We start from the raw sequence: 72089 nt of genomic DNA, 5'->3' as shown, positions 1-72089 counted from the left end.
AGCTGTTTTTTTTAAAAAAAAAAAAAAAAAAATCAGCTCATATTTGTAACAAGTCAGGCCTAACCCTAGTTTAGTTGATTGACCTCGAGTTGAATTTGGATTGACAAAATCAAGTTGAACACTGCGATCAAATTTAAACAACTCTCAATATAACTCAAATTAGATCTGAATAATTAGGGAGATAAGAAAAATTGAAAAAGCCGACCAAACTGATTGAACTAAACCAAATCATCCGTATTTGGTCTGTTTTTTAACAAGAATTAATCTGTGTGATTTTTAAATTTGATTTTTTTCGATTTTCGATTTGGTATCGATTTAAGCACCTTATACACCGAACTAAATCGAAACCAACCACTTCAACATATATTATATTTATAATATATATATATATATATATATAATAATATTAATAAGTATAATAAATTATTAATCTCAATTAATTAACCCTATCATCCCTATAACCTACGCTAGTATACCATTATTATATATAATCTTAATCCTAGCTCACTATTCTTGAAGTCTTAATATTTATTATTAGTATTTTTGTTAATCTAAAAATTGTAACATATTTATTAAATGGATGGATAAGATATGTCTGAAATTGTTGACAAATGACTAAAAGTCAATATTTTTTACTATACTAAAAATGACTTTGGCCAGGTTTGACATCTTCAAAATAATCCAAAAAATCAAAAAGTTACAAAAAAAATTAAAAAGTTATTACTATTCACCAAAAAAAATAATAAAAAAATTAATTTTACATAAAAAATAATAAAACTCGTCTAACGTCTCACAGGTGAAGCTAATTTTTTTGAAAAAATTGTACAGCCATATTGCACAAAAAGCATACTGTTGTTCGGCCTGTGGGGGCCATCACGGGTCCTTTTTGATAATCTGAACCGTCAATGTGTAGAGCTCGTCGATTACTATATGCTTGTAAAAAATAACGTTGTTCAGATATCGCTAACTATATGTGGGGATATATTTTCTGAGTACCAACACGTGGCAAGGTGACGCCGACGTGTCAGCCGAGGTGCCACGTGTCTTGGTCGTGACGCCGAGGTAATCTCGGCAAGGCCGAGGTTATCTTCGAAGATATCGGAATCCGAGATAAATGGATAAGGGACAAGAGTTCTAGAATGAGAAAAGACTTCAGTTTGGGAAAAGATAAGACTCTTAGAGAGTTTATCCTAATCCCACTAGGAGTCCCAGATTAGCAGTAATCCTAAGTCCATTAGGGCCAGGCTCCTTTTGGGACTAGGATTGTATTGGCTATAAAAGAGAGGCACCCCCATGGGTCTAAGGTATGCTTTTGATACTAAAGCTTGTGAGTTTAGTACTTGATTTATCTTTGAGAGATATACTGACTTGATCGTCGGAGTGCCCCCGGGTGGTCGAAACCACCGCGGGATTCTTATATTTCTGTTGCAGGTCAGTCAGGTGCCATCTATTTTGTCAATGCTCTCCAGCTGGTTACTAAGCGGGCAGTGTGGTCGAAAAATCACCCACACAATTTGGCGCCGTCTGTGGGAAAGAAAGAAGAATAGATGGCCAATGACGAACAGAAGGATCAGATTAGAGACAACGTTCCTGCTAGGAGTCGGAGACCTATCGATCTCGACGTTGAAGGGGACAATAGCAACATAGAAACTCGTGACCAGAGTCACGGAGTGAAAGAAGCCGGCCAGGAAGGTGACGCACCAAAGACAACAGATCGAAGCAACGAAGAAGACCTCCAGGTATGGAAGGATAGATACCTGCGGAGGAACGAAGACCCTTCTAAAAGGGATGCAAAGACAGGGGGCATGAGTGCTCCCAAGGAGATAACATTTAAGTATAGAAGAACTCATCCTGAGTGAACAGATCCCGGATTTCAGATCCTGGATCCCGAATCCGAGAAGACATGATCTCAGCCTAGACAAGTAGGCCCGAGAAGACGAGAGCTCAACCTAAGTGAGCAGATCCTGAATTCCAGATCCCGGATTCTAGAAGACATGATTTCAGCCTAGATGAGTAGGTCCGAGAAGAGAAAAGCTCAGCCTAAGTGAGCAAATCCAAGATTCCAGAAGATAAGATCTCGGCACTTGAGTCCAAGAAGAGAAGAGCACAATGAGCAGATCTCAGATCCCAGAAGATAAAAAGAAAACACACAAGATCAGATTAAAGTTGGCCAGAATTGAGAAGTATACTAGGGCTGAGGAGGACATGCCGGGAACAAAGGCGTCGGAACGAGAAAAGAGAAACGGCTCGCCGATGCGAGGCCGAAAATCAAACTCAGGTTGGAACCAAGTAAGATCAATAGAGAAACCAAGGCCGACAACCTCGACTTGAATTAAACCTCGGCGACAAGGTCGAAGCTACATGTATGATGAGAACCTAAGTGGATTTTAAGTTCACACTAGGGGGCAGAGAGAAGAAGAATGCGTTTACCACTTGTTGAAATTTGTAGCAATTTACAAGTTGGTTAAACCAATATGATGCTTAACTGAAGTTAAGCCGAAATGATACTTAACCGAAGTTAAGCCGAAATAATGCTTAACCAAAGTTAAGCCTGGATAATGTTTAACTAAAGTTAAACCGAGATGATGCTTAACCGAAGTTAAGCCGAGATGACGCTTAACCGAAGTTAAGCCCAGATGATGTTTAACCGAAGAGAAACCAAGACGATGCTTAACCAAAGTTAAGCCGAGATGATGCTTAACTGAAGTTAAGCCGAGATTATTTCTTAATTCACTTGTTGAAATTTGTAGCAATTTACAAGTTGGAGTTAAGCTGATTCCTTAATTCGCTTGTTGAAATTTGTAGCAATTTTGGAGTTAAGCTGATTCCTTATCTTCACTTGTTGAAATTTGTAGCAATTTACAAGTTGAAGTTAAGCCGAGATTATTACTTAATTCACTTATTGAAATTTGTAGCAATTTACAAGTCGAAGTGAAGCCGAGGTCATAGTTTGCACACTTATAACAATCTACAGGTTGGCCCAACCAAAGAAGATGCTTAACACTTGTTGAAATTTGTAACAATTTACAAGATAATGTTAAGCCGACATATGATCATCTGTTGAAATTTGCAGCAATTTACAGGTTGAGGAAAAAGCTAAGTATGTTGTTTAAACACTTGTTAAAATTCGTAGCAATTTACAAATAGATTATTGTTTAACACTTGTTATGTTAATCCTTGTTGATCCCTGTTACAGTATATGTTAACCCTTGTTGAAATTTGTAGCAATTTACAAGTAGGCTAGACCGAGATCACCATTTGAACACTTGTTGAAACTTGAGAAAAAGTTTGCAAAGTTAACATTGAGTAGTATATGTTTCACACTTGTTAGAATTTATGAAAAGTTTGCAGGTCAGTATCTTGCCGAAGTAAAAGTTTTGTAGCTATTATACCCGAGGTATGTAACCTCGAGAAGATTGCACAAAGGAAGCAAAGTATAAAAGGCATGCAAAATATTCTAAGTATAGAATCATGCAAGAGCAGTTAAAAGAAGATCAAGACAAAATTCATGGTAATTGACACGCCCTCGCCATACAATATCGTCTTGGAAAGGCCATGGTTGCATGCAATGGGGGCAGTTCCCTCAAAATTGCACCAACTACCGCGGTTCCCAACAGAACATGGGATTGAAGAAGTCAGAGGGGATCAACTGCAGGCGGAGAATTGCACCATGGCAGCAATGAAATCCACCTGCAGCATTCGAGAACTAGAGAAGGCAGAGATTGAAAACGAGGACATAGATGTACTAGATGATGTCGACAAGGAGCCAGCCGAGATGAGTGAAGAGGCACTGAAAATCCTCATCCAGGAGGGGGATGAAGAACGCTTCTTTCTTCTCGGCTTAGGCTTAGCCGAAGAAGAAGAAAGGGAATTGGAAGCTTTTTTGAGAGCAAACATTGAGATGTTTGCTTGGACATCTTACGAAATGCCTGGCATTGACCCCGAGGTCACTTGCCACCAACTGAACGTCGACAGGTCGGCCAAACCTGTAATCCAACGAGCAAGAGGACCGACGATGATGCACGTCGAAGCAGTAGAGAAGTAGACAGACTTTTGGAGCTCAGGGCCATCCGAGAAGTCAATTACCCGACATGGCTATCAAATACAGTGGAAGAAGGAATGATAATCAAGGAGCAAGGAATGTTAACATCGGCCAACAGCAGACATTTTTCAAAAGCAAAAAAAAAAAAAAGGTGACAGATGCAAAGAAAACAAAAGAACAAAGATGAAGACCCTAAGAACTAGGGACTAAGGCAAGGACGTTGGACTAATCTACTTCAAACGGTTGACGATGGTTCAGCATTAGCAGTCAGTTAGGAGAGCTTCTCTACCATGATCTCGGCAACAATTTCAAGAAGGGACGTAAGACTATGCAGAAAACAGAAACGAAGGCAAGAATCTGGAAATACAATAAAAAAAAAACAAGAAAAGAAAAAACAGAGTCAAGAAGATGACAAAGTTCAAAGAATAAAGCCAAGTACACAGGCACTAAGTAAGTATGTGAAGAACAAGAAAGTAATGACCCAGACACGATGTTAGCAACAGAAAGCGGATATGACAAGAACAGTGCCATGCGTTCAAGCAATTCAAAACTTGAAAACAGACGAAAATAGAAGGCAACAGATGGCAAGCAAACAGATTCAGAAGAGTTGTGAAAGATTGAGCTTAATAGCAAGTAAAGAGTTTATGAACCTACAAAGTGAAATGAACGCCGATATGAAAATCGCCGGAGTCAAATAGATGATTGGAAATCGGGAACTCACCAGAGAGTGTGAGTGGAGCAGTTGCAAAGCTCTTGGAGTTTACGAATTAATGGAACAAGAACCTTGGCTAGGAGGTGTGATCTTGAGCAGCTTGGAAAGCATGAAGCTTGATACTTGACAGAAGTGGACAGCAAAGTCCAGGGAACTTTGAGGTCGGCGAGATTGATCTCGGACAGAGGGGCACAGATGAACGAACAGTGTAGGTTCCATCACCTCAGAATGCCGAGGTAATAGAACCTAGGGGGCAGTTGTGGGGATATATTTTCTAAGTACCAACACGTGGCAAGGTGACGCCGACGTGTCAGCCGAGGTGCCACGTGTCCTGGTCGTGACACCGAGGTAATCTCGACAAGGCCGAGGTTATCTCTGAAGAGATAAATGGATAAGGGACAAGAGTCCTAGAATGAGAAAAAACTTCAGTTTGGGAAAAGATAAGACTCTTAGAGAGTTTATCCTAATCCCATTGGGAGTCCCAGATTAGCAGTAATCCTAAGTCCATTAGGGCCAGGCTCCTTTTGGAACTAGGATTGTATTGGCTATAAAAGAGAGGCACCCCCATGGGTCTAAGGTATGCTTTTGATACTCAAGCTTGTGAGTTTAGTACTTGATTTATCTTTGAGAGATATACTGACTTGATCGTCGGAGTGCCCCCAGGTGGTCGAAACCACCGCGGGATTCTTATATTTCTATTGCAGGTCAGTCAGGTGCCATCTATTCTTCCAGTGCTCTCCAGCTGGTTACTAAGCGGGCAGTGTGGTCGAAAAATCACCCACACACTATATGATCAAATCAGTTTTGTATTAAAAAAAAATGGATGGTGTTATAGTTAATAGTTGAAAAAAAATATAATCCGATCAGATAGTTATCGATATCCGATCAACGTGATTTTTTATAAGTATATAATACTTGACAAGTTCTACACATGGAACGATTTCAATTAACAAAAAGAGACCCGTGATGGGCCCTCACGGGCCGAGCATCACAATCCAATGCAATGCCCGCAAATGAGGCAACCATTTCTTATGTCAAATTGGGGCTGCAAACGAGCCGAGCCGAGCCGAGCCGAGCTTTAGTATGTTTGGGCTTGTTTATTAAGATTTTAACGAGATCGAGCTGAATAAAAATTTAACGATCTGAGCTCGAGCCGAGTTGGCTTAGGCTCGACTCGAGCGCGAGCCTGTTCACGAACCTTAACGAGCCAAAAAATTTATAAATTCATACTTATATGTGAGACTAAAGTTACAATTAAAACTTTGATTATACAATTATATATACAATATATATAAACATACTAAAAAAAAATTCATATTTTACTAAAATAATAATATCTACTACCACTATTATATAAATGTACTATCTATAGTTAAGTATTATTTACATTTATATTTTTTAAACATATAAATAGCATATTTCTCTTATTTTTTATACATAATTTTATATTATTTAATATATAAATAATAAATATTAAACGAGCCAGTTAACGAGCCGAGCTTTAGAATGTTTGGGCTTGTTTATTAAAAATTTAATGAGCTCGAGCTCGAGCTCGAACGGCAAAAAAATTAACGAACCGAGTTCGAACGAGCTCTTACCGAGCCGAGCTCGAACTTGTTCACGAATGGTTCTGTTCATTTGCAGCCCTATGTCAAATGCATTTGCCCAAGACGGTTGGCCGTACTGTTACTCTCCCTACCTTCTCCTACACACTAATTTATACAATTTTTTAATACACGTTTTTTTGTAAAAAGTAAAAAAGTTAACCCAAACAACCATATTTTTTTCCTCAACTTTTTCATCCAAAAAGACAAAAAGTATACTTATTTAGGACACCCCAAACAACACCTTAAATTCGAAAGATACTAAACGGATTAACCCACACTAAATCGAATTATTTCAATTTGTATAGTTCAGTACAGTTTGATAAAAAAACACAATCTGTATCAATACTTAAAATAATAAAATCAATATTATCAATTTGATAAAAAAAAATTCACCTAAGCCTCTGTTTGGGAAGTGGGTTGGCTTTTTGGCTTTTTGGCTTTTTTGGCTATTTTAGCCTGGGCTTAAAAGCTTGGTTTAAGAAGGATTTTTTGACTTTTTTGAGTTTTTTTGTGAGAGAAGAATGTAATGATTATGGGTTGGATGTGATATTTGTTTGTTATGGCTAAAATAGCCTATTTTATTTTTTGTGACTAAAATAACCAAAAAAATCCAAACCATGACTTTCCAAACAAAGCCTAAATACCAAGCATACCAAACCGATTTCATCCTTATGAATAACCCTCCATTCCAAGTTGCACCCCACCTTCCAATACGGTACACGCAAGGACAATTCCTTGCCCCCTACCATACGTTCAACCTATTGTAATCATAATTACATATATAAATTTTAAAAAAAAAAAATTTGTAACATAAAATTTATATAAAAAATACATTTAAAAAATAAATTTATGAAATAACAAAGACAATAGCAAGTGTTTTGCCTACAACAAAAAGAGTTTTAGAGATTATTTTTTTTTCTAAAAAATGAAAATTTTGTTACAAAATAATTTGAGAACTAATTTCTGTCATCGGAAAGATAGTCACTAAAAAATCATTCTAAAGAATCTCAAAAAAACAAAAATTGGTGACAAAATTTTGAAAATATCTCTAATAAATACACTTTTAGAGAAAAAACAATTTTATCCCAATAAGATTTTATTTTTTAAGATAAAAAATTTGGTCTCAAAAGAATATTAATTTGTCTCTAAATATTCAATTTCGCCGCTAAAACTATAATAATAACACTTTTGGTAACAAAAATCAGTGTGTTTGACTTGAGTTTTTTGGATTAAATTTTTTGAAAACTGAATTTTTTGATTTCGCATTTTTTTATTTTTAGTGAATATTTTTTAAATTTTAAATATTTTTTTTACTTTTTTAGATACACCTTACTTAGATGTATCTGAAAAGTAAAAAATTTGTAAAAAAATATTTTAAAAAATTAATAAATACATAAAAATATAAAAAATGTACTAAATTCTCGTAATTTTTTTTTTTGGTATTTAGTGAATTTTTAAAAGATTTTTTTCACAAACTTTTTACTTTTTAGGTATATTCATGTTACGTATGTCTAAAAAGTAAAAAACAAAATTGCTTAAATATTAAAAAAATTCAGTAAAAATAAAAAAAATACGGAAAACAAGAAAGTTGAATTTTCTGAAAAGTGTTTTTTGAAAAACCTAACCAAGCAAGTTGATTCATTTTTGTTCCTAAAACCTGATTTTGTCCATAAATTTGTATTTCTAAAACCTTAATTTATTGTATTGGAAATAAAAGGATTACAACAAATCATCTCATTTTGTATAGAAATTCTGTATAAAAAATAGATATTATTATTATTATTATTATTATTATTGTAAGAAGAATAAAAGTCATAGAGAAACCTAATAAACCAAATCCCACTATCACCAGTAAACAATTGAAGGACGTTTCTTATCCATGTCTGTTTCCTTTTTATAGCTAACAAACCCATTTTCTTATTTTTTTAATAAAACTTTTAATTGTTAGCTTATTTTTTGGGTTGATAGAAAGAGGTCAAATTAGGCCATTGATTAGTTCTTGACATGACTTGCATGGCCTATTTCAACCAAAGTTCTTGAACAAGTTTACATTAATGAGAACTAATACTATAATTGCATGAATCGGATATCTATATTTTTTTCAACCAAAAAAATAATGCTCCATGAAAATATTATAGCACTCGCGAGTCCTGGTCTCGTGGTAATCGATTACTTGTCAAATTTAACTTAATCCATAGGAAGGGATTCCCACCATCAAGACACCTAATGAAATTCATCCACGCGTACAGAAAAATAGGAAGGGACTCCCACCATCAAGACACCTAATGAAACTCATCCACGCGTACAGAAAAAGGTCAAGTATCGATCAGAGTACAACGAAAATTTCCCACAAAGTGAGCGTGCTCCCAAGATTCGATCTTGACTCACCCTTGTGGAGCGCAATGCATTATCCACGAGACCACCACCCCAGTGGTGCATGAATTGGATATTTGAGACAAAAATTACCAAGATGACACAAATTTCTAATTTTTTTTTTAAAACAATATAGTAAAAATGTTATGGAAAATGAATGAGAGCACTAATTAGTGATATCACTAATGATGTGGCAGTAGGTCCCACCCACTACAGTTCCATTGTGCCTTTTTTTTTTTTTTTTAAATGGATGGCAATTCATTAGTGCTAGTTTAGAGGACTAATTTTAGTGATCTCTATCATTGTTGAAAGATTATTACCATGTATGAGTAGCCCTAGGTATCTCTAGCTTGAGTCATGAGATAGAGGCATTAATGGTCATTTTTTAACTCAAAGCTTTTTTTTTTTTTTTGTCAAAATTATAAGATGGTAGTTTGTTAGTAAAGTTATATTACAATTAAAAGGTTTTTACCATGTATGACTAGCACTAGGTATATCTAGTTTGAGTCATGAGATAGAAACATTAATAGTCATTTTTAACTCAAAAAAATTTTTTTTTTGTCAAGATTATAAGATATTAGTTTGTTAGTAAAGTTATATTACAACTAAAGGAATTGTCGCTACTCTATTAGCTTAAATCCCTGACCTTCCCCTCACCACACCCTTAAATGTGACTACAAAATTACTAAACCAAATCCAAAATCTAACTCAAACCATGAAGTGGGCATAGTATCACAAATTACCAATCTATCTAATCATTTACACTGCAATATTAGTTCTCTTGGTCACTGTTTTTGGTTTCTTTCTTCTTCTTTTTTTTAATCGATAAAAATCAGTAATTAGTTATTGGATATGGCACCTGGAGAAGTTGAACTTCTCAACATTTTCTTTCAGGCACTAACATCCTGCCACTGGGTTACAAGGCCTTGGGTGTTTCTTTTTCTTTTTCTTTTTTTTAATTATTATAATTTCACAAATTAAAATTACAACAATTCAATACCCCAAAAAAAAATATAATGAATTAATTAAAGTCTAGATTCATTTTAGTCTACACTTTAATTTTTTCTGTCCATTTCTTCTTCTTCTTCTTTTTTTTTTTTTTTTTTTTTTTGTTTTCTTTTTCTTTTTGGGTGTACATAGCATAGCAACAAAAATAATTACAAGATAGTGGGTGACAGAGGAAAATAATTAGATATCGACAAACATAGGAATAATATATTCAAAAAAAGAACTTGTGCATTACGCTATGGTCATTGAATTCTAACTCAGAACAAAAAAAATAAAAATAAAAAATGGTTCGGTCTATAAAAAAAAAATAAAAAAAGAAAAACAGAGCTTATGTCTTGTAGCAAAATAAACCTTGATTTTTTAATTTTATCAATTTAAATTGTAAATTTTTTACTTGTCTTTAATCTAAACCATTTGTCTATTTTCATTAGGTAAAATCGATAAAAAAATAAGTATTTTAATCATTAAACTCAATGAAAATGGTATTTCAGACTTACATTGAGGTTAATGACTAAAATATTATTTCTTTCATCGGTTTTGTTTAACGAAAATAAGCGAATGATTTGGATTGAAAACAAACTAAAAAATAATGTTTAAATTGACAAAATTAAAAACTGAATGTTTATTTTGTTAAAAGGCTAAAATTTTGGTTTTTTTTTATTTTTTATTTTTTATTTTTTTGTTGTAATTGTCCCTCCAAAAAAATTATGGCTAATTGGAAAATAATGTAGCAAATCAATTGAAACAATCAATCAACCTAACCAAGGCCATGTTAAAAGAAATTTGATTCCATATGCAACCAACTTTTGACGAGTTTTCAAGTTAGATAAAAAAATAATTAGCTTGATGATCATATACAAACCAATCTTTAATTAATGTTTAGACTAATCTCTCCCGTTAATATGGATGTAAAATGATTGAGGTATTCGAATCCAACAATTTAGAATGGAATCGATCACATAGATAATTTAAAAAATGACTTCATATTCCCTAAACGTGATAAACTTGACATTTCTTGTATGATTAATATAACTAACTTTACTATGAATTAAACAATTACTTTGTTAAAGTGGGATTATAACCAAACCTAGTTTTTTTGGCTACTTAACTAATTGATTGCAAAGTGGGTTACCACCACAAGATAATTGCTTTTGGCTGCTCTCATTTCTCAACATCTTTTCTTCCTTATTAATCCTAGTTATTATAATATTACTAAGTTAGATGATATACTAAAACTTTAAAGAAGATAATAGGATCACTATCTCAATGAGAATAGTTATATTTTAATTAAATACAATTTTTATTGCATAATAGAGGATATGGTGGATAGGGCACTTGAGTGGAATTGTTTTGTTTTTGGTAGGAATTAGGTCATTTGTAAATAACTTTTCTTTATTAAAGCTTATTTCTACCATTAATCTAAGAAAAGGAGGAGTTACCTTTTAATTACAATATTTGAGTGTGATAATGTTGGAATCTATTGGCACAAACACAAAAATGTCAAGCAAAGAAAGAATATTAGAGAAAGGATAAGTACATGTTCCCTTCTTGGATGAATAGATTACGTGTGCCTTTGGGTGATTGTATGCTTAAGAACAACAACAATTAGAAGGGCAAGTGATTCTAGAATATTAAGTATGACACAAAAGATGATAGTGGATTAGTATTAAAAACACCCGTTTAGTTTAGCGATCATGTTTATCGAAGAGAACAAAAGGATGTTGATTATGCGGTGTTGCCAAACGCATTATAGATGACTTCACACCACCACAAATATCCAAAAAAATAGGATTAAAGAATCTTAGAAAGCTACGAATTTAATAACAAAGACATATCAATGCCTCTTTTGAGTGAATACAATGATATCCTATGTGAAAAAAAGCTAATTTGATTCAAGTTTTTAGCATTGCGCGTTAAAAGATTACTCGTGTGATTTTGCTAAGTGCGTCAAGATGATTATTGCTAAGTGCATGAATCCAAAAAGCTACTTATTAACCCAAAGAAGAAACATGAAATTACGTATACAAGTAATTATTAGATTATTGGTTAATAGTCGATTAATGGTTGAGTAGGTATCTTTCGCACTCATTTTTTCTTGAAGAAATTGATTGTCACATAGTAACTAAATTCCAAAATTGATTTATGCCAGTTGATCTTCTCTAACGTTATGTAGAAAAATAGGTGAACTTTCTCTCCTTTGCATAGAAAAATCAATAAATAAATTTGTAAGGAAAAGTACGAATATGTCCAACCTAGTACTTTTCCACCTTAAGGACGATCCAATCTTATTCTTTTAATACCAATAAGTACAAGTTTTAGATTCTTCATCTAGTAAAGTTCTAAAAATTTTAAACCTCTTCTTTAACCGTCATATTATTTAGAGTAAAATTGATGTAGATAGTAAAATCTTTTTAACATAATACCTTAAAACTATTAACTCACAAGTGAAACTAAATATTTTTAAAAAAATTATAAAAATTGGCATTGCATAATTTTTGTCATAACATCACATTACAATTGGATCAAAAGAAAGTTAGAAAGCCACCCTTCAATTTTTTCAGTTAAGTGGCTTAGCAAGTTAGATTTGGGGCGGGTGCTATTCCTTTTCTTTTTTGATAAGGGTGTTATCCCTTATAAGCACAATATCGTGTTGTGAGTTTTTGAAGGCGTGTCTCAAATTTATTTTAATAATTTGAATCATTCATAGTGTGAGGTTTGTTGAGAAAATCATCCATAAAAAATTTCAAGTTAATTGGAATTGTAACCCACAACATAACCACGTTTATGTTTAGGAAAAATAAATAGCTACCATGATTTTAATAATTTTTTAAGGCTATTATTCGTTTTGATCATAGGGTTGTACTCATTTGATTAAATTTATTTTTTATATGAATAATATATTCAACAAATCTTATAATATAAACGGTTTGGATCATCAAAATATCATCTAAATAAACCACATGGGAAGTGACAGCAGAACCCACCCCAAATCCAAGGAAGCTAGACTAAAAGCTCATATGTAATTTTGAGACTTTTGAATGTAAAAGAAAACTATATATTTAGTATTTCAACTAAGAATCAATTATTATGATAATTGAAAAATATTTTCATAAAAAGAAAAAATTAGTATTGGTTTTTTATGGATATACATGTTCATATGGAGGCATCTTCATTATACAAGAGAAGTTTAACTATTATGTTTTATTACAAATTTAGTTCAAAGAATTTTTTATTTTTATTTTTTTGGTCCTGAAGAATTTGATTCAATAACATTATTTTCTAACTTTGTGAGAACTCCCATTCAAAAACAACAGCAAAAAACTAGCCATCTTTTATAAATTTACCTTTCTGAATACTATTTTGAAAATAAAAATTATTATTTAATTAAATAAAATGTGTTCAAATATTTATATATATATATATATATATACATTTTTTGGTAATACAAGTATTTATATTTTGAGTACGCAAGAAACACAATAATTGATTATCAAAAAAAGAAAAAAGGAACACAATAATTTATATCTAATTATAAATTCTATGTTACTATTAAGTAAGTCAGATATTGCTCATATCAAATCCACTAATTTTGATTGATACAGTTGGATCAACCATGATTGTTATCTATTTTTTTTATTATTATTATATAATGAGCTAGTTTTGATGTAACTGTAAGAGAAGTTGGCTCAAACTTCTTCTCCTTCATTTACTTCACCATTGTTAATGTATATATAGTATATATTCCTACATATATTAGATATTGATTTCCTAAATATATTAGGTATTGTCATAATAAGGTCTCTTATAGGATACTCTTTCTCATAGTTAGATTTCTAATAGGATACTCTTTCTCAGCCTATTTATACAGGCCTTCTATCATTCAATACAATACATATTATTTCCTCTCTCTCTTTACTATTCTAACATGGTATTAGAGCTATAGGTTAAGCTCTTGGTGCTCTTCGCCTTACCGGTGGGCTGCTAGTCTTGCCTTGGCCTCTCGCTGGACCTCAACCCATTCCACTGCTATATTTTCCTTTCAGTATTGCTTCGTGGTGATTTCTTCCTCTATTCGCTAATTTATTCCTACCCCAAATATTTCTATCATATTTTTTTTTTAATTATTTTTTTTTACCTGCAACCCACTTTTTTGTATGTTTCTGCTCCACTTTGTCTTTCCCTCAGTTTCAACCTCAAATAGGTTTCCATCTTCAAATCTATTTGAGTTTGACGGGGGGGTATTATACCTATATCATGGTGAGCATGGTGATACACCATGCAAACCACCCAAGTCGCCTCCTTAGTGCAACTCTAAGCCACCCTCTTAGCTCATGTCCTTAAGTCGTCCCCCTTGGCGCGCCACCTAAGCCACCCTCTCTGGTACATAACTTAAGCCGCTCATTGTGCACTATCCAAGCAATCCCCTGGTGCACTCAGTCATCTATTGCGTCATCGTTCAGCACCATGCCATAAGTTATATGTGTGCCACGCTTGGTTCAACATCCAGTCTCTGGCGCACAACCTAAGTTGCTCCTTGCACACCTTCCAAGTCGTTCTCTAGCGCACTCAGTCATCTGTTGCCATCATCGTTCGTCACCACGTCATAAGTTATGTGTGTGCCATACTTACTGGTTCAACATCCAGTTCTCTACATCGGTCCGGCATGACCCCTTTAAACTGTCCGGGCATTAGTTCCAGCCAAATTTTACAATGGTCCGGCATGACCTTAAACTGTCATGGCATTAGTTCCAACCAGTTTCTCCAACAGTCCGACATGACCTTAAACTGTCTTGGCATTAGTTTCAGCCAGTTCCTACAATGGTCTGACATGACCATAAACTGTCTCCCTACTTTAGTTCCGGCACCTGATATATTTCAAGCACCTTTGCATTCCCGTTCGGATTTTGCAATCTATTTGCCTTTTATTTTATTTAGTTTTATTTCATGTTTTAGTTTCTCTCTCCAAACTCAAGATGTTTATCCTCCTTGAGTTTGACGGGGATGTTAATGTATATATGGTATATATTCTGTTAAAATCCACCTACTCTCCACCTACTTCACCCACTTAAACCTACTCCACTAAACCTAACCCACTACACCACTACCACCTCACCTACTCCACTAAACCTACTCTCCACCTACTTCACCCACTTAAACCTACTCCATTAAACCTAACCCACTACACCACTACCACCTCACCTACTCCACTAAACCTAACCCACTACACCACTACCACCTCCACTTCACCTACTCCTTACCTACTACACACTCACCCTCTTCTATATATAGGAATCATGAATCATTGTAATAGAAATCAACATTATATCAATCAATAATACAATTCTCTATTTCTCTTTATACATTAAATTTCTACATGGTATCAGAGCAGGTTTAGAACCTAATATTTTTCGCTTCACCGGCGGGCGGCAACCTCACCTTAGCCGTCCGCCGGACCTTAATCTATTCCGTTTCTTTTCTACACATTCTGAACATTGACAAAGGTGACGACACGGCAACACTTGTTTTTCTTTGTGAATGTTCCCGCCATGTGCTTGCTTTTCATTTTAGCTACCACCTGCCAATTTGAATTTATGTTGATAGAAACTTGCTTCCAGTGGAGAGCTCCTTTCCTGGTGCGTTTAAGAAGCTCGCCCCCTTTAGGAACAAAGTTCAATGCTATTGAGACATTTGCTTCTTCAACCTGTTCGTCAGTCAGGGATATACTTGTAGCTCCATACCCCTTTTCCAGCCTTGCCTTCAGTGTGGCAGCCCCTCTCCGTGATTGGGAACGCAGCATGCGCTGGTTTGGCAGTGATGATAGTGATTCTGTCTACTGGTTGCAACCATGAAACAAGAAGAGAATATTCCAAATAGATCTGGCAGCTAAGCCTAACCATTAGCATCAACATCTTGTGTCTAAAGTACACAAACTGATTTTCTCTCTTCTCTCTCTCAGCAAACCCAGCACAAATGGAGAGGGGCTACGAACCTCTCTCTCTCTCTATGCACTGACTCTCTCTTTTTTTTCGGAAGCTTTGAGTTTTGAAAGACACCAACTTTTGTCCCCCTCTTTTCATTTCTTTTTATTTTTATATTATTCACCCACCTCTGCTTTTTTCAACTCTTTATTTTATTTTATTTCATTTCCCACACTGATGTTTTTCATATAATCCATCTACCAATTCTTTTTATCTATTTTCTTTATCTCTTGTTTTCTTTCCTTTTATTTTTATTTTTACACACACAAAAAAAAAAAAAAAAAAAAAAAACACCGGAAGAAGACGAAACTGCACCCAAACTCATTTTATTCATATCAAGGGATCAACCCCGATCACAATTTTACACCAAAAAAAAACAAAAAAAAAAAAAAAACAGAACAACCACATCCACAGGCAGGATTTTCTTCTCTACTCTGCTGCAGGTCTTTTCTTCTTGCCTCCGTCCTGGGCGGCCCTTGACGGTGTTGCCTCCGTGTTTCCCACTCCACTGGGCACGATCACTCCACCCTGCTCCTCCACTGCAGCATATGGCGGCCCTCCAAATCGGAACATCACGGTGGCCTTCCGCTTCAGCTCCTTATTTTCTGCTTTCAGCACACTTATCTCTGCTCCCGCATCCTTATACATGCGTTGGAGCAGAGCCAGTTGGGCGTTTAAATGCTGCACCTCATTTGTCCTACTCTGCAGCCGGTTCGACAAATTTGTAACCGCAGTCATGGTTTCCACACATGACTTCAATGTATACTGATTGGCCTCCACATCCGACTGCACTGCCATTCTTTGCTCCACAGACCGCATAGGAAAGTTCAACGGAGCAAACTCCGGGGCGCTTGGTTGAGGTTCCAGTGCCACCGCACCAGTTATCTCCCTTGTTGACTCGTTGAGGTCGGGAAAGAGAGTGAGCAGACCACGGGAAGATGAGGCCATGTTCTGGGTAGCTGAACGGGAAGAAGAGGCCATGTTTTTTGGGTTGCTGAGTGTTTCCGAGAAGGGTTAGATACAGAGTATTTACAGATTGTTTCAGAATGACAAGTTCAGAGGTTTCAGTCTGGTTTGGTTTCCACCGCCTCCGCATTGGTTTATATTGACACTGACGACGCGGCCGACACGCCGCTCTATCGCTCACGTGCCTCGCCGCATCTCCGGCTCACCTTTTGATGGCTCGACGCTTTCTGTCGGGCACGACTTTTGATGAAGTGGGCGCGCCTTTTGAGGGCACAACTTTTGATGGCACGCCTTTTTATGGATTGGGCACGCCTTTTGATGGCACGCCTTTTGACAGATTGGGCACACCTTTTGAGGGTGCGACTTTTTAAGGATCCGACAAGACTCTGTAAACTGTCCCGACATAGATTCCGGTTAGTTTCTACAAGGGTCCGACAAGACTCTGTAAACTGTCCCGACATAGTTTCCGGTTAATTTCTACAAGGGTCCGACAAGACTCTGTAAACTGTCCCGACATTGATTCCGGTTAGCTCCTTCATGGGTCCGACAAGACTCTGTAAACTGTCCCGACATTTATTCCGGTTAGTTTCTACAAGGGTCCAGCAAGACTCCGTAAACTGTCACCACAACTGTCACAACATTGTCTGCTACAACGGTCCGACATGACCCCATAAACTGTCTTCTACATCGGTCTAACACCGCCATCCAGTGTCCTCTACACCGTTAAGACACGACCATACAGTGTCTCTTATCCTCTTTTATTTTTATGTATTTTCTTGTTTTGTTACTCTCTCCAAACTCAAGTTGGTTAGTTCCTATCCCCCTTGAGTTTGCGGGGGGCTGTTAAAATCCACCTACTCTCCACCTACTTCACCCACTTAAACCTACTCCACTAACCCTAACCCACTACACCACTACCACCTCACCTACTCCACTAAACCTACTCTCCACCTACTTCACCCACTTAAACCTACTCCACTAAACCTAACCCACTACACCACTACCACCTCACCTACTCCACTAAACCTAACCCACTACACCACTACCACCTCCACTTCACCTACTCCTTACCTACTACACACTCACCCTCTTCTATATATAGGAATCATGAATCATTGTAATAGAAATCAACATTATATCAATCAATAATACAATTCTCTATTTCTCTTTATACATTAAATTTCTACATATTCCTACATATTAGGTATTGATTTCCTAGATATATTAGGTATTGCCATAGTTAGGTCTCTTATAGGATACTCTTTCTTATAGTTAGATTTCTAGTAGGATACTCTTTCTTAGCCTATATATACAGGCCTTCTATCATTCAATTAAAAAAAATTATTATACCTATATCATGGTGAGCATGGTGATACAGCATACAAACCACCCAAGTCGCCTCCTTAGCGCACACTCTAAGCCACTCTCTTGGCGTATGTCCCTAAGTCGTCCCCTTTGGCGCACCAGAAAGGGTGGCTTACGTGGTGTGCCAAGGGGGGCGACTTAGGGACATGCACCAAGATGGTGGCTTAGAGTGTACGCCAAGGAGACGACTTCTGTGGTTTGCATGGTGTATCACCATGCTCACCATGATATAGGTATAATATTTGGGGTAGGAATAAACCAGTGGATAGATGTTTATCCTCCTTGAGTTTGAGGGGGGATGTTAATGTATATGTGGTATATATTTCTACATATGTTAGGTATTGATTTCCTAGATATATTAGGTATTGCCATAGTTAGGTCTTTTATATGATACTATTTTTCATAATTAAATTTCTAGTAGGATACTTTTTCTCAGCCTATATATACATGCATTCTGTCATTCAATACAATACATATTATTTCCCCTCTCTCTCTCTCTCTCTCTCTCTCTCTCTCTCTACTATTCTAACAACCATGAAGGAAGAAATGACTCAAAAGTATAATAATTTTGGTTTAAACCCAACCCGTTTGTTGTTTTGGAACAGAGATTCCCTGTCTTGAATGGTTATTCATACCCTTACTCATCCTATTCTTGATTGGGTTTGATTATTTGGATGTCATTGTTGCGTTTGGAATAGGTTGGGAGTCCGTTTTTTAAAGAAATTATTGCCCAGTATTTTGCTTGTTCGCTCGAGCAAACCGTCTTGTGTTTAAGCAGTGTTTTGGAATTCTCAGTACTTTTACAAGCCTGCAAAAGTACTAGGAGGTGTTATTCTTCACTCGAGCGGTCACTTTGTTTGCTCGAGTGGTCTCATTTTTGTGCCTGGTCGCTCGAGCGGTGTTTTGGTCGCTCGAGCAGTCTGCGCGTATATTAGTTCCAAAAAGTCACTTTTTGAGTCATTTTCTCATCTCTCTCTTTCTAAGCATTTCAAAACCCTAAATCTAGACATTCTTTCTCTAAAACTCATCTTCAACCCTCAAATACATTATCATCTGTTGGTTTTTACACCATTGTCCTTTGGGGAAAAGAGTAAAGAATATCAAGAGCTTCTATTTGATCAGAACGAAATTCATTTTCGACTTCGTCGAGTTTCAACCCTTGTTCTTCTTGGTTCTTGTCTTTGAGGTAAGGATTTCTTCACACTTTAGTATGATTTTTAACTTGGATAGTTGTCTTTTCAAAGAAATCTTGATATTAGGAATTTTTGAACAAATCTAGGGTTTTAATATAAAATCAAAAGAGGGTTTTTTAAATGGGTTCTTGAAAAGGGTTGTGAAATTATAAATGTAGTTGAGTTGTGGTAAAATGATATATTTTTATACTTGGAATTTGATTTATAAAGAAAAGAGGATTTTGCCCTAAAATATGAATATTTGATTTTGTAAAGAGGAAATAGAAATGATGTGGGTTTTATGGAATTAGAATGATGATGATGATGATGGTGATGATGATAGTAGAGTTAGATATGCATTATCACTCTTATCTTGAGATTTTGGAAAGTATATCTTTATTGAAAATTATCTATTTATTTAAAGATATCTGTTTTAGGCTATCGGTGGAGAATAGTTATGATTGTTCTAGAGATTATATGAGAATTAGGTGAATTGAAACTAATTTCTTATCTATTTGCATTGAGCATTGTAACATATTTAACACATTGAAAATGTTTATTGTTTTGAGGATAATGGGTGAATACTTGGGTAAATCTGGGTAGGAGTGTAGTTGTGGTATTATGTTAGCCTGTATGTCCTTGGTGAAAGTCCAAAAACTAACGCGGATAGGTGCCGAACCTTCCGATTAATACCGGTAAAAATGATAATTGGTAGTGCTTGTAGCCTACTTACAGACACGTCCTAGAGATTCTCAGTGTTGTATCCACTACTTTGTTTTCTATTGTAAAGGAAATGATTTCATGAATTGTGATATAAACTTGACATTGCATGATTTTGGAAAAAGATAAAATGTTTTAACATGAGCATTACATATGCATTCACCTTAACTATAGCTTTATTGAGATTTATATACTGTGATAGAGTTTCTTTACTAGGCTTTAGCTTACCCTATGTGGAAAACCATTTTCAATTTTGCCTCCGCCAAGGCCAACTTGGGAGGACTTGGAGCTAAGAGCTTCTTGTTTTGTTTTTGTTGTATCTATTCTGTGCAAGCCTAGGGCTTCATGTGTATTGAGTTTCAAACTCGCTGTTATTGTAACCAAACATCGACTTGAAAAGTTGCAGTCACTAAGGCATTCAATTATCTGTTTAACTCTTGTTTCATACCTTTTTCTTATGACACGTGCTATAGATTCAGGGTTAGGGCTTATGAATGTATAATTGCATATGTCGTATCTTGTACAACGGGATCATATGAATGTAAATATATCATATTCTGAAATGTATTGTTAATTGGTAAATGTTATGAGATGGTTTTATTATTATATTCTGGGGGTGTTACATAAAGGCTAAAGATGAAAGATCCAAAAATCTCTAGAAGATGCTGTAAGGATCCATCATCTTGAGTTCAAGCTTTGAATGTCAACAATGGAAGCTATCATAAAGCTTCCCTTGAGGCGATGATTTTGGTGTCACTGCATACACATCTCTCATCCTCATCAAAAACCTACAAATAGGGAGGTAAGGAATTGTATTTTGGTATGATAAACATTAAATTATAGAGAATGGTTAGGAATTGAGTGATTGTATTTTTTCTGTAAATTTAGTGAAATCAAGCTATCTTTGTGGAGTAAACAATTGTCAAACCACATAAATCTCGTTGTATTTGTGTTGTGTATTCATATTTGAGATCCTCTGGCATAACAGTAACTTGCATGGGCAAGTGGTAGTAAGTTTCAAAGCACTACCAATACTGTTAGGAAATTAACCATTCATATCTAAGATCAATGAGACACAAACAAAGAAGTAAGAGAAATAAAAACGAATTGCAAAAATTATACACAAAAATATAAGGATTTACATGATTCAGTCCAAAATAAAATTACGTTCACAGCTACTATCAGAAAACAACTCCCTTATTCAATACAAGAGATGTCTCTCATTTGTTTATAAGTGCAGAAATTAGGACAACGCGGAAGTAATAGAAAATTACCAAAGTACCTAAAAATGGGGACCCCCAAACCCCTCTGGAACCCCCAACTCACGGAGAGAGGCCCTCCAAACCACTCATTAGACTCAGGATTCCGTGTACAGTACTTATTAAGGTCCACAATACCTAACAAATATTTTCAAATTGTAAAAGAACAAGCAATGAGAAAAATAAAATATCTTAATTTTGGAATTCTAAATAGAAATAATGCAAATTCTACTATTTGGAATTTGTAGCTAATAATAATATTCATGTGTCAATGTGATTCAAGCACTTGATTTAGTTAGAAATCTTCTATAAAAATATAATATAAATTTTAAAATATTGTAGGCATTCTCTAAGAATGTTAAATTTTCATAAGAATGTGTGGAAACAAGATAATAATCTTATTCTGTCTTGAAAATTGAACTTTGAATCAAATTTTCTACAAACAATGAAATAAAAGAAACTTAAAAATGAGATTCCCAATTCACCTCTCTTATCCACGTCATCCAAACAAAAGTTGCAAACGGTAATAGTTAGTTTTCGCTTTATTTCATATTTAACAATGATTACGTTTGCCATTAATAGTTGGTATATTATCTTCAAATTAAGTCAATGTTTTCATGAGGAAGATGGAGGCAAGTACTTAGCTAGATGACGTTCACCGAATATAAAGATTGTAAAGGAATGCCACGATCCTGTCATTTCTTTTATGATGGAAATATTTACGCACAACTATTAATTTATGAATATATATTTTATTAAAATTTCATTTATAAATTATATATTTTAGTTAAAAAGTCAAAAAGTAACTACAAATTATTACATCACGCTTTCTATTTTTTTGCACATCTTTTCGTAAAAATTCAAAAAATTACTAAAGTGGCATGTTTCTAAATGAGACCTAAGTCTTAATTAAGATATTTTAGACTTTCAAGTCTTATTAAATTTTTAATAGTTAGAATTACTCTTCAAACAATAGTTGTTCATCATTTATGATAATCTATAAATGAATACGATGGTTTGACATTTATTTTGATTTTCAAAATCTTAAAATATCAACTTTTAAATTAAAAAAAATTGCAAAAAAAAAAAATTATGTGCCAAAAACAACTAAAAAAGTAATTGTTTTTTTTTTTAAAAATTGAAAAAACTGAATTATTTTTTTTGTGCAAAACTGAAAATTTTGTGTCTATAAAGGAGCATAATGATGGAACATTGATATGCAAAATTGAAAAAATAAAAAAATAATAAAAAAATAAAAAATAAACTTTAAAAATGAAAAAACTAATAATATGTTCAATTTTAAAATTAGAAAAAAAAATAATGTTAATGTCCTTGATTTTATTGAATAGTTAAATCAAACTAATAAAAATAGAAGGACAAAAACTTTTAATCTCATACTCTGTTTTTTTTATCAGTTAGTAAAACAGTTATTTGGAATACTATTATGCAAAATTGATAATGTTCTTAGTTTTAAAAATTAAGAAAAATTGATAATATTCTCAATTTTACTAAATAAGATTTATTGATTCAAAAAAAATTTAAATAGGACTTAACTACCATAACATTTATGAATAAGATTTCTAAGTAATTAACTTAAATTTTTACTGGTCCATTCTATCATTCAGTTCACTTGGGATATGCACAATGACTAACAAAACCATAGATATTGGTTAAGTCCAACTATTTTGACGTTAGTGAGAGTTCAACATGATAGCTCTACGAATTACCCCATAATGAAACTCTGATGTTCAATCTCTTAATCAATGGAGTTATCTATCTCCTAATCTCTAGTTGATTGTTGTAGAACCATTAAAAAGATAAATACTGAAAGTTGAATAATGAGGATCCACATAACCCTAAAAATCCATCTTATAGAAAGTAATGAAGAAGCTCCAGTAAAGAGCCAAATAATTGTCGTATGGAGTTAGATGGAAGATTGAAATGCTTGCTTTGACAGTATCAAATGCAAATTGCTTAAGCTTAGTTTGGTATTGGCTAATATAGTCAACTTTTTTATGTTGAGGCTTTTTTAGTTTAGCTTTTTTAGTCTCATTTGGTTTTGATTTTTTTGACTTTTTTGACTTTTATGAGAAAGAAAGTATAATCATTATGGGTTGGATGCGATATTTTATCTTGTTAACTTGTTTAGCCTATTTTATCATTTTGTACTTTTTTAATCCCAAAATGATAGCCAAACCAGGCTTAGTACAATTGTGATTAAACTAGGGTTAGGAAATTATTGTTCTTTTTAGATGCATTTTAATTTTTAGATTTTTGGGAAAAAATAATTGTTAAAAAGAATTAATGTGTCTACCAAAACTACTAAAAAAAATTTGTTTTATGTAATTGTTTTGTTTTAGGCAAAGCAACTAATAACTTTTTCTTTTTTTTTTAACACTTATTTATAAATCTCTCTTCACCTACTTATGTTCCACTTAGTCCAAATTATTTTCTTATATTCCAATACATCCTATGGGTGACATAATTACCAAAATATTTCTAATAATAATAGGGTGAAGCGTGCATTAATGTTCATATTGACAATATAAATATTTCGTGATGTGAACATTCACACTATGTAAACATTCACATTGTCAAATATAAATGTTCACATCACCAAATTGCCAACGTTTCAAAAAATATTTGTAAGGATAAAATTGGCCATAAAATATCTTAAATATGAGAATTATGACTTGGTGGATCAAATATCCAAATAACAGAACTTATTGAAATATAAGAATATATTATGGACTAATTAGGATACAAGTACTTCAAAGAAAATTTTCTAACAAATTCTCCCCTTTTTTTTTCTTTTAAAAAAAGTATGCAATGTTGAATGTTCCAATTTTTTGACTTTTTAGTAATATATATAAATAAATAAATAAAAAGAAAGAAAAATCTAAAAAAGTGTTTTCCAAACAGGGGTTAAGGAATTATACCAACTTTCATAAGGCAAGCTTTTCACTAACAAAGTTGAAGGCCGATGATAGATAGCTCAAATTATTCTAAATCAATTTTTCATCAAACATGCCTATCCATATTCGCAACACATTGAAACAATATTTTTTTCCCTACTCGTGCAAGAATATTTGACTAAATCCTCAAAAAATGTATGTTGTATGTCTTGAAATAAATTTATAATTGTTGGAATATGATTGTTCAGGTATAGTTATTTTTATATTTGTAGATATTCTCTTACTAATTGACCAACTAAAAACAAACAAAAAAAATAATTATTATAATTGTTCGGATATAATTCAATTTATATTTTGTAAATATTCTCTTATTAATTGAAAAGAGAACAAATTGAGCTAACTCAATCAGTCGTCCTATACATTTTTATCTAAAAAGTCAAGGCTATTTGAAAAGCCATGGAATCAATCATTACTAAAAATCACTATAAATTGTCACATTATTTTTTACTTTTCTACACATCCTTTTATAAAAAATCAAAAAGTTACTGAAATAACATGTTCTCAAACGAAACCTAAATGAAAAGATTACATGCTCATGTAAGTATTGTGTAAAAAATTTAGTAAATGCTTGGCTTCAATTCAAGTTACAACCCTAAATCTTTGGGAATACCATGCTAGCATTAGAGCATCCACACCAATCTCTTTAAATTTTTAGTTAAATTATAACTTAAAAAGCCATTTTTCTATTTTAGCTAATCGCCTCACTGCATCAAACTTTCTATTCTAACTCAATCCTATTAAAATATTTGTTATTCTTTTTTTATTAAATTAATAAACTGTCAGTCAAACAATTCTTATGTTCTTTTGTAAAGGTAAAATTGGAAGAAATGTAAAAAAAAAAAAAAAAAAAAAAAAAAAAGCCGTTGACCGATAGGTTGACCGACCAGACTTCTGGGCAAACATCCGATAACACACAAGTAGCGATGAACAGTACCTCACTTGTCGTAACGAGATACTATAGCAATTACAAATTTTGGCGAGCTGTAAGCGAGACTGATGGACTCCATTTTTTGAAGTTTATATTACTAATTTAGCTAAAAAAAACAATTTTAACGATGATGCTCTTACAACATTACTTGAAAAGATTTATAAACCACAAAACCAACAACATAATTTATGGCAAGGAAGCTAAAATTTTGATATCAAATTAGCAGTACATTGAACCAAAGGAAATTTAGTTTCGGTTTTTAGAAAATTCTACCTTTTTATTTTTTATATTTTAATATTTTCAATGAATTTTTTTAATATTATAAGTAATTTTCTTTTTTAATTTTTAAACACACCTAACATAAACACACTTAAAAGTATAATATTTATAAAAAAAAAATCTTTAAAAAATACACTAAATACCAAAAAATACAAAAATATATATATATAAATTCAATATATTTTTCGCATTTGTGTATTTATTAATTTTTAAAAATATTTTTTCACAAATAAATTACTATTTAGATATATCTAAGTAAAGTACATCTAAAAAAATAAAAAAAAAATTACTTAAATTTTAAAAAATATTCACTAAAAATAAAAAAACACGAAAAACTGAATTCAAAAAATTAAAATCAAACACACCAAAAAGTTTCTTTTTTTTTTTTTTTTCAAGGAATCAAAGGACACAAAGGTAAAGTCTCGTACCTTTTCTTCTTTTTTTTAAAGAAATCAAAGGACACAAAGGTATCTTTTAAGGGAAAGGTCCCATACCATCTCACATAGTACTACTAAAACCAACTCATGTTTCTTTATTAAACTTCATGTTTGCATTCAAGTGTCACTGTTGCGTAATACAACAACTTGACATAAAAAGAAGGCAAATAAGACGTCTATAAATGAGTTAGCCTCCTCTAGTTCTATGCTAAAAACCCTTTGATAATTTGGTAATGCTATTAGCAAATTAAGTCATGGAATGTTAAGAACAAGATGGAGGGAAAAAAAACATGGCAATAAAGAAAGAAAGAAAAGATACCTCTTCAATATGGCCAAAGGCTAGAAATAATGAAATATCATGTAACACCATATAGGAAGGTACTATTCTTTGATATGGAATTTTAAAGAAAATTCCAAATGCTAAGTACAATTAACAAATAAGAAACTGCATAGTACAACCTGTTATCAAAACAGTAAAAATGCTAGTGAGAACATACATCATCAAATTAATGTGGTGGTTAGCATGCCAACCTATTATATGGAATCTATTAATTAATCAAATGACTACTCATCAACTACACACACACTCAGCATTGTAAGTGACATTGCATTTCCAAGAGCTTGTTCAGCAGGAAGAGCAATTATGAGGGATATATAGCTTTGTATGAGGACGGATTATCGCAAATTCTTTCTTTACCAAATGATTAGACTAGAAAGGCCTAATCGTGTGAAAAAGATAGATTTGAAAAGATAAATAGTAGAAACGAGAGAAGGAAACATATGATCATTCACCCGTCTCAAATCCTCTCTATTACACGATCAGCTAAGAGAGACCTAATCGTGTGGCAAAGATGAAATTTGAAAAGGGGGAACAGGCAAAAAGAGGAGAGAGGGACAGATGATCTCAGCAGCTTTGTATCTACAAATATATCAACAAGAACTGACCTGACTTGACCTTACCCACACTGTTCAGAAATGATACTGATAAGCACACATCAGCATGTGCCTAACCCTAGAGTAGCAACAAATACAAAGCATTTTGGCTCTTTCAATCACAAAAAGAGGGCCCTCCAATAAAGACGAGGGGCCAACATGAAGTAAGGTATTAACCCAACAAGATTTTCCACCTCACCTTTGGTTGTTTCCTGAGAAAAGCCAAGAATGAAAGAACCAAAAATACTCCTACTATCAATGTCTCTCACACCAGACTATGACTAAAGTCAATATATATAGCATAGAAGAAGTGGTATGTGTGTGGCTTTGATGATAAATAAATATATATATATATATATATATATACATAAACAAATGGGCCAATCAGAGTAAGTTTAAGAGTAATCCTAGTAAGGCCACTTGACATAATGGTGGTGCCCAATCCTCATAATTTCATGTAGCTGATGATCAAATTAAGCATTTTTAGTGTATTCATGGTTTCACATGACAACAACAGCACTGCTTTAGCTTATCTGCTAGCTGAAAATAGAGGGAGGGTCCCTAATTTGAATTATTTTCATCACAGTTTTCAAGTATGCTTTGAAAAGAAGATGTTATCGGCGTCCAATGACTAGGCCATTCCACTTTCCAATGATGTGAATGGTTTTGTTTTTTGTTTTTTTTATCAGCAAAAAATACTTTTCAACAGAATATTTTTTCACTTAAAACATTTTTCATACAAAACATTTCCCCTCATACTTGGTTGCAATTTTGAAATTGATATGTTAGTAATTATATTAGCAGTGGTGTTGGAAGTGGCGGTGGTGGTCGTGGGCATGGGCTTACGTGGGCTGGCGGACATGGTAACTAAGGATGGAGATTTCACTTCTAAAACCCTACGCATATTTATTCACACAAAAGGTTGAGGAATAAGGTATTGAGAACAAGCACAAATAGAAAAATACAAGGTCTCTCTCTCTCTCTCTCTCTCTCTCTCACAAACCAATTAAATGAAAGAGGTTCAAAAAACAGAAAAAAACAAGGTTTTCTTATTTTTGTATGTATGAGAGAGAGAGAGAGAGAGAGGCATTTACTTGTGGAGGATGAGTCAGCAATCAGAGTATTGTGTAGGGCACCTAAAGAGATTTCATATGGGTAGCGATTATAAAAAGGAATACAAAAGGCCATCTCACAAGGCACTAGTTCCCCAGTAAATAGACAAACGATCCTTCAAGTTACTATCAAACAATTAACAGCGACCACCACCACCATCCACCACCACATCCTCAGGCCCCCCAGCCACCAGCCATCACCTTCAACCCAACTCAACCTGGGGCACCCTATAATTCCGCCACCTTGAAAGTCACTTTCTTCCTTCACCCTGGGCCTCCTTATTCTTTACCAATCACAATAATGCTAGCCTCTTCCACTCAAGACTTTGCTGGTGGGATGACTGACCCTATGATATCCACCCTCCCTCTCATATCCTGAAAGCCCAACAAAAGACATTTTGGTTAAGAAAAATGTCATAGGACTGAGAGTCTCACAGGACTATGAATACCTTCGAGGGGATTAACATTCCCATGGGGAGGTGGCATTGCTAATCCAATTCCTAAAAATACTATGTTGCCCTCACTTTAAAAAACAACAAAGTCAACTGCTATATAATAAGGGCTTTTACATAATTTTATAAATTTAATCACATCCAACTAATATCACTACACTAGTGTGCAAATATACACAATTTATCTTGCATCTCCGGCCTAACACCACCACACTAGTAACCTCATTACTCAATTACACCATACTCATAACTCAACCCAACCTAATCAGACAATCAAATATAAATAACCATAAATATCTACCTAGTAGTGGGTGAAAATGTGATACGCTTGTAATTTTATATTTGATTTTTTAGAATGTTTGATGACTGAGAAAAACTAATTAGCAGTTTTTGAAAGATTTGATGAAGAAGAAAAATCATTCCAACAATTATTGAATATGACAGTTATTGGGTGGGAAACGGCAACAGTTACTAGGTGGCAGAGGCATTCTTGGAAAAGTTAAAAAGTAGACAGTTCATACGAACTTAGAATAAATATATTGTGTACATCTATTTATCTTCCTCTTCTTTTACTCGTCTTGTAACTGAGAAAACCAGCAAGAAATGAAAAAGGAAGCTGATTCTCAGAGCCTGCATTTTTTATTTACAAGAAAAAAATTAAATGATTAAGCTCTCAAGAAACCCTGTTAAAATTATCTGCTGCATTCGGTCAACAAAAAAAAAACAATTAAAAAGCAAATACTGTGTCGAGAAGTTCTAGAAAAAGGGAATTTTGAAAACAATTAGACATCAACATTTCTACAAGATCAAAGTGCGGAGTGATGAACCATATATCAAAGTGAATCAACATGCATACCAGTGCTTTTCTAATTGACTTGGCCAAAAACCATAACTGAACAAATTTCTGAGAATCTAAAGTATTTGACGCCCATGGAACAACCACATGCTCCCTTGACTAAAGCCCTGTTTGGTGCAGCTTCTAGCAAGCTGAAAGTTGATAATCTGAAAACAGAAACTAAAAGCACCTCTCCCCTTACTTCCCAATAATCAGCTTATTTAAATTATTTTGGCCTCATATGTTATAAACAAAAACTACACAAAACACTTGCACAGATTTCCAAAATAATTAAAGTTATAAGCAGCTCTATAAGCTGCACCAAACAGCCCCTAAACATATGCTAGGTTCATGGCAAAGCAGATGAATCAAGACATTTCTTAACAATCTATTCTCTAATAAAAAAGATCCCAGCGGTTTGGCAAAACAAACATTATGTAATTTAGATTTTCGGAAGATTAAATTGATACTAAACACAAACAACGCAACATGGTTCATGCTGGGTGAACTTGTCAGAGCTCTCTAATGGAAATACAAAGTGTAACCAAATAGGATAAAAAGGGTTGCCATATATCAAACTATTAGCCATATAATCATCTAAAAGATGTCAATGACACAAGTTGAATTCAAGGATAGAAACAGAAGAAGAATAGGAACCTTCCTATTATGAAAGATACATCATCATAACGACTGCCAGACTGCTCATTATTTTCCCCTGGAAAACCAAAAGAAAATAGTTAATGATGAGAGAGAGAAAGAGAGAGAGAAGGGGGAGGCGAAATTTCGGTGACGTACGTGTTCATCATCAGAGTAATGTTGTCCCCTTTAAGTAGAATCCTCCCTGGACAAATTGCAAAAAAGGGTTCAGAAGCACCAAATTAAAAGTGAAAAATAAATCAATAAATAAATAGATAAGGCTCACCAAGTGACTTTCTGGTTTTCTTCTTAACATTGACCTCTTCTGCATCTTCCAAAACCAAATTCATATATTCATCAAAGCCCTATACAACACAAAGTAAAAAACTGAATAAATTTTATATCCACAATTCAAGAAATGCCCACTGATAGAAGGTCTTAATGATTTTTATCCTCAGTCAAAAAATAAAAATAAAAATAAAAATAAAAAGACGAAGAAGAAGAGAAAAGTAAAATGTTTATCAGCTCATTTCTAATAAACACAAACACGTTTGAGTGATTAATTTCTGTTTTTACCCAGTCCCATAACACCCCTAAGTTTGATTGATACCCCTCTTGATATTCATGCATTGAAAAACCAAAGTTTCCATTTAATACTTTGAATGTCTTAGTTTTTAATGCATTATTTCATATTTCTTCACTACATAAAATCAAGAAGAATCTGCAATACATAAGATAAAACTGTCCTAAATACACTGATCACAGCTCAGATATCTGTCCAGTTAAGGATACACATGAAGTACACTCATGTTCAACATAACAGAATATCATGCAACAGACTGAAATGGAATGCTACACTGAATTCAATCAAACATACCTTTGGGATGAATCGGTAGGGTTACAGCAAATGCAAGAGTTCAATAGGGTAGACATTAAACTACAATAGCATAATATGAAGATGGAGGTAGCATGATCCAAAAACAAGATGAAGAACTATCAAGTTACTTTAAATAACGGTTTTAACCTACCATAATATATACCCACATGAATGTGTCCATGAGTGCACATGTTTGTGGTACAATATTTTGACCAGTGACAAAAAAGAAGTACGAAAGCAAAGCAAATAACCTAGATGGGAGCCAGATCTACACATACAACTCTCATCCAAGAGATGCACACAGATGCGGAGAAGAATAATTTGAGCTAAGGCCCATATGCACAGGTAAAAGAAACAGCAGAGGATGACATTACTTTCTCCTCAGCTAATGTTTGTTTTATTTTCCCCTTCACCATGTTGACATAATCTTAAGAGATGTGAACTGCTATAGAAATCCAAGATGAGCATAGAAATTGTCAATTGTTTTATGTAATATAGCTAAAATATGCCAAAGAATATAGAAATGAACACATTGCTTACAAGTATGTACAGTTATAATATTGGCAACATTGCTGATGTTGATGCACAAGTATAAAGTTACATGGCATCTTCAATCATAAGGAAAATATAGTTATTAAGATAGGCTACCAAAAAAAAAAAAATAACAGAGAATAAGGGCAAGTTTGGGAAGATCCAAAAAAGCCAAAAAGTCAAAAAGTTACTCAAAAAGCTAAAAAGTTAACACTATTCACCAAAAGTCAACAATTACGGCTGCACAACTCCCAATTCAAATTTTTCCCTACAAATCAATTTTTACAATTTTTTATTACACATTTTTCAATAAAAAGTCAAAAAGTTAACCCAAACATCCATATTTTCAACCTCAATTTTTTAGTCCAAAAAGACAAAAAGTGCACTTTTTTAGTCTTCCCAAACTTGGCCTAAATCAGAAGTTGGATGGTTTTCCAGGCCATCAAGTAGACCTGGAAGATAATTTACAGTTGCTTGTCAATCAAAAACCCTTGTATTGTCCAAAAAAAAAAAAGAAAAAAAAAACATGCACACACACTGGAGTGTTCTATGTTGACTAAGTGCAAAATGAGTAGTGGCATGCTGATATGGAACATAAGCTTCAGTATTTTGAAAATTGTATTGGTTGATTAGGCAAATTGCCAAAATCCAAGGACCACGGCAATTTCATTATGAATCTGTCATAATTAACAGGGAAAGAAATAAGAAAAGTAGAGAGAGAGAGATTATTCCCAGATCCAAAATTAATTGGTTTCAAAGTCACCAGTATGCCTAGTTCAAAAAAAAAAAAAAAGAAGTCACCAGAAAGCCTTCAATCTCTCCTTCAAAATCTTCCCAAGGAAGATAGAGGGGGTTGGCTAGATCCAAAATTAATTGGTTTCAAAGTCACCAATAAGCCTTCAATCTCTCCTTCAAAATCTTCCCAAGGAAGATAGAGGGGGTTGGCTACGAGCAATGAAACTGTAGCAAGAACAGGTTTTCTTTCTCCTCTTCCTTTTCACAAAGTAAGCATTTTTATGTTATTTTCCAAGGGTTCTTTGGTAAATTGTACGAGGGAAAAAATGCTATCGATATTAACATCATTTTTGGCAGGAATATGGAGGGAGAAAGATGGCTCTTTCACAAATGATCATACATGGATCAATTAGTAAGACTGAAGATTCCACAAAGCTTATAGTTCACATGCTACATTGCAAATGTTCAAAATCTAAAACAGTAGACCAATTAGGTAACAAATAGAATTGACAACAGAAACAATTGAAATGCCCTACAGAGCACAAGATGAAGTTTGTCTTCGAGCAACCACTGCATATAAATGACTTTAAATTTACCTTTGACAAAGCCAAAAACAGGACCTTTCATCGTTACTAAATTGATGCCACAAACAATACTTGTTTTTTCGAGTTTTCTGAAGTATTCTATGTTTATTGAGCATTACTGGAATCAGGCTCTAATTAAATTTTGAATATTGATACCTTCTTATACTATTAAAGTGAATTAGATTATAAGTGCTAGAAAACATCTTACAAAATGTAAAAAAAAAATTAAGAATGAGAAGCTTGAAGAAGGAATCATAATTGAAGCCTGGAATACAAATTGAGTGGAATGACAGGAGCAGATGCTAGTTATAAAATTTTTCATTTCATGAGGGTTAGATGAAGAATAAATTTAGATCAAATTCTTGAGCGCAATTATGGAACCAAGATTTTCGCTCAAGGAAGCAACATTGAGTTAAAACCTTATTGAGATCTATCACAACCCAACCGAATCTGATTTTCATATTGGTCGTAGGACAACTAAAGATCAGTGTGATGCCAAACTTATATGTTTCATATGCTTGAGTTAACAGATCAATTTTTTTGTTTATTTTCTTTTTTTGTTATTATTATTAAATCGATTTCCTATTTTAGTTTATGAACATGGTGATCACATCCTAATTTAAAATGTGATATAGCGCCTCCATAAAAATTAGGGCAAAATCATACCAAGATACACACAAAAAATAGAGATAAAGAAGGCAAAGAAAAAAATGAGAAAGAAGAGAAAAATAATATAAAATTTATAAGAGAAAATTTTAGCAAAATTAAACATTTAAAGTGAAATTACATGGATTTTGTTGAGAAAAATAAATAAATAAAGAGAATTAATAAAAATCCAGGGGGTATACTCGAAACTTCAAAAGAATAAATTGATAAACACGTAAAGCTTAAAGTGCAAGTTTAAAAAAATAATAAAAAATAAAAAATCTAGGGACATGTGCCCGTCTTGGCCCTGATGTGTATGGCTCCACCATTGCTTAAACAAAAAGGAAGCTATTTGGTTTTCTTCTCACTCTTTCGTGATGCACAACATGAGAAATAACATCATCTACTGAACATATGATGATTGAAAGTGGAAATCTAGGTATAGAAAACCAGGCAAGTTGAACCACTTACATGAGCATTTTTAAAGGAGAGCGTGATGTTCAACATACTTTTTTACTGATTATTAATTGGATGCTTATCAAATTATTTTGTTTGAAATGCAACTGATTTTATATATAATAAATAAATAAATAAAATTTAAAAAAAAAAAAGAAAAAAAAAAGTAGATAATTAAATAGAAGTCCCCTAGTAGTTGCTTCACTTTCAAGGAAAATTAACTAAGAATTTTCAATTCTTGAATTTTGCTACATGATTAAGCTTTTGCATGCTGTCAAGGATCAGCTTCTCTAAGAAGCACAGAGCATTTTTTCTGAGAGGCATAATTACCCAAATAATATTCTTCAACCTAGACATCCTTGAGTTTACATTATGCTCATGTTTTGAACTTTTCTCGAGTATTGCATCAACTACAACCATTGTTCTTCAATTTCATCTATTTGTTCACACGGTAAACTATATGTAAAATGGTTTAAAATATCGCCAATACGTAATAGTATCAACTGTTACGTAATGGTATTTGGAACCTCCGATTCGGATACACATGCTTCTATCAGCACGGGAAAAAAAAAAATCAAAGCCATATCGGCCTGTACAGCACCAATGTGATGTCATACAGGGCTCTCTCTTCATTCGTTTGAAATACATAGATCTCATTTAGGGTTTGAAACTTCAACATTCAAGCTTAATCTTTCATCCTACTTATAAAAATGTTAATCGTTATTAAATTTTTAATTAGTGTTTCCATTCCATGTAGCAGAATGATATACGTTACTATATTAGAGCATGTATTATTAGCCACTAATATTATTGGATCATCGTACCGAACAATATTGGCTTATGTTTGTTTTATTGTTATGAATTATCTATTATAGTAGCATTTCTAGTTATCTACATTGTGAAATTCCCTTTCAACTTCTTTTTTTTTAAGTTCATCAAGAGGATGACTAAAGACAAGTTTCTATTTCCCACAAAAACTAACGTCAAATTTTTATGGAGCAGCAGGCATTCACCAATACGAAAAGCTATAAAACTAAAACACTACTCACCTAGGTAATAATTATAAATATATTCCATGATTTCATTTTCAACAAAAGACAAAAGAAGCCCTCACCTACCCCTTCTTTTCTTATCCCACAACTCCAATTTTTCAATTTTTATTTTTTCTACAACAGCTAAAATGATTAATAACAAGTGCCCTTAAATGTATAAAACAAAATTTTTAAAAAAGACCAAACCAAACCAAACGATCCAGCACAAAAAGTAGTGCACGAGTAATTTGCATATAAGCATAAAGAGGTGAAAATCACAGAGACATACACATTAGCCCAAGCAGACATTATCTCCAATAATTTGAATCAGAATACAAAAATAACCCTTAAAATATATTTTTGAAACATTTTAAATAAAACTTACAATAATTCGACCTTCAATCCTCAAGTCTTTCTGCTCAAATAGCCAAATCTGAATTCGTGCTTTCTGCGTTGATTCAATTACCCAATTATGAACAATCCATGAAGAAAAGCTACAAATTAAAGCAAACCCACAATATATACATATATATATTAGCAGAAAGAGAGGCTTACACTTTGAAGAAACCTGAAGATCAGATTCTGTCATTTGAACAAGTCATTCAGTCAGTCAGTATAAATACACATATGTTGAATATACATACATATCTGTTATTTAGAGAGAGAGAGAGAGAGAGAGAGAGAGAGATGTACAATGGGTTGGGTCATGATACGCTGGACTTTGGTGCTCGCCATGGCTGTAGAGTTGAGAAACGTAGAGAAACGTTGGAGAGATTTGAGACAAACCCTAGCGAACAAAAACACAGAGAGCTTTCTTGTCTTTCTGTGAGAAGAATCCCAACTCCGACTTGAAATTTATTTTGGGTTAATTAGACTTTGTACCCTGCAATTTACACTTAAATTTCACATTGATTCTTATTTTTTTTTCAAAAATGTTAGAGGTCCCAAAAATTCTATCAAAAGTTTTATCAAATGTCTCACATGGGTGTGGGACCCACATGAGACCCACATTGTGTGGGTCCCACACCCATGTGAGACATTTGGTAAAATTTTTGATAGAATATTTGGGGTCTCTAGCATTACTCTTTTTTTTTGAGTAAATTGCAATGACCTCCTTTGATATTTAAAGAAATTACAGTAAAATTTATAGTTTCAAAATAATTATTATATTAGACTATAGTTTTAATTCACATTACAGGTAACTAGTTTCTCATAAGTATTTTGTTGATCATATCGAAGAAAAAAATGATTTCTTTTATATTGAAATATATATTTTACTTTATGCTTGTACTCTGTTTTCATTAGTTTCTATCTATTTATTTGTATAAAAGTTATGTTTAGTTAGAAAATTTGATGAGAGAAATAGAAAGAGAAAGAAAAGAAGAAACAATTGATAAAATTCGAATTCTAAGTTATGTTTAGTTGAATTGGAAATAGAAAAAGAAAAGAGCTACATAAACCAAAAAATAAAAAGTGAGATATATTTTCCTCAAACTTTCTTTTTTCATATGTTTTTCATTATAACCAAACAAAAAATGAAATTGTATTGTCTGTTCCCTTTTCACTGGAGCTTTTCCCAAACTAAGCCTATCCACTAAGTTTTTTCCCAAACTAAGCCTAGTTTGGTCGAAATTCTTAAAATAAGTTGAAGCGTGTTTACAAAATAAGCTTTCAGCATATTTCTGACCCAGGCGCACAAAATGAATAAAATTGTAAAAGCGTGGTTACGAAACACGCTTTTAATTAAGAAAACATTGTTGTTATTAACGTTTTCAAGCACAATGTGAAAACGTGTTTTGGAAACATGTTTTTAATAAAAAAAACAAAACCACATTACGCATTCACATTCCTCTCTCTCTCTCTCTGACACACACACACACATCACTCACACACACTCACATTAAACATATATAATTTTTAATATATATAAATTTTATTTTATAAAATTGAGACTAATATTAAATATATATAATAATAATTTATAATAGTAAATAATAATCAACTAAACTATAAAAAAAATTATTTTTAAAATTTATATATTCTTAAAATTTATTTTTTAAACAAAAATTTATTTTAGGGTTTAGGATTTATAAAAAAAAATAAATTTTAAGAATTAAATTATAAATTCTAAACCCTAAATCATAAACTCTAAAATAAAAATAAATAAATTTTACGAATTAAACCCTAAACCCTAAAATAAAAAAAAATAAATTTTATCCCTAAGCCCTAAAATAAAATAAGAATTAAGAATTAAACCCTAAATCTTAAACCTTAAAATAAAAAAAAAAATTTAAGAATTAAAGTAAAAAAGTAATCATTTTATATAGTTGATTATTATTTGCTATTATAAATTATTATTATATATATTTAATATTGGTCTCAATTTTATAAAATAAAATTTATATATATTAAGAATTATATATGTTTGCTAAACCCTAAATCCTAAACCCTGAAATAAAAATAAATAAATTTTAAGAATTAAACCCTAAACCCTAAAATAAAAAAAATTAAGAATTAAACCCTAAATCTTAAGCCTTAAAATAAAAAAAAATAAATTTTAAGAATTAAAGTAAAAAAGTAATCATTTTATATAGTTGATTGTTATTTGCTATTATAAATTATTATTATATATATTTAATATTGGTCTCAATTTTATAAAATAAAATTTATATATATTAAAAATTATATATGTTTGCTAAACGCTAAATCTTAAACCCTAAAATAAAAATAAATAAATTTTATCCCTAAACCCTAAAATAAAATAAAAAATAAAGAATTAAACCCGAAATCTTAAACCTTAAAATAAAAAAAAATAAATTTTAAGAATTAAAGTAAAAAAAGTAATCATTTTATAAAGTTGATTATTATTTGCTATTATATATATTTAATATTGATCTCAATTTTATTAAATAAAATTTATATATATTAAAAATTATATATGTTTGATGTGAGTGTGTGAGTGTTGTGGGTGTGTGTGTCAGAGATAGGGTTGCAAAGGAACCGAACCGAGCCGAGCCGAGCTTTGTTATGTTGAACTTGTTTATTAAGATTTTAATGAGCTCAAGCTCGAGCTGAATAAAAATTTAACAAACCGAGCTCGAGCCAAGTTGGCTTAAGCTCGACTCGAGCTTGAGTCTGTTCACGAGCCTTAACGAGCCAAAAAATTTATAAATTCATACTTGTATGTGAGACTAAAGTTACAATTAAAATTTTGATTATACAATTATATATACAATATATATAAACATAGTTAAAAATAAAGTCCATATTTTACTAAAATCATAATATCTACTACCACTATTATATAAATGTACTATCTATAGTTAACTATTATTTACATTTATATTTTTTAAATATTTAAATAGCATATTTCTCTTATTTTTTATACATATTTTTTATATTATTTAATATATAAATAATAAATATTAAACAAACCAACTAACGAGCTGAGCTTACGAGCCGAGCTTTAGAATGTTTCGGCTTGTTTATTAAAAATTTAATGAGTTCGAACTGGAGCTCGAACGCAAAAAAAAAAAAACAAACCGAGTTCAAACGAGCTCTTATTGAGCCGAGCTCGAGCCTGTTCACGAACGACTCTGTTCATTTGCAGCCCTAGTCAGAGAGAGAGAGGAGAGCGTGAGTGCGTGATGTGATTTTGTGTGTTATTGAAAACGTGTTTTCAAAACACATTTTTACGTTGCGTTATTATTTAAGCCTAAAAACGCTAATAGCAACAGCGTTTTTTTAATTAAAAACGTTTTTTGTAACCACGCTTTTATGATTTTATTCATTTTTTATGCATGGGTCAGAAATATGCTGAAAGCGTGTTTTGTAAACACGCTTCAGCTTATTTTGAAAATTTCAGCCAAGCTAAACTTAGTTTGGGAAAAAGCTTAATGGGTAGGCTTACTTTGGGAAAAGTCTCATTTTCATTTCTCTCATCAAATCATCCAACCAAATACAACCAAAAAGAAAGATTAGTTTAATTATGTTAAAACTATGGAGCTTGCATCTTTTTCAAATCTTAGGAGAGATTAATGTAATTTATCCTTAAATTTTTTTTTAAAAAAAAGGTTTAGGATTTAGGGATAAATTATAGTAAACCCCCTAAATTATGATTAACTTGCACTTTGCCCCCTGAACTTCAAAATTACCTAAAACTATTATCCTTTTATATCTAGAAGTCTAAAAACCTAGGGTCTTCAATTCTGAAGCTTCTTTCACAATGTTTGTAATATGAACTTTTTATGAGGGAGATACTGCCACTTTATCCATTTTTTTGGAGGGGTTCACAATTTTGGTGTAAAGAAACTAATACATCCACTTCATTATGGAAATGCTACAAATTAACTGCTACAAGACTAGTAAATTCACATTATTATGAAGCCAATCACCATGTGAATAATCACAAATGTCTATGCAAAACCAAAGAGTTACTAGATCCATTTCACTAAAGCCACATACTTTCCTCACATATACTGAAGCACCAATGAATCATTTAGTAACACTGATAAGGTGAATTTTACAATAAATAATTCTCAAGTTGTTCCCAATGGATTGACTAATAATGGACTAGATACAACAATTCCCTGGTCCTAGTAACTAAAAACACAGACATAAAATTAGAAACCATCAGGAGACGAATATGATTTACATGGACTCCAATCACAATAGTTGTCATTCCCGGTAATCAAATCATAGAGATCCAATTGAAATTACTCTCCATTGATCATAATTGATTGAAATGGCACTCTTTTAATTTCCACAAACGTCGAATAATCTTTGTCCATCGGTTGTTTCCATGGCTCCCCATCCATCTGCAAATACGCTTCTTTCCACTCTCCACCTCTGAACTCAAATCGTATCACTGCAGCCTACAAAATGGCCACAGAATTCATTAAATTAGCAACAACAAAGTCGTAGAAACGATGATGTTTACAAATTACAATGTTAGGAATGGGAATATTCTTATTATTTCAACGCAGTTAAAATGCTCTAAACTTCAAGAAGGCCAAAAAATACTTGACAGGATGGAAAGTGTAATTTGAATAGAGAAGAACACTCCAAATCCCAAATGAGGACAACATGAATCATAAGGACAGGCTGCTTCTTATTAAATATCAATCACAAAAATCCGGATTCGTGATTTACAACCCCTAAAACAATATGATATAACCTTGGCGAGGGAGGGCTTGATTTCTGATTCAATCACCCATTTTATTTCATCTTCCATAGATCGCAAAAATCGGAGGCCTCAAGCCCTCAATTTAGTGGGAAGTGTTCATCAGAGTTGCTACTAAGTCCACGAATCCCCAGAGTACAAAAATACAACTTTCCATTCCAAAGTCATCAACTCCCCATATATAATAGAAATTTCAGTTCTCCTCAATAGCTATAAATACACTTGATTGTCACAATGTTTTATGTACTCCTCTTAATATCAGAAAATAAAAACAAAACTATCTTCATTGTGTGCTAGGGTTTATTTGGGTTGAAGATCATGATCTTTTGCTTCCGATACTTTTTGACCAAAAGCTTCATACTTCATGCTAGTTGATTATGTTAAGCATATGTGTATTAAGGGTAGTTTAGTCATTGGTAGCAATTAGGGTTAGCATAGTTGTCTTATATATATATATATATATATTTCTTGTAATTTGTTTCTATTCAATTGAATAATACGGTACTTTGTTCCTAACTAAGTTTTCATGGTATCAGAGCTTGGTTTTGATAGCTAACCTCACGTTGGTGTTGGTATGAACTAAAGGCAGACTTATGGTTGCTTCTCTTCATTTGCCGCTATACACCCTTGCATCGAAGTCGAGTGGGCTTGTCTGTGCCTCACGAAGTCGCGATTCACAGTCGCATTGGTGCCTTGCGAAGTTAAAGTCGAAGTCGAGTGGACTTGTCTGTGCCATTGGTTATTGTGCTTATTTCTTTGAATCTGATTGTGTTGTGCAGGATCCTCATTCCAAGCAGCTGATTGGGACCGGCCGTAGGTTGGGAGGTTTATATGTTCTGGAGACGCTGCATGTTCCTTCCCTTGCTGCATCTTCAGTTATTTGTCTTCTTTTCGGTTGAGTCCTAAGTCGTCTGTTTTTTATTTATGGCATTCTCGCCTTGGTCATGTGTCTAGTTCTCGTTTATAGTATTTAGTTTCTACAGGTGTCTTGGGTTCTTTGAGTAGTCATAATAAAAGTTTACTGTTTTACCATTTAATAAAAGTTTCACTACTTCGTCTAAACCTTTTGATGTTATGCATTCTGATGTGTGGGGTCCTGCACCCATTCCCACTAAAGGGGGTTCCCGATATTATGTTTCTTTTATTGATGATTATACTCGTCACTATTGGATTTATTTGATGAAACACCAGTCTGAATTTTACTCTCTATATTGCTTTTCGTGCCATGATTCAAACCCAATACTCTTCTGTTATTAAATGTTTTCGATGTGATTTAGGTGGGGAATATCATGATAGTGATTTTCTTCACTTATTACAGTCAAATGGTACTTTTCAACAATCTTCCTGTGCTGAAACTCCTGAGCAAAATGGTATGGCTGAACACAAGCACCGTCACATCATGGAAACAACTCGCTCTCTGCTGATTTCTTCTTTTGTTCCTAGCTCATTTTGGGGCGAGGCTCTTCTTACTGTTGTTCATATTATTAACTGCATACCCTCCCAAGTGACTTGTGGCATTTCCCCTTTTGAACGTTTACATGGTACTCCTCCTGACTATTTCTCTCTTCATGTTTTTGGCTGTACTTGTTTTGTCCTTCTTCATCGTGCAGCCTGTACTAAGTTGTCTGCTCGTTCTGCCATGTGTGTTTTTCTTGGGTATGGTAACGGTCAAAAGGGTTATCACTGTTATGACCCCACAATTCAACGTCTCTATGTTTCTCGCCATGTTGTTTTTCTCGAACATATCCCCTTCTTTCTATTCCCTCTGCGTCTGCTCCTTTCACTAAATCTGATCTTATTTATCTCGATCCTTTTCCTGATGCTATCCCTTTTGATTCTTATGTTCACGATTTGTCTCCTTCTGATATTCCCTCATCTTCTTCCTCGTCTCCCACTCTTACTGTCCCCCCTCCTATTATCCATACTTATGCTCGTAAGAAACAACATGTTTTGCCTGCAGGTACACCTTCCCTTCCTCCTCCGGCTGTCTCTCCATTACCTGCTGCTAATGAAGCTCCTGTTTCTTGGTATCCTCAATAGGTACGTACATGTCCTACTCATTATGGGTCTTCTAACTTTTGTTATTCTTCTGAATTTTGTACTTTCTTATCCTCCATTCATTCTCTTTCTGAGCCCACCTTTTATAAGGAGGTTGTTTCTGACCCTCTTTGGCAACAGGCTATGAATGAGGAACTTTCTGCTTTATATAAGACTGGTACTTGGAATCCTGTTGCTTTGCCTTCTGGTAAACATACTGTTGGTTGTCGGTGGGTGTATAAGATTAAAACCAAAGCCAATGGTTCTGTGGAAGGCTATAAAACCCGTTTGGTGGCTGTAAAAAATGATGTATAAAGAGAAATAGAGAATTGTATTATTGATTGATATATTGATGTTTTTTTCTGTCTATTACAAATGGTTCCTTATATAGATGTAGGTGTAGTGGATGGTGTGTAGTGGATGGTGATAGTGGTGTAGTGGGCTAGGTTTAGTGGAGTAGGTGAGGTGGTAGTGGTGTAGTGGGTTAGGTTTAGTGGAGTAGGTGAGGTGGTAGTGGTGGTAGGTGATGGTAAATTCTAACAGCCCCCCGCAAACTCAAGGAGGATAGAAACTAACCAACTTGAGTTTGAAGAGAGGAACAAAACAAGAAAAATACATAAAAATAAACGAGGATAGGAGACACTGTATGGTCGTGTCAGACCATTGTAGAAGACTGTATGGTTATGGTAGACCGATGTAGAAGACAGTTTATGGGGTCATGTCGGACCGTTGTAGAAGACAGTTTACGGGGTCATGTCGGACCGTTGTAGCAGACAATGTTGTGACAGTTGTTGTGACAGTTTACAGAGTCTTGCTGGACCCTTGTAGAAACTAACCGGAATCAATGTCGGGACAGTTTACAGAGTCTTGTCGGACCCATAAAGGAGCTAACCGGAATCAATGTCGGGACAGTTTACAGAGTCTTGTCGGACCCATGAAAGAGCTAACCGGAATCAATGTCGGGACAGTTTACAGAGTCTTGTCGGACCCATAAAGGAGCTAACCGGAATCAATGTCGGGACAGTTTACAGAGTCTTGTCGGACCCTTATAAAGTCGCACCCTCAAAAGGTGTGCCCAATCTATCAAAAGGCGTGCCATCAAAAGGCGTGCCCAATTTATCAAAAGGTGTGCCGGACATGATGGCGAGGCGCGTGATGACCTTGGCTGGCGCGCCCGTTTTGTCGTCTGTCGGCAAGTGGCGCGCGATACGCGTGGCTGCCTCGGCTATTTAACCAAGACGGAGGCTGAGGCTGAGGCTGAGGCAGAAGCTGGGACAGAAAAACTGAGAGAAACCTCTGAAAAATTCTTCCTTTGCTGAGAGAGAAACTCTGTAATACGCTGTAACAAACCCGTCTCTGAAACACTCAGCAACATGGCCTCTTCTTCCCGTCCAGCTACCCAGAACATGGCCTCCTCTTCCCGTGGTCTGCTCACACTCTTTCCAGAATTGAACGAGTCCACAAGAGAAATAACTGGTGCGGTGGCCAGTGAACCTCAACCAAACACCTCTGGTTTTGCTCCGTTGAACTTTCCGATGCGGTCGGTGGAGCAAAAAATGGCGGTGCAAACTGATATTGAGGCCAATCAGTATACTCTGAAGTCATGTATGGAAACCATGACTGCGGTCACAAACCTGTCGCACCGGCTGCAGAGCAGGACAAATGAGGTGCAACAGTTAAACTCCCAGCTGGCTCTGCTCCAACGCATGTATAAGGATGCGCGAGCAGAGATAAGTGTGCTAAAGACAGAAAACAAGGAGCTGAAGCGGAAGGCCACCGTGATGTTCCGATTTGGAGGTCCACCATATGCTGTAGTAGAGGAGCAGGGAGGAGGCATCATGCCCAGTGGAGTGGGAAACACGGAGGCAACAACGGCAAGGGCCGTCCAGGACGGAGGCAAGAAGAAGAGACCTGCAGCAGAGTAGAGAAGAAAAATCCCACTGTGGGTGTGGGTGTTTTGTTTTTTTTTTTTTTGTTTGTTTGTTGGTTTGTTTTTTTTTTTTTTTTTTGTTTGTTGGTTTGTTTTTTTTTTTTTTTTTTTTTTTGGTGTAAAATGGTGATCGAGGGAGCCCCGACATGAATAAAAGGTTTTGTGAAATATATATATATATATTTTTTGTTTTTTGTTGTTTTTTGTTGTTTTTTTTTTTGTGGTTAAATATATATATATATATATATATGAAAAACAAAAAGGATAAATATGAGGATAAGAAAAAGAAAAAATAAAAAAATAAAATAATAACTTTGCAAAAGGTTGAGAGACATGGCATGTGGGAAAAGGCAAAAGAAAAGAAAAAAAATAAAAAAAGGAAAAATTCAAATAAGAGTGGTTTTCAATTCTGTGGGCTGGTTTTGCTTTACTATATTTATATATAGTTGGTACAGCTTGCTACTGCCTAAAGGTAGGCACGTGGGTTATGTATAAGTCTACCTATTGGCCTCAAAAGATGAGATAGACGTGTGGAAATGATGAAGTGCGAAGTATGCTCGGTATGGCACAGAGTTGTGTTTAGTAGATATATTATATGTATTTATTTATATAATATTTTCTATGCTGCCGAATTTGAAGAAGCTGAGGTTGATTTGGGGTCTGAATATGGAACTAGCTCCATGTTTAGAGAGAGAGAGAGAGAGATAGTGGCTGAAAAAGGTTCTCATTTTCATAGCTATTTTCAACCAAATCCCACAGATCTGTGGAGATGAAAAAGGTTCTCATTTGAGTGCTCCAAAAATGGTAATTTTCGCCTTCAAAAATCGGTGGTCCGGCTGGTGAATATTTGAAGGTTGTAACTCTTGCCACTCCGATCAGACACCGGCAACTTCAAAAAACCCTAACGTCGACGACGCAGAGTCAGCAAGGCCGAAATCCGGCGATGGACAGCAAATCAACTGTCGTTTTCCGGCCGAAATCATCGAGAGACGAAAATGATGCCAGAAGAAGTGAGACGTTCTCGAAGGAGACGGCGACGGCGACGTGGGACTGGGCGGCGAGCTTGTAGACCTCGTCGGGGAGGATGGTGGCGAGCCAGCGGCGGAGAGAGGAGGCGTCGGAGAGGTCGGCGTAGTGGAGCTTCAAGAGGGCCTTGTGGGAGTTGTGGGGGTCGATGTAGATGTGGTTGATTCGCTGGGTGTTGAAGTTCGACGACCTTCGGATCAGGCCTGGACCTCGTACCCTTTCTTCAGCAGGAATTCGGTCAGGTACGACCCGTCTTCTCCGACTGTTGCTCTCGGACGCCATTGCCATTGTTGATTTTTTTTTTTTTTTTTTGCTACTTCTGTCGGACTGGAATTGAATTGAACTGAACTGAACGGTATGTGTAGAGGTCCGGCGGGCGGCCAAGGCGAGGCTGCCGCCCGCCGGTGAAACAGAATTACTAGCTTCTCAACCTTGCTCTGATACCATGTAAAAAATGATGTATAAAGAGAAATAGAGAATTGTATTATTGATTGATATATTGATGTTTTTTTCTGTCTATTACAAATGGTTCCTTATATAGATGTAGGTGTAGTGGATGGTGTGTAGTGGATGGTGATAGTGGTGTAGTGGGCTAGGTTTAGTGGAGTAGGTGAGGTGGTAGTGGTGTAGTGGGTTAGGTTTAGTGGAGTAGGTGAGGTGGTAGTGGTGGTAGGTGATGGTAAATTCTAACAGTGGCTAAAGGTTTTGCTCAAGAATATGGTCTTGATTATGAAGAGACCTTTGCTCCGGTTGCCAAGAAGACCACTGTTCCTACCTTGATTGTTGTTGCTACTGTGCGTCACTAGCATCTCTCTCAAATGGATGTCAAAAATACCTTTCTCAACGGTGACTAAGCTGAGGAAGTCTTTATGGTCCCTTCTCCTGGGCTCCCTCATGCACCTGGTGAAGTTTGTCGCCTTCGCAAAGCTTTATATGGTTTCAAACAAGCTCCTCGGACTTGGTTTGAGAAATTTTCTACTGTTGTTTGTGACTTGAGTTTTCGTACCAGTGATCATGACTCGGCTCTCTTTCTGCGCTCCACTTCTGCAGGGCTCATTATTCTTTTGTTATATATTGACGACATGGTGATCTCTAGTGACAATCTTGATGGTATCTCTGCTCTCAAGACTCACTTGCATCAACATTTTGCGATGAAAGATCTTGGTTCGCTTCGTTATTTTTTAGGCATTGAGGTGGCCTCTTCGCCCTGGGGTTATCTTCTATCTCACTCCAAGTATGCAGTTGATGTTATTCAGCGGGCCAAGTTGACCGACTACTGCACTATTGACACTCCTCTCGAACTTAGTGTGCACTATACTTCCACTGACGGTGTCCCTTTGCCTGATCCTACCTTATATCGGATTCTAGTGGGCAGCCTTGTCTATCTTATCATTACTCGGCCCGACATTGTCTATGTTATTCATATTGTCAATCAGTTTGTTTCTTCCCCGACTACTGTTCATTGGGCTGCTGTTCTTCGTATTTTGCGCTACCTTCGTGGGCCCTTGCATCAGAATTTATTGTTCTCTGCTACTTCTTCTTTAGATCTTCGTGCTTTTTCTGATGCTAATTGGGTTGGTGATGCTATGGACCGTAAGTCTACTACAGGTTTTTGTGTTTTTCTGGGTAGTTCTCTTATTTCTTGGAAGAGCAAAAAGCAAAATGTTGTTGCTCGATCTTCTGCTGAGGCTGAGTATCGTGCTATGGCTACGACCACTGCTGAAATTGTCTGGTTGAGTTGGTTGCTTTCCGATTTTGGTGTCTCCGTCCCTAGTCCTACTCCTATGTATTGTGATAATACCAGTGCCATGCAAATTGCTCATAATTCTATTTTTCATGAGCGGACTAAACATATTGAGATTGACTGTCACTTTGTGCGCCATCACTTACAATTTCGCACATTGTCCTTGCCCTTTGTCTCCTCTACTATGCAGCTCGCTGATTTCTTCACCAAGTCTCATACTATCATGCGTTTCCATTTTTTGCTTGACAAACTCTCAATGCTTCCTGCTGTTACATCATGAGTTTGCGGGGGCGTGTTAAGCATATGTGTATAAAGGGTAGTTTAGTCATTGGTAGCAATTAGGGTTAGCATAGTTGTCTTATATATGTATTTCTAGTAATTCATTTCTATTCAATTGAATAATACGGTACTTAGTTCCTAACTAAGTTTTCAGATTACACAATCCATTGTTGTTCAATAAAAACAATTGAAATAAATCCACCTCGTGCATCACAAGGAGATTGAAATTATGTAATACGAATTCTGGTCAATATAGTATACCTGCTTGTTTAGTCATAATTTAAAAATCCCACCAATTAAGAATCAAGGATGTGAAAGAAGACAGTTTCCAGAGATGGCAACCTTATATCTTACTCTTTTCTTTTTTCCCTTATAGAACAACCAGTAATGAATGATTCTGCCACAACAATGAACCATGATAATCTAACATGTGGTACCAGTGTCATGTTGAGTATGTATTGAGCCACAATAATATTAGAGATGCACCATTTTCTAGAAGAAAATGCTGGAGAAAATGGTGTGTCCGTAGCCGGACTCCTTGAACCTGCTTTAATGGAACTAAGAAAATTTCAATGTGCAGTACCTGGGCGATGTGTTTGGCAGAAATAAGTTCAGTCAAAACAAAGGAAGCATGCCATCCTTGTTTTAGGCCAAAAATTTCTAGAAGACCATCATCAACATGAGCCTCAACAAAGCCTCTCTGTTAAGCAAAGAAACAATTTCAGAAACACCATTTTTAGCTTGAGATTCAACTTAGTTTCTCTAAAAGAGTATATGGAGCAAGCAGTATTGAGTTCTTGTTCTATATTATCATCACATTACAACAAAATAACAACAGGATATGATTCTATACCAGAAATGTAATTCGCAGCTGTAAATGCAGCGTAAAAGAAATCCATAGAGAAGAATCAGAAGAGAACAAAAATGCATGCATATGTTTGAAGGATCATAACCACATAAAATATGATCAAAAAACTATTTCAAACCTCCAAAGCGGGGGGGGGGGGGGGGGGGGGGGGGGGGGGGGCATAATGGGAAGGTGGGTATGTGAAGAATTTTATTAAAATAAATTGTCCTTAAATGTAATTTTTCTGAAGGGTATAATTGTTATACAAAAATTCACATTTTGGTGTTGTGAGGATTTAAAAAATGGTGTCAATAATTACCACAGGGCTAATTGGACTCACCCGACCTAGTAGCAATGGAGCTGGAGTTGTTCGGCAATTTTCTACTGATTGCCTTTTATTCAAGAAATATATGTGACAAATATAATAATAGCCGTTGATAATTCAAATACTAAATTTCAAACATAAAAAAACAAGGATTTCGTGCAAAACTATATCACCAAATCCTACCAAGCTAAACATATTCATCAATTGTAGAAACTCTTTCACTCTAAAACTGCAAACAAAAGAACTTGATGTTCAACTGCTGAGTGTTGATCAAGCATGTAGAGACTAATTATCCTTTTGTCTATTACAATTACCTTTTGGTATTAACTAACTACTAGCAACACTTCAAATAGCCTTTTATCTCAAAAATTCAGCAGCTGACAGGTTCTCAATTATACATGACAAAGTTAATTTTAATTTATCTGTACTTCTGATCGTGAGCCTCGTGCACTGGGTCGCCCTTTTTTGGTTTCTTTTTGGTTTTTGTGTGCATGTGTGGTGGGAGTATGGGATTAGAAAGAGAGAGTAGATAGGTTATTACCATTGCCATTGACATTGCCATTGTTTATGGTTTACAACTAAGGAGCACAGATATTTCTACAAAAGTGGTGTGTCCATGTCGAACACGAGTCAGCTTGGACACTGTTCCAAATGTCAGCTTTATAATTAAAATTTAAAATGTTCTTATAGGTTTTAAAACAGCACTTGTCCTCAGCCCAACTCCTTGCATTCTCCATATGACGTGTCAGATAAAGGTTTATTCATGTACATATGCTTTAGCTAATACAGGCATTTTTCATTGACTTTGATAAGAGCAACCAAACTGCAACCATAATGCATCATGATTGTGCTAATAGCACTATGCCATTTTACATGGCCAGTAAATGATACCTTCTCCAAATACTCTGGCTTCAGATTACCCCATGGATTTCTTCCGCTTGCATAGTTATTAAGATTTAGAGCAACTATTGACCGAACACTGGAGAAAAAAGAAACTATCAGGACAAATTAAACCGAAAAAAAATTCCAAAAATGAAAACGTGAAAAAGAAGAAAAGTATTAGTAGGGTTGGCCATGAGCTCGGTGGCCCACCCAATCCAACCCGGTTTTGTTAGGACTTGATATAAATATTTGGCCCATATGGCTGGACTGGGCTGGGATTTGGGGCTTGTTTAATTTGGAAGTACAGAATTCTAGCTCGGTCTGACCTGGTCATTTATGAAAAGATATATTTTTTGTATATTGTTTAGTTACACAATAAACTAGAGAACTAATAAAGATAAGAAAGTACAATATATATATATATACATATATGCTTCTTTCTGGAGCTTAAATTCAAACATTTGTTAAAAGGCCCAAATTCATTTAACAATTAGATTTTGTAAATGGCCCAAACTCAAATAATTATTAAAAGGGCTGAATTCATTTAATACCTTCCATGACAAAAATAAATAATAGCCCAATATAGTAAAGTGGATGAATCTAGAGCTTAAATTCAAACATTTGTTAAAAGGCCCAAATTCATTTAACAGTTAGATTTTGTAAATGGCCCAAATTCAAATAATTATTAAAAGGGCTGAATTCATTTAATACCTTCCATGACAAAAATAAATAATAGCCCAATAAAGTTAAGTGGATGAACTTAGGATTTAAAAGTTCCTTGAGGACCGAGTTGAGATGAGAATATTAGGTTCGATGTCAGGTCGAGCTGGGGTTGGGATGACACATATGCTCTTACTATGTAGTGCAAGGCTGCAAGGCTGCAAGGCTGCAAGGCCGACCCAACCTACTCCATGCCCACCCCTAATTAGTAATATGCTAAATGTGTGATATTATGTCGACTAGCAATATAACTTTGGGGAAAAACTCAAGATAACGGATACTTGGTTAAAACCAATCCAATATATAAGAATTTTAAATCATGTCACAAGCACTTACAAAAATAATAATAATAAATAAATAAAAACCTTCAGTTATAGAACATGATGGTTAACAGTGACATTGTAAGAATTTATGTATTATTGATTGATGTATGTTATGTTTACAATGATTTCTATATATAGAAGAGGTGGAGTAGGTGGTAGTGGTAGGTGTGTAGTAGGTGGAGTAGGTGGTGGTAGGTGTAGTAGGTGGAGTAGGTGATGGTAGTAGGTGGTAGGTTTTAACAGCCCCCCGCAAACTCAAGGGGGATAGGAACTAACCAACTTGAGTTTGGAGAGTAACAAAACAAGAAAATAGACTTAGACATAAAATAAAAGAGGATAGGAGACACTGTATGGTCGTGTCAGACCGTTGGTGAAGACACTGTATGGTGGTGTCATAACGGTGTAGAGGACACTGTATGGTGGTGTCATAACGTTGTAGAGGACACTGTATGGTGGTGTCATAACGTTGTAGAGGACACTGGATGGTTGTGGCAGACCGTTGTAGCAGATAAAGTTGTGACAGTTGTTGTGACAGTTTACGGAGTCTTGCTGGACCCTTGTAGAAACTAACCGGAATCAATGTCGGGACAGTTTACAGAGTCTTGTCGGACCCATAAAGGAGCTAACCGGAATTAATGTCGGGACAGTTTACAGAGTCTTGTCGGACCCATGAAGGAGCTAACCGGAATCAATGTCGGGACAGTTTACAGAGTCTTGTCGGACCCATTAAAAAGTCGCACCCTCAAAAGGTGTGCCCAATCTTTCAAAAGGCGTGCCATCAAAAGGCGTGCCCAATCCATCAAAAGGCGTGCCATCAAAAGGCGTGCCTATCAAAAGGAGCGCCCATGTTGTCGGCGAGCGCCGAGAGGCGCATGATGCACGTGTCTGCCTCGGCTATTTAACCAAGGTTGAGGCGGAGGCTGTGCAAACCAGTCTGAAACCGTCGAAAATCCTTTGAAAAAACTCTTCCGTTTCTGAGAAAGAGATTCTGCAACACTCTGTTGCCATTCTGTAACCAACCCTTCTCTGAAACACTCAGCAACCCATAACATGGCCTCGTCTTCCCGTTCAGCTACCCAGAATATGGCCTCTTCGTCCCGTGGTCTGCTCACTCTCTTTCCCGACCTCAACGAGTCAACAAGAGAGATAACTGGTGCGGTGGCCAGTGAACCTCAACCAAGCGCTTCTGGTTTTGCTCCGTTGAACTTTCCGATGCGGTCGGTGGAGCAAAAAATGGCGGTGCAAACTGATATTGAGGCCAATCAGTATACTTTGAAGTCATGTGTGGAGACCATGACGGCGGTCACAAACCTGTCGCACCGGCTGTAGAGTAGGACAAATGAGGTGCAGCAGTTAAACGCCCAACTGGCTCTGCTCCAACGCATGTATAAGCATGCGCGAGCAGAGATAAGTGTGCTAAAGGCGGAAAATAAGGAGTTGAAGCGGAAGGCCACCGTGATGTTCCGATTTGGAGGTCCGCCATATGCTGTAGTGGAGGAGCAGGGTGGAGTGATCGTGCCCAGTGGAGTGGGAAACACGGAGGCAACACCGTCAAGGGCCGCTCAGGACGGAGGCAAGAAGAAGAGACCGGCGGCAGAGTAGAGAAGAAAAATCCCGCCTGTGGATGTGGTTGTTTGGGTTTTTTTTTTTTTTTTTTTTTTTGTGTTGGTTTTTGTTTGTTTGTTTGTTTGTTTGTTTGTTTGTTTGTTTTTTTTTTTGGGTGTAAAATTGTGATCAGGGCGAAGTCCCGATAGAAATAAAATGAGTGTATTGTGCAAATCCGAATGGCTTGAAGGTACAAGACTGAGCAGAAAAATTAGATGGAATGAATTTTTTTTTTTTTTTTTTTAAATAAAAATAAAAAATTGAGGTTCAAAGAAAAGTTAGGCTGTGGAAAGAAGAAAAAGAAAAATTAGCACCCACGTGAGTTCCATCTAATTTTTATATATATAAGATAAAAAAAGGTTTGGACGGTGGAAAAATATTTTAAAATAGAAAAAGTTATATAATATAGTTGTCTCTTTGAAACTCTATGCTGGTGTTGATCAAAACCGTGGGCCAAATTACCAATACCGCCAATCTTGTAGACATCCTGAAGTGGGAGACGAAGAGGCTTGTCTGATGGCCTCTTGGGCTCTGTAATCATGTCGAGGGCATCAAGAAGGGTTGGGCCCTTGTACCAGCCAAATGCACCAGGTATGGCACAAGTCCCACCAAGAACAGAGGGGAAAAGGGCATCAAGAACACGCTGCCCAGTAAGAAGAGGAGTATCGGCAGCAAGCTTTGACGCAACAGGCCTAGGAGTTCGCACAGGCCAAGTCTGAAGCATGGCTGGTATGGATGGCCAGAAGATAACGCCGTCGAGATTCCCATGGGTGTTGGAAGCGACCAGATCTACACTCATCTTTCGTGATTATATACAGGAAACGATTTCAATGAAGAAAAACAGTGATGGTTCTATCGATCAGTACCCAGAAAAATGGCGTAGAAGAACACCTAATCACCAACCCTAGATTTTGGGTCAGTACGCGAACTGCAGAGAGAGAGAGCTCGCAATCGCAAGAACGCGAGCAAATGATTTGGTGTAACCAAGGAGAGAGAGCTTTCTTGCATCAAAGGCCCAATCAATTCCTTGAATACCCACAGAGGCACACGGTGGTGACTCGGTGCAGAGAGAGAGAGAGCTTCGAAGATGAGGCTGCAGGTGGTGTTGGTCGCCGGTGACAACGACGGCGCCTGGAGTGGCAGCCATGGGCTGTGAGCAAGCTGGGTGTTGCCCCCGAGAGAGAGAGGATCAGATTCTGATAGCGTAGATTTTATTTAGAGGAAAATTTGTATTTGTTGTTGCAGGATCGCCGGAGATGGCTTCAGCTTGCGTGAACAAGATTGGAATGTCGCCGGATAATTTTCTGGACCTTCCGCCTACTTATCCTTCGTACGGTTGGTTGAGTCCTCGAATCTCATTCAGCCGAGAGATTCCTGACGACGAAGCATCGAAGATCACCGGAGGAAAGCTGGAAAATAAGGACGTTGCTCCGGAATCGTCAGATCCGGAAGTTTCTGGGAAGGATTTTGGTGATTTCGAGTTCAAACTTGAAGATCCGGTTCAATATTGACAAGGACCTTGCAGTGATCAGCATCGAGGCCAACATCAGAAGAGGTAGGGTGGCCTTTATTGACAGATTCCGAGGTGAAGAGGAAACTATCCATATCTAGACTGTGTAAAAGCAGAGATTTGAAAACAGAGAGAGGTTTGAATTGGTTGAGACCCGGCGGGCGGTCAAGGCAAGGTTGCCGCCCGCCGGAAGGCGAAGAACACCAAGATCTTTAACCTATAGCTCTGATACCATGTAAGAATTTATGTATTATTGATTGATGTATGTTATGTTTACAATGATTTCTATATATAGAAGAGGTGGAGTAGGTGGTAGTGGTAGGTGTGTAGTAGGTGGAGTAGGTGGTGGTAGGTGTAGTAGGTGGAGTAGGTGATGGTAGTAGGTGGTAGGTTTTAACAGACATACAGAAACCAATCATCGCCCTGATTGTAACATGTGTAAAGCAACATACAAAAAAAACTAATGAAATTAACCTTGAAGGGATTGAAACTAGTTCCCATTCTGAGGAATTGACCTTCTTAACATACATCCTTACAATGTTCTTGAGTCCCCTGCAATTTGAAGTTGTTGAGAATGCAGATAAGTAGTGAAGAGGTAATCAATATTATGAAAGGTTTGATTATGCAAGCCCAAATTCCAGATAGGGAAGGAAACCAGAATTGTATACACATAATATTACTAAACAAAAAAAAAAACAATATGATTTTGTGGCACAAACACATATGTTGTATTTCAGCAGACAGATGGAAGTTGGACGTGCCAACATGGCACTCTCCAAAAATCAGACACAGTCATGACTGTGTATCTATATAAATTTACTTAATTAAACAACATATAGTTATCATTGTTTTAGTGGGTGCATGCATGCAAATGGATAAGAGGAAATAATAATCAAACATTAACTGCGTAACAAGTTCATTGACCTAGATGTATGAACAATCTTGCATGTCTAAACATTATTGATCAAACATAACTATCTCTCTATCAAGTTCTTAGTAGTGTTGAAAATGTTTTTATATAGGTTTATTTGACAAGAATCCAATATATGTTGCCAAGATGAACAATGTCCTAAATATCATAAGAATATCTCCACAATACGCGTCCTTGTACCTGCTCTGAAACAGCAAATTTACAATCTTGCCAAACATATATATTACGCGTGTAATACATTACATGATAGATATTTTTGGTAGATTACACTGTCCAAATCATAGCTTTTAAAAGCAAAAGATTAAGGCAAGGCATTTTATACAACCCACAAGCCAACATGTAACTTCCAAAGCCTTGACCATTAATCTCTCTAAATCTTAAACATCCTATAAAATACAAAAGAGACAAAACCTACATAGTTAGTAATATAGAGTAATGCTTTTACCATTGATGCAAGACAAAAGCTCATTTTAAGCATCATGAAACACGGGTTTGAGACAGAGTATGGCTCTTCATATACCTAGTACACCTCTGCTAGCACCTCAAGTTGACATGACCAGATTGGATAATCAATAAACGGAAAGCATGCAGTGAACTTCTATTATATGAACTTTATCTCAATAACATGTATAACAGTAACAATTTAAGTAAATAAAAGAAAAAATAATAAAGTGACCAAGTAGCATAACTAATGTTTAGACTTTGCCTAGACATTACAATAGCATACTAGCATACTTTAGCGAAGCAAAGCAACTAGTAGAAAAGACCATGACTAATATCAAGACTATACACAGAAATAGCAAAACAGCAGTTCAAATGAAAGATTTGGTTTGATATTGTATCAGATGAATAGTGCCATTGATATAAGCACTTGCCATAAAAAAATTTCAAAGTGGAAAGTTGGAACATAAAATAAAGTGAAAAGTTCTGTTGGTAATGCATTAATAGAACCTTGAGTTAAGCAAAAGGTCTTCAGTAAGGGAATTCTGGATGAGGTATAGAAAATTTTTGTCATATGTTGTCAATTTCATTTCCAAAATCCACTTAGTTCTAACAATTAAAAATGATATAAATATGACTTTGTATTCAGGTATTAGCCTGTTTTCATTCCATTTATGACTTCATAATTTTAACTTCTCGAGTGTGCCTTGACTATGTTACATGAACTCGGATACGGGTGTCGGGTGCAGGTATGTATTTAAAGGTCGGACTCATCAAATCATAAATTTAAGGGTATGCGGACTCGGCCAAAAAAGGTCATATTTTTATATTTTTAATCTAGTATGTGAGATAAAATGGTACTATATGTAACTTACAGTGTCAAAATGACATTTATAGCAATAATACAACATGTACATATAATAATAGTGTTATATACAATTATATAAGAAGTATCTGTTGAAAAGTATCTGACACATATCCCATACCCTTGTCTGAGTGTCGAGTGTCCGACACAGGTATTTGATTTATTTTGAAGAGTCCGTGTAACATAGGCTGGTGAATACACTTTGACCAATATGCTTCGTACTTTTTATTATTGGCAATATGCTTTATACTTAGTAAATATATGCTTTGCAAGTGTTGACACACTTCTTTCAATCTGTATGTGTATTGGTTAGTACAAAATAATTATAATTATACTTAAAAAGAAAGAAAAGAAAAGGAAAAAAAAAAAAGAAATAAAAGAATATTCTTGGTATATTAACTATAGGTTTAGAGAAAAGAGAGAGTTAGGGAATGAGGGAGACTTCATTCCCTTTTATATTGATAATACTGAGTAATTACAGGAGTGCCATAGGCATAATATAAGGAAACACAATTCCTATTCTAATACTCCCTCTTAAGCTGATGCGAAAATATCTTTCATTCCCAGCTTGTTGAGAATGCAATGAAATTGTTTGCTCCCTAGCCCCTTAGTGAGAACATCGGCTAGTTGGTCTCCAATCTTCACAAATGGAATACATATGATACCACTAGTGAGTTTTTCCTTGATGAAGTGCCTATCAATTTCCACATGCTTAGTTCTATCATGTTGAACTAGATTATGAGCTATGTTGATTGCGGCCTTGTTGTCACAGTATATTTGCATGGAGTCATTTTGATAGATCCCTAAGTCTTCCAACAATAGTTTAATCCATAATAACTCACATACACCCTAAGCCATAGCCCTGAATTCTGCCTCAACCTAGATCTAGCAACCACATTCTGTTTCTTACTTCGCCATGTAACTAGATTGCCACCAACAAATGTACAATATCCGGGAGTTGATCGTCTGTCGGTGACGAATCCAGCCCAATCTGCATCAGTAAATGCCTCCACACTGAGATGGCCATGTTTTGAGAAACAGAGACCCTTTCCAGGAGAAGCTTTCAAGTATCGCAAGATTCTCATAACTGCCTCTAAGTGGGAAGTTCTCGGATAAACTGACTCACAATACTCACGGCAATGGCAATGTCTGGACGTGAGTGGGATAAGTATATGAGTTTTCCCACTAATCTCTGGTATCTCCCACTGTCCACTAGATCTCCCTCTTGATCCTCACTCAGTTTCTGACCCGATTCTAGAGATGTATCACATGGTCTACCTCCAAGCATTCCAGTTTCCTTTAGTAAATCAAGTACATACTTCCCCTGGCATATGAAGATGCCATCTTGGACCCAGCTACTTCAATGCCCAACAAATACTTCAAATAGTCTAAGTCTTTGATTTCAAACTCCTTGGCTAAGTAGTCTTTCAAACAAGGAATCTTTTCCACATCATCTCCTGTCAGAACAACATCATCAACATAAACAATAAAAGTTGTGGTCTTACCATGTGAGGAGTGTTTCACAAACAATGTGTGATCAACTTAACTTTGCTTGAACCCATACTTTAGCATAGCTTGAACAAACCTTTCAAACCAAACCCTAAGAGACTGCTTTAGTCCATAAAGTGACTTTCGGAGCCTGCATACTTTACCGTTAGACTTAGCATCCGCAAAACCAAGAGGGATATCCATATAGACCTCTTCTGTTAGATTTTCATGAAGGAAGGCATTCTTCACATCAAACTGATGAAGTGGCCAATCCAAATTTGCAGCAAAAGAAACTAAGATTCTCACATAATTCATTTTAGTAACCGGTACAAATGTCTCCTGGTAATCCACCCCATAAGTCTGAGAGAAGCCCTTAGCAACCAGTTTTGCTTTGTACCATTCTATAGAACCATCTGCTTTGTGTTTTACCGTGTACACCCACTTACATCCTACTGAACTTTTGCCTCTAGGTAACTCCACTAACTCCCAAGTGCCACTCTTGCTAAGAGCTCTCATCTCTTCCATCATAGCATGCTTCAATTTAAGAATAGAGAAAGCATCCTGAAAATTGGTAGATAGACTCACAGAAGACACTTTAGACAGAAAAGCTTTATATGACGAAGACAGATTAGAATAAGAGACATGATTAGTAATAGGATGCTGAGTACATGACCTAACCCCTTTCCTATTAGCAATGGGAATATCAAGATCTGAGACATTAGGAATAGGAGCACTACAATCAGAATTACCTGGATTCTCAGGAGAGGGGTTTGACACTGGACACTTATCTGGAGAAGTTGGCAGTATAGGAAGGAAAATAGTCTCTTGCATCCAGGTGACTTGCTGTCTAGCCTTGTCCCTGATATAAACTTTGTCTGCTTCCTTTTCCTCAACAGCTGCTGCCTGCTGGCTTATCATCCTCTATCTGCGGAAGTGGAACAGGAATCTCTTCACACCAAAACTCCCCCTGAAGGGATGACTGTGATACCGGGGAGGTCAGAAAGTAAGGCTAAGACTCAAAGAAAGTGACATTCATGGAGACAAACCATTTGCGAGTGGGAGGATGATAACACTTATAACCCTTTTTGGTGGCAGAATAACCCAGTAAAACACACTTAAAGGGCCTAGGATCTAATTTACCACGAGTGGGCGAATGATTATGGGCAAAGCAAACATAGCCACAAGTCTTAGGAGAAATGGAAAACCCGGAAGAGGTTGACTCAAACAAAACTTGAAGAGCTGTTTGTTTCTGAAAGACTTGGGTAGGAAGACGATTAATCAAATAAGCGGCAGTGAGAACCGCTTCCCCCCATTAGGATCAAGGAACCCGCATCTCAAAGGATTGACAACGGGCGACATCAAGGAGATGACGATTTTTGCATTCTGCAACACCATTTTGCTGAGGGGTATTAGTGCATGAAGTCTGGTGAATAATACCATGAGTGGTGAAGTAAGTGGCAAGACCAGAGTCAATATATTCCCCTCCCCCCCTCATTATCAGAACATAGAATTTTGACAACCGCCCCAAACTGAGTACAAACCATTTGATTAAAGTTTTGAAACACAGAAAATACCTCACTTTTATCTTTCATCAAATAGACCCAAGTGGCCCGGGAACAATCATCTATGAAGGTAACAAACCATTTTTGACCAGTTAAAGACACAAAACGAGATGAACCCTATACATTAGAATGAATCAAAGAAAATGGAACGAAACTTTTATTAATAGGAGCAAAAGAGGCTCTGTGTTGTTTTCCAAGTTGACAAGACTCACATTGAAAATCTGACACATTATTTTCCTCAAAAACAGAAGGAAATAAATGCTTAAGTAATAAAAAAGAGAGATGTCCTAAGCGACGGTACCACAGCCAAATGTCGTCCTTGGTGGATGGTAATTGAATAAAAGAATGAGCCAACTTGTCGGTCTGATCTAGAATGTAGAGACCATGTTCCTCCCCACTACTGCCAATCCTCTTCTTCGTGATGAGGTCTTGAAAAAGACAATGATCAGGAAAAAACGTCACGCTACAATTTAAGTCACAGGTAATACGACTCAAAGATAAAAGATTAACACTAAAATTTGGAACATAGAGGACAAAGGACAAAGGACAAAGGAAGAGAAGTAGCATGAATTAAACCTTTTCCGGACACAGGAAATAGTACAATCAGCAATACGCACTTTTTCCTGACCTGGGGAGGTGTTATACTCTGAAAACAAATTAGAGGAGCCAGACATATGGTCGGAAACATCAGAATCAATAATACATAGTACAATCGTATAAGAGAGCAATGCATATGGGAAGGAAGCCAGGTTACCCGAATTGGCAAAAGAAGAAGAGGGTGCACCTGTAGCAGAAGTGGAGGCTCGACAGTCTAGCAAGTGGCGACGAGCAATCTCAAAATCCAAGGCAGATAACCCCGAAAAATCAGTAGCAGGGGAGACAACTGGAGAAGAAGATGGTGGCTCAACAATGTCTGAAAGATGTGCCCGAGCATTGGCTCATTGGCCTCTAGACTGACCAGACCAACCCCCTCGAGTACCAAGACGGTCACCTCGGCCACCAGAAGGAATCCCATGCAGCTTCCAACAAGTCTCTCGTGTGTGGCGAGATCGACGGCAGTAGTCACAGAAAAGATTATCCTTCTCAAAAAAAGGACGAGAACCACAGGTCACACGGTCACCATCGCGAGGAGGTGCAGAAACCAAGGCCGAGTATCAATAGTGGCAGAAGGAAGCGTCGCAGAGCAGCAACTCTCTTTATTCTACACAAAAGCAAAGACTTCCTGTAGAGAATGAAGCACATCCATGCCAAGTACTCTGCTCCGCACTGGATCATACTCCACATTTAGGCCTTCCAAGAACTTGAAGACCTGCTCGTGACACAAACTTCCGGTAACCAACAGAATCAGTGGGACAGACCGGTTTGTAATTTTGAAGGTGATCAAGTCGCTTCCACCCATCGCTAAGGAAGGTAAAATACTGAAGGATAGACATCTCACCTTGTACAAACCTTTCAATGGAGCGACGTAACTCAAAAGCCTGGGAGAAGTTCCCCTTCCGAGAGTAAGTGGTAGTCACTGCCTCCCAAATATCCTATGCAGTATCCATAGAGAGATAACCCTCTTCGATCTCCAGGACCATAGAATGTATCAACCAACCCATAATGAGGGAGTTGGTGATCTCCAACTTATCATAACTCGGGTCCGTGGTGTTGGGTGCCTATATCGGGCCATCAACATACCCCATCTTCTCTCTGCTCTTCAAGAAAATAATCAGACTCTGAGACCACGCTAGAAAGTTCTGACCATTGAATAGAGAAGTGGTGATTTTAAGGTCAGGATTAGATTATCTGTCATAGTAGAAGAGATAACGGAACTCTCGCTCTTAAGCGGCTGAGAAGTTGTTGACTCACTAGTGAAATCTGCTATGAAAATTCTACGAAGCAACCCTCAAACCCAGGACCAATTACAAACTCAGAAGATGGTAAAGGAACAAGCACAATAGTAACGAGAAAAGCATAAAAATTTAAGAAGCTAGTTTTTTTTTGTTTTTTTACATCACCAGAATTTATTTTTTATTTATTTGCTAATTTTTTTCTTTTTTTTCTTTTTTGTTTGTTTGTTTGAAAGTATGACCTTTTAAATAAAGAACATTACAGACTCAGACTCAGAGAGAGAGACGACAAAAGACGTAAGGAGAGATGACCAGTTGACCATGACAGAAGCTCACAAGCCCAGAGGGGCTGCCGACAAGGGCCAAGAAGGCCAGATGGGCTGCCAGCAGATCCCTAGGAGGCCAGAGGAACTGCCGACAGACCCCTAGACAACCAGAGAGGCTGCTGACTAAGTCCAAGAGGCAGTCGGAGAATCCAGGAGGACTGCCGACAATTGAGGTAAGTGTGTCGGAGGTGTAGGTGGCCTGTAGGTGGGCTAAGTTAAGGTCGACAGTGGCTGGGTGATAGTCTACAGTGATTGGGCTGTTAAAACAGGACTGCCGGCGGCGGAAGAGAAGAAAGAGAAAGAAGGGCTAGGGTTTTGGCTCTGATACCATGTAGGTTTAAAGAAAAGAAAGAGTTAGGGAATGAGGTAGACTTCATTCCCTTTTATATTGATAATACTGAGTAATTATAGGAGTGCCATAGGCATTATATAAGGAAACACAATCACGTTTTTCCTATTTTAACTTAATTCCTATTCTAACATTAACATCATACAGAAGTTCCCAACTTCGTATGCATTAACATGGAAAGTCATATCATGGAGATCGTTAATAGCAAGAGGGAGTTCTGACCTTAAACTTGGATCGCTCATGCATGGTGTGAAGAACCAACCTTGTTTGCAACTGTAGCCAGAGTAGATCAACTGTGAAAATAGAACGACCACTTTAAATCTTGTATGTGTAAGCCACAGTAATTAAATCCTCCATATGCAATACATTAAGCATTTAACATGTCAGTATTTATTAAAAAAATCCAATACCCAAATTTTGTTAATTCCCATATCCAACTAATATAGAGCAGTTAAAATAAAATCAATCCAGAAAAATTGGAGAGCATCCAAATAATGCAAAAATCAGAGAGAGAGAACAAAGCAAAGCAATTGCAGCAATAGGATATGTTGAGTTACCAATTTTTCCCAAAGCATAAGCTATTTGGTTATGGACCCAACAATGTATATCAAGCTATCCAACACCCTCTCTCACATGCAACCCCATCTTGCACGTGGCGAGACAAACGGAGAATCAAACAGAAAGAGAAGCAAACAACCAAACAAAAAAGGAACCAAACAGGGATAGAATAAAAAATGCTAATGGAGAGACAAACCCAAGACCTCTCTCAACCTGAGCTCTTATACTGTGTTAATTTACAAATTTTCCCAAAAACTTAAGCTATTAAGTTATGAACCCAACAATGTATAACAAGCTATTCAACATGACATAGAATATTGCAATAGTATTGTGATTGTTGAAATCCTAACCAAGAAGAAAGCTATTTGCACTTAGAATGCAGAGTCTACAGTGATAGCAAGGATGGGATAAAAAAAATGCATATTAGATAACCGTGAAAATGAACATAACACTACAAAATGGAATAATTTTAAAACCATTTGTGGAATAATTTTAAAACCATTTGTGGAATAATTTTAAAACCATTTTTGTGCCACAGGAAAGTAGTTAAGGAGAGTCTTGCAAAATTAACAAATAAACAGTTTTCTCAAAATTGACATTTAAAAAGCCTATGTCTACGTTCCTTATGGAAGGAAAGGAAAGGGGAAGAAGGATCATTCTTGTAAGGTGGGAGATTGTTAATCATTTATTCTTGCACTTCCCTGTGACTTTGAACCTATGGCATCGATTATTTCACTTGACTAGCTTATTTTGGGTTGCTCCGGGTGCTTGCATTCTTGGACTTGTCACAATGCATGTTAATTCAGAAGGCTAGACAAGTGATAATTTTTAAAACTAGGCATGATAAAAATAAAAATAATAAAAAATTCTGTTCTCCAGTGCAACGGGAACTGTTAACACATAACACAACTAAAAGAGTAAGATAATTATTTTCCCTATTGATAACGTAAATTGAAAGAACCAAGAACAATCAAGTGTCACAGCTCTATTCCTTCTCTTTCTTTGTGTGTCAGCTCCTTAAATGTTACTTGTTTTTCTTTTTCACCCACAAGGTAGGATTCTTCTTTCTTATTTTTTTCCCCTTCAATGGAGTTTTCCTGGTGTGTGTATATTCCCTTGTACATTTTTTTTTTCACGTTCTCCAATAAATATGGTTTCTTTGAACAAAATGGCCATTAAAAATTTAGTAACTCCTGGTAGGTTCAAGCTACACATATATAGGAGCATTATTACCATGTAACCACATAGATAGAAAGATAGATAGATAGATAGATAGATATATAGAGAAAGAGACAGAGTCAGACCTTGTTTGAAATGGGACCTTGTGCAAGGTAAGGCTTTTCATTGCGTAAATGGTGAAAGCCATAAGCAACTTGTGCATCCATTCCTACATCCAAACAACATGAACGATAACAAATGCCTCGAAAGCAAGTAAATAAGAGGTGAGATACGAATCGTGCATCATTTCTTAAGGTCAAAGAGGCATACCTATGCTGAAGTAATTATAAAATACTCCTTCATAGCAAGACATTTTCTCAGGCAACTCCCCTTCTATTTCCAATCCCTGCATAACCCATCAAGGTTCAAAAACATACAAAAGAAAAAATAAATAAATGGACTTCTGAAAAATGCTTAGGTGGTTAATCTCTTCCCAAGATCCTAGGAACTAAGAAGTATCAAGGATGGTTTCACTATGGTTGTTTGTACTAACAGAAAATTCCATTCATAAAACGAAAGTAGTCCTGCAGAAGCAAACCACTGATAAACAAGATGCATTTATCAAGGGATAAACACCTGATCAAGGGAACACTCTTCCACAGACTTCAGAGAATAGGGTGGATTTACAAGTTCCTCTGTTGGCATTAATATTGAAGCATTCCAGCTGCATAAAACAAAGTTATATTTCATAGAACTGCTAAGTATATGAAAGATGCTACGACCAGTACAAAAAGTTCAAAGTCTAATCTAGTAAATTAGTAACATGCAAGTATACAGGAGAATAGTAGTGTGTTCCAGAAAGAATAGGCTATAATGCTTTGTTGACCATCAAGAATTGAACAAGGCATCACTTCTATCCTGAAAATCTTGAAACTGGATATATAGGCTTCTACGAATTGCAAATGTAGGTACATCCGTCCAGCACCACCATGTGGCATTGCCATGATGCCTCCACATCATCTCCTACGAACATGGTGCCGTCAGCCTCATGAGGTGACACATGGGCCAATGAGGCACCTCCATGTGCTGCCTTGGAGGCCAAGCCACATTAGCCAAGGCTAGAGCACAATGCCATAGAGCTGGACTTAAGGAGATGGCACTGCTTGGACAGCTGGAAGCACCCAAAGGCAAGGCCGAGGATTCTCTGCTCACCCACATTGTCTCTTCCTCATGGAGGACAAGCTCCAAGTCTCCTTGGTCGCCAAGCAATTTGATCAAGCGTGTTCAGAACTATGCACTTGTCCCTTAGCTGAGAGCCACTCTCCATGGCACTTGCTTGGTCTTCTTAGCTCGCTCAGACAGGTCTGCTGAGCAGCAATCCAATCCCCTGCATACTTAGCTCTTAGAAGAATGCTAGGCTGGGAGTAGGATCTAGCAACAAACCCTATGCTAGTGGGCATGTACTACCTATACTTCAGGCGTGTTGTTCAAATGAAAAATGTAAGCCTATATAAAAAAAAAAAATTTAGAAAGTACAAGAAAGATGTAGTGAACTATAGTCTTGCAAATACAAAGAAATGCATGTTAATGCAAATTAATATCCTCAAGATTAACTACCATTTTATTCAGTCCAACCCTGTTTTGGTCCATCCCATCTTGAAAGGTAACAAGGTAAGAGACATTCTATACTAGGAAAATACTTCACAAATTCCAATCATTTCAATCTGCTTAGCATTTCAGGTAACTTGAAATTGCGAGAGAGGGAGAGAGAGAGAGAGAGAGATCATTGCTTAGTAACCAAAAACCTTTACTTCAAACTTTGACAAAAGTACCATATTATACTGAAGTACAACCTTCAATCAATGGACTCTCTTACTACTGTGCCAAGCTAAACACTCTTCTTGTTGAAATGATTGCATTTTAAGAAAACAAAGAACATTGAAGAAAATAAATTATTGGATTTTATATTTTATTTATTGTAATCTGTTAGGAGATAAACTACATTATTTAATAAAATGTGATAAGCAGAAGTCTCAGGTTTCAATTTATGACCAAATCAAGGAAATAAGTTCATTAATATTACTACAATTCCTAGCATTATCTGAAGTTATTGAGTATATTTTTTGTAGCAAATTTAGGTTTATAGAAATTTTCTTTTTTAATTTTAATTTTGGTAAAATAATATCAGTTCGTTCCTTTTGCCTAGTGTTCTGAAAGGTGAGTGCCTAAGCAAGGGGCAAGGCAAGGCGACCCTACGTTTCCTAGATTGCACTGAAGCGAGGTACCTTAAACCGAGTGAGACATAGGCATTCCTGTAAAAGTGAAAGGCACTTGAGGCAACAACCTCTCTTTTTTCCTTTTGATTGTTTTGACATGCAAATCTGGGCCTTAATTCGTTCACTTATCACATGTACCAAAGAGATCTAATACAAAATATAAGGCTATAAGCTTTGAATGAAATCTAAACGTTACCCTAGACTCAATGAAAGACTTCAAAAGCAAAGAGACTTGAGCACAACAAGCAACGACACTATCTATGAAATCCAAACATTACCCTAGACTCAACGAAGTCATTGGAAGCAAAAAGACCTGAGCGCAACAAGCAACCAGTTCACAGCTGCCTCTTCGACTCCTTTCACAGACTTCAGCAAGCCCCTTTTTCATAGTTGCTTGACTCCTTTTGCAACAAGCCCCTATTCCAAGCGTCCCTCACAGGTGGGTTCTTCATCAGAAGCAAAGAGACCTGACCACAACAAGCAACGACTTCACAACTGCTTCTTCAACTCCTCTTGCTGGCTTGCAGCGAGCTTCTAGCTGCTTTGACTCTTCTCGCAACAAGTCCTTGTTTTCCGAGTGTACCTCCCTCACAGGTGTGAGTTCTTCACTACTCACAACAAGCCCTTGTTTCCGACCTTTATAATGTTACCACCACTTAAATTTTGGTTGAGGACTAGGTATTTTGCTTTCAATAGTATTGTTTGGTTCGTGGGAGTAGTTGTTTTCCTACCCATAACCTCTAAAATTTAGATGAAGTAGGTTTTTACTATACTATTAAGTGATTTTATCGATTAAGCTAACTAGCAGCTCCATATTCGAGTTCAATTATTTGTGGCATTTGCCTCACTTCGATGGAGCCCTCGCCTCGCCTCATACCACCTCAGATGTCCAAGTGGCACTAATATTAGTAAATTTTACTTATCAAATATTGGAAATAAAAAGTCAATCAGACATTCAATATTTGCACATGAACGTGGTGGAAACCAATGGTTGTAAGAAAGAACATTTGAAGCAATATTTGATTTCCTAATGACATGGCATTGAAATTACCAGCACCATCAAATAAAAAAACATATTAAGGCACAATAACCAGAAAATAGAACTTCAAAGAAAATAATGCTAACCTATCTAGACGGCAAGTTGGACCTGTTCTGGCCTTGTCAAGAGTTCTTTTGATTGCTGATTTCCAGTTAAAAGGAAATGAACCGCCCTGTAAAGAAAATTTAAGGCATCACTCAACAAGATAGGACAGAAGTTGAAAAACCGAAGTTGACGCAAACAAGCTTACCCAACTGAAACTCCTAGACAAGTCATTTCCTGTACCAAGGGGAATAATTGCTGTTGGGGGAACTGGTTCCCGGCCTTGCGCATAAAGCTCTCCTAGGCTTCCTAGGACCCAACCCACCGTGCCATCACCTCCTGCAACCTGTCAAACTAACCTAGTAACCCACTATTTCCCATGTAAAAATTCAGGATCCTTTGGTCATGCAAAAAACTATCATATATGTCTTCGCAATGATTGCTTCCAGTTAAGTGAGAAATTAAAATTTAAAAAGTTCGTTACATAAACAAGAAACTAAGCAATTCATCAGCCCATGCACATACCACAACCCTGAGCTTTTCACGGCTTTCTTTGGCACACAAGTCTCCAATCTCAGCCAACTTCTCCAGGCAACCTAATCCATATTGAATAAATTCACGAGGCCTCACAGATTGAAGGTCAAAAACCTAGCAAGAAAAAGGAAAAAAAAAAAACAAGGTACACAGTTACAGTTTTTCATTAAAATTAAACCACAAAGTTATATTAATACGCAGAGACCTGTTGAGTTGAGTTAATGCTTTAACAGAAACTATAGTGTGTATGTACATATACGAGAACTAAGTTATAATCAAAGCAACTGGTTTCAGAAAAACTTTAATGCCTGAACGGCAGAACCACATTAAACATCCATAGGAGAAACAATACGCAGGCAACACAAGTAACAGTTATGTCTATCTGAATATTTTTCTTTCCAATTTTTGGCTGTAAGCAGAATTTCATCTACCTTGAGCCCAAACGTTAGGTTAAGAGGGAACCACAGCGATCCTATCAATGGTCTCCTCATAGCGTAATCCAAATACGGCAACAACAAAACAACAGAATGACAATCCAAAAATGTGAACAACAAGAATCCATCTCGGCCCAAATAGCTCCAGTTGTCATTTCAGCCCTAGTCCAATCTTAACTCCTGCTCTTTCCATTACAAAGTTATCATTTATTTTTATTTCAATTTTTCAGCAAATTTCAAACACTAGTCCTTTTAAGTACCAATGCAACTACCACTTTAAGTTTTAGTTTTAGGTAGTCTCAAAAAGAATTCAAGGATTATTATCTATACTATACTGTCCTGCATCACTGCACAGCCTCAGCTCCACGTAATTATCTCTATAATCTATACTATCATATAAAGCGCACAACTTTGTCGGTGTAAATTATCACACTTTTTCTCAATTCCTAAATTGCCTGCCTCTATATAACTACTTCCAATTTTGATTTTAAATTTTAAATTTCAAATTTTGATAACTATTTAAAAAAAAACAAAACAAAACAAAACAAAACAAAACAAAATCTCCTTCCACATTTAAGTTGATTTTCATAGCAGCATTATAATTGCCCCTCTGATTTTCAATTTCTTTCTCTAAATCTACATTCTATTTCATTTCAGATGATTTGTGCTCAACTATACCTATATACACACAGATATATATATATATATAGAGAGAGAGAGAGCGACCTGTTCTTCGCCCATCAAATCCTGAAGCCTGGCCTTGAGCTCGGGGCCATGACGACCACCGCTCCGGGAATTAATAAACACGACGAGCGGCGATTCAGGGGGCTGAGCGGCCTCGCCAGCGACGGCGGTGGAGGCGTAGTGGCGGTTTCCGGCGGTGACATCCTTGGATTGAATCGCATCCCTCATGGCCAATCTCAGGTATTGGGGCATCGTAATCTTCAATCTCAGTTCCTCCTTCGAAATTCTCATCCCTGCCATCGTACAACCCCTGATCGATTCGATCACAGACGACCGACCCGTCGCACGACTCGTCGCCGACTCCGGCGAATCCATTGTTCCTTCTCTCTCCCTCTCTCTAAAACCTCAGATATATGTAAGTAATACACATTCTTGAAAATGAATGTGCAGATATATATGATGTGTGTGTGAGTGCTTTTGGAGAGAGGGAACGAGAGAGAGAGATTTAAGAGGGAAAGAAGACGTTTTCTTGGTGAGTGAACCAATAGGGCCGGGGAACAATTCCGGCTGAATTTTCCAGTCAACCAAATAAAATTAGAAGGGTAAATTACAAATAGACGTTTGCTTAAAGCATGGAAGCTTCTATTTGCACACATCGTTTATTCTCTTTACACACACTTAACGGATTTTTTTTATTACATTTTAGTCTAAAAATAAAACTACCAAAATACCATTTTCTTCCTCAAACAAACCCTAACTATCAACCAAAAACCTAACCCTAACCCTAACCATCACTCACCACCATCCTCTATGGCCGCCGCCTCTCTTTTCCTTCATTGCCGCCGTTACCTCTTCCTCCACTACTGCAACTCCCTTTTATCTACGAACCCATTGCCTTCCCGCCTCTCTTCCTCATTCCGTTGGGCATCGTGGAATCGTCTCATTTTCTTACCATTCGGACTACCAATGTCGAAAGAATCGCCTCTATTCGGAAATCAACCATCAAACCAATGAATTTGGTTCGACTATCAACATCCGAACAAAATACATTGGTTCGACAATCAACATCCGAAACCTCCTTTCATCTACGAGTTGTCGTTGCCTTCTTTTTCGCGACTGAAAAGAGAGAGAGAGAGAAAGAGGGGTCGCGGTAGCGTCGCTGGTGCTGTGTCGCCGCCGGCATGACACTCTCAATCCACACACCTTCTTACTGGTGTGGAAGAAGGTGTGTGGATTGAAAGTGTGTGTATGGGGATATAACTGGAACAAAATTGTGTGTGATGAATAATTTTTTTTTTTGGTGTGTGAATTAAGAAGGGTGTGTAAAAAGAGAGATGTCTGTGTGTAAATAGAACCTCCCTTAAAGCATGGATGGTTGATGTAGTTTGTAAAGTTATAAATATTTTTTTCCATTTTTTAGTATTTTTTATTGAATAGAATTAATTAAAAAATAAAATTTATAATTGAGTAGTGATTGGTAGCTCGAATTTGAGCCCCCGAATCCCCCGAATTCAAAAAACGACGTCGTTTTTGTTTTTTTTTTTTTCAAAAGAAGAAAATCAGAGGAAGAAGGAGAAGAAGAAGAAGAAGAAGAAGAAGAATAACTGGAGGGGAAGGGGCCAACAAAATCGGGCTGGAGGCGGAGGCGGGGCCGGAGGCGACGGCGGTCGGAGGCGGGGCTGCGACGAGCTGCTGCTGCGACGATCGGAGCTGCTGTGACAATCGGCCGGTCGATCTGCCATCGATCGGCGGCGGCAGAGGCGAAGGAGGGGCCTTCTCTCTCTCTCCATTGCCTCTTCTCTTTCTCTATTTCTCTTCTCTTTCTCTCTTTCGAGCTGTTCGAGGGGGGATTTCAGGAGAAAAATCATTTCCCTTTATAATTAACCTCTTACATAATAATAAAATTATTTAAATTATTAATTAAAAAATATTTTTAATATCATTAAAAAATATTAATTGACTAGATGATTTATTAATAAAAAGGTGATTTGTTATGAAATTGAAAATCTTAGGAGGTGAAATATAATTTCCAAAACTACATGAACGATTCGTATTTTAATTGAATTTCAAAGAGTGTATTCATATTTTAATCATATTTCTAACATCATTAAAAATTGTTAATTAACTTGATGATTTATTAATAAAAGGGTAATTTGTTATGAAATTAGAAATCTTAGGAGGTGAAATGTAATTTTCAAAACTACATGAACGATTCGTATTTTAATCAAATTTCAGGGAGCGTATTTATAATTTATCCAAAATAAAATAATGAAGGCTAACTTACCATGAAAAAGAGTTAATTACATTTTTGATTCTCAAAGTATTATTTTTATTTTTATTTTATTTTTTGTCATTTGGTCCTAAGAACACATTTGGTACAATGGAATAGAAAAATTTATTGATTGATCTTGGGATACCATGTGATCATGCCTTAGGCCAATTACAAACCTTCATATCTGTTCATGTTTCCTAATCACTCAATACAAAATCGTAGGCCTCACTCTCTCCACCAATCACAATGTATGTGGAGCACCATGTGGCGTTGCCTTTGGACCAACCAATAACTTCTCTTGGAATGAAATGTTCATTCTAATTTTATATTATCTTTCCCCCGTTTAGAATGTTTTATTTAAGTTATAATAGTTATTCCATGAGAATACATATTCTAACAAAAAGAGAGACTATATATTCCATGTGAGAAGCTAAGGAATAGTTACTCCATTTCAACATAAAATCATCATAAAATAAAACAACAGTCTCTCTTGATTGAAAAAAAAAAGGAGATTGTTTTCAGGAAAACAAAAATCTTCTTTGCTCTCACAATCTCTATCTATGAATACTCTCTCTTACTAAATAATTAGCCATAGACGACTCCATTATTGTTCTTCTACTAGGATCAATGCTTTTTTTAAAAAAAAATATGTTTCAATTTATTTACATGTTAATTGTAAGACATTTATATAGATATATATATACATATATGTGCGCGCGAAACTTCATGAAATCATATAAACTGTATAATAGTACATATATATTTTTCAGTGGTGCATCACATTGTTTTATTTTATATGGTTTGTTTGTTGAAATATTTATTAATTGTTGTTGATAAAAAATAAATTTTAAAATTTTTAAAAAAAATGTGCCTCTAAGACATTACTCCAAAAAAAATAAAAAATAAAAAAAGAGTAGATGTATTTACTACAATCATTCTAGCATAAGTGACTTTTTATTTTCTTTTTATTTTTATTTTTTTTACTATAACGAGGGTTAATTAAGTAGTATTTCAATTATTTTTAATTCAGGCCTAGCCTAAGTTTTTTTTTAATTTGTTTTTGTTTTTTTAATTTTTGGCATTAAAGAATGTTAACTGGAGTAAAACATATTTTTATTTGTGCATTTTAAGATCAATGAATATTTTTTTTATGATTGCGGGTATTGTGCAATTTTGAAATTTATTGTTTTGTTCATATTGATAAAATTTTTACAATTTAAAATGATTATACAATATTTAATCTAACAGTTATTATTAGTTTGGTAAATTTTTATTCTATTCAATTTGCTTAACAAACCAAATATAGAAATGAGAATGGGCATTAATTCCATTCCTACATCATTTTACAATGTCAACCAATTCTATCGTGTGTTCCCTTCTTGGGTAATTATTTAATAATTCTGAAATATAGACACGTGCTATTCCATAATATTGTGATTGGTGGAGAGAGTGGATATGTGAGATATTGTGTTGGGTGATTGAGGAACATGATGGGACATATTAAATGATGATTGGTTAAAGAACGTAGACACGTGGTGCTCCGAAAATATTAAATAATTTCCTTTCATTCCCACTACCATTCCATTCCCACTTCATTTCATTCCATCAATATATACAAATTATTTTAAATTATGTCTATTTAATCTCTAATGTATAAAAAATATTTTAATTTAGTCCTCCAATCAAATTTTGTTAATAGATATCTTTTAAGTTATTGATAAATAAGAAAATGTACTTAATAGAAAATTACACTTTTAGCCCTATAAAATGTGACATATGTTATTTGAAAATGTACTTAATAGAAAATTACACTTGTAGCCCTATAAAATGTGACATATGTTATTTAAGTGAAAGCTTATATCTAAAATTACACGTTTATAATTGACTCACAGGATTTTGTTTGAAGATCCAATTGAAATATTTTTTACATATCGGCGACTAAATTAATACAATTTAAATAATTAAAAATTAAATTAAAATATTTTTTATACATCAAAGACAAAATTAACATAATTTAAATATTAAGTACCAAAATAATACAAAATTAACATTTTGAAAATCAAAATGTTATTAACTCTGGCAAAAAATAAGAAACGTTTCAAAATAATTGTAGATTAGTGCATTTAAAGTGAAATTCTTATCTATATTATCGTATAATAACTATAAGTTGTCTCATATTCTTTTATTTTCTCAAAATACTCTCACATAAGCATTGGGAGATTCTTGTGTCAAGTAGTACA

At 35.6% G+C, this 72089-nt stretch overlaps 2 protein-coding genes across 3 annotated transcripts; both read right to left on the bottom strand.

Annotated features, from left to right (window-relative positions):
- Positions 1–29570: 29570 nt before the first annotated feature.
- LOC114300903 (uncharacterized) lies at positions 29571–35572 on the bottom strand. Its single transcript, XM_028245788.2, has 6 exons — positions 35342–35572; positions 35204–35230; positions 35034–35096; positions 30076–30154; positions 29949–29994; positions 29571–29868 (listed from the first exon to the last, which is right to left on the bottom strand). Exons 1-6 carry the CDS (start codon positions 35381–35383, stop codon positions 29859–29861), a joined length of 267 nt encoding a protein of 88 aa, XP_028101589.1. The 5' UTR covers positions 35384–35572; the 3' UTR covers positions 29571–29858.
- Positions 35573–39093: 3521 nt separating this feature from the next.
- Positions 39094–68211, bottom strand: DGK4 (diacylglycerol kinase 4). Of its 2 annotated transcripts, XM_028245769.2 has the most exons (12): positions 67620–68211; positions 66451–66573; positions 66134–66271; positions 65970–66055; positions 63205–63292; positions 62899–62974; positions 62715–62797; positions 61075–61145; positions 53533–53610; positions 48910–48997; positions 47430–47546; positions 39094–39522 (listed from the first exon to the last, which is right to left on the bottom strand). In XM_028245769.2, the coding sequence occupies exons 1-12, from the start codon at positions 67950–67952 to the stop codon at positions 39364–39366; spliced, it is 1440 nt and encodes a 479-aa protein (XP_028101570.1). In that variant the 5' UTR covers positions 67953–68211; the 3' UTR covers positions 39094–39363. The 2 variants fall into 2 exon arrangements, with proteins under 2 accessions (XP_028101570.1, XP_028101578.1); XM_028245777.2 differs by lacking the exon at positions 53533–53610.
- Positions 68212–72089: the final 3878 nt, after the last annotated feature.

The sequence above is a fragment of the Camellia sinensis genome, chromosome 4 (genome assembly GCF_055761805.1).
Source record: "Camellia sinensis isolate YWXY chromosome 4, ASM5576180v1, whole genome shotgun sequence".
NCBI lineage: Eukaryota > Viridiplantae > Streptophyta > Magnoliopsida > Ericales > Theaceae > Camellia > Camellia sinensis.
The sequence above is the reverse complement of the archived record's forward strand: the minus strand, read 5'-3'. Positions and strand labels throughout refer to the sequence as shown.

Excerpts from the sequence above, each read along its gene's own strand:
- LOC114300903 (XM_028245788.2), bottom strand. The coding sequence starts at position 35,383 with ATGGCGAGCACCAAAGTCCAGCGTATCATGACCCAACCCATT. Across the intron at positions 35,097-35,203 it reads TCTTCAGGTTTCTTCAAAGT|AAAGCACGAATTCAGATTTG; the intron begins GTAAGCCTCTCT and ends GAATCAACGCAG. Across the intron at positions 30,155-35,033 it reads GGATTGAAGGTCGAATTATT|GGCTTTGATGAATATATGAA; the intron begins GTAAGTTTTATT and ends TGTGTTGTATAG.
- DGK4 (XM_028245769.2), bottom strand. The coding sequence starts at position 67,952 with ATGGATTCGCCGGAGTCGGCGACGAGTCGTGCGACGGGTCGGTCGTCT. Across the intron at positions 66,272-66,450 it reads GTGAAAAGCTCAGGGTTGTG|GTTGCAGGAGGTGATGGCAC; the intron begins GTATGTGCATGG and ends TTAGTTTGACAG. Across the intron at positions 62,975-63,204 it reads AAGAGTGTTCCCTTGATCAG|GGATTGGAAATAGAAGGGGA; the intron begins GTGTTTATCCCT and ends TGGGTTATGCAG.